Source organism: Bacillus rossius, chromosome 1 (assembly GCF_032445375.1).
Source record: "Bacillus rossius redtenbacheri isolate Brsri chromosome 1, Brsri_v3, whole genome shotgun sequence".
In the NCBI taxonomy this organism is placed as follows: Eukaryota; Metazoa; Arthropoda; class Insecta; order Phasmatodea; family Bacillidae; genus Bacillus; species Bacillus rossius.
Genome location: NC_086330.1, coordinates 347569174 through 347641262, shown reverse-complemented (window position 1 = coordinate 347641262; position 72089 = coordinate 347569174). Strand labels below are relative to the sequence as shown.

Sequence of the window (72089 nt, the reverse complement as noted above, 5' to 3'; positions counted from 1 at the left end):
CAAACAAAACAAAATATTCATAGAACCAGTATTGTAGTACTTAGTATTTCCCTTACACATTTGATTACAATAGAAACAAACACATTTAATACATTATTAATTAAATAACTACACAAAACTTTAACATTAAGTTCATGAAAATATGTAAAGATAAATAAATATTAAATACAATCTTTGCATAAAATATTTTAAAATTTATTTAACATGAAAGATAAAAAAAATGTGAATAAATTAATTGCTCATAAAATCACGAATGCCATAACTAGAAACTGCACAAGACATAAATTGTTCAAAAGTTACACGCTAAGTATAGTTAAATAGCTTAAATAGCTAAATATAGCTGTTCATGTGAAAAGCACTCAGCATTCAAATCTATTCCTGGTTACGTTGGGTCATCCATACAAGATAGACATGTACTTTCGCTGACTGTTCTGTAGGCCTTTATAAAATTTACGTAATGTAGATCATTAATTTGATGTATCAGTCATGTATAAATCAGCGTAAACCAAGTAAGATGCGTAAAAGCGTCTTTTTTTACGACTAGATTACAAAACATTGAGATTTATTTACTACCTTTAAATTAAAATATTAATAGTTTATGGACTTGAACTTCCCGGAAGAAATTCTCTAAAAGATGGCGAAAACAGCATCAAAATACATTGCGTAGTTTAGAAGAAGTAAGCCAACAGACAGACATACGTGGCTGGCGACTTTGTTTTATATTATTTAGAGATTATCAAGTATACTGGATATTTATAGGATTAAATTTATTGAAGTGCAATGTAATTAATATGTTATATGTACAGCCAGGACAGTAAGCAAAATTTCATTTCGGCTGGGAGTTTGGGGATTTGGGGGATAGAACCTCGCCCGCCGTTTGCTTTCAAATTCTTTCCTTTTGTTGGTGAGAATGATACTTTTTTTTAGGGTTTCTTGGGATTTAGGTGAGGGGGGGAGGTGATATAAACCCCCATCTATCCCTGTGTACAAATAATCTTGTTACAGCATGCTTTAGGATAACGATTGAATAAAGTTTGATCCAAAATAGCGTTGCAGACACACACACGCAAAGAAAATGAACAGCTGAGTGGAAAAAGGTTAATATTCCATTTATAAATGTTTTGAGAAAAATAGGAAAAACTGATTTGTACGAAAACTACAGTTTGGATCAGAAACTTCACCATTAAGCAACTGTGGGTGTAGTAGTGTAACACAATTTCCGAGTCCATAGTCAAAGTAAGTAAAGAAATACAAATAATTGAAAGTGCCGGAATGTTATCCTTCTTCCACTAATCAACAAACAGTCAAAAAAGTAATAATAATATATAATGTTTGCAACCCAAAAGCATAAGAAATAATGCATTAAAGACAATATATTAATGCACTAAACATAATAAATTTATTTTTGCACACATTTGAGGCAATTAATAGTCATATATAATATTTTGACAGCTGTGATGCATATATTTATAGTAACAGTAAGATAGTTTAGGAGTGATTCTCGTTACGACTTCATGACGTGTGTAGGCGTGCTGTCATAACTTAGAAATCCAAACATAACTTTTCTAAGTTATAGTGTTTCTAAGTTGTGTGTTTCGGTGTTGTGTGTTTCGGTGTTGTGTGTTTCGGTGTTGTGTGTTTATAAGTTATGTGTTTCTCAGTTATGACAGTTCTAAGTTGTGTGTATTTAAGATGTGATAGTTCAAAGTTTCTAAGTTATGAGCGTTCTAACTTGGGATAGTTCTACATTATGTGGGTTTTTCCAAGAATTCTAAATTATGAATGTTCTAAGTTGTGCTTAATATGTTATGTGTTTCTAGGTTTCTAAGTTTATAATTTATTATCGTTCTAACTTAGGGCAGTTTTAATGTGTTTTTTTTTTCAAGAATTATAAATTGTGACTTTCTAAGTTATTTGTTTCTAAGTTTCTAAACTGTGTGTCTAATTTATAATCGTTCTAAATTAGGACAGTTCTAAGTTATGTGGTTTTTTCAACGATTATAAATAGGAACACCTGTATTTCGCGATTTCGTTTTTTCATGTCAAGGTATTTCACAAAACACTGTAGCTTTTTCTAAGAGTCATGGCAAATTGTGAGGGTGCAGCAGTAAGGTGACCACATTCTCATTGGCCCCGTCAAGAGCGGGACGACACCTCTCACTTGACCTCAGCCATTAACCACAGGAGAAAAGCTACAGTGTTTTGTGAAATACCTTGACATGAAATGAAATCGCGAAATACAGGTGTGCCGAATTATAAATCATGACGGTTCTAAGTTGTGAGTGATCCAAGTGACGTGAGGATGAGGGGAGGTGTGTGTTCGCGCGTCGCAGGTCGGGGTCGCGCCGGGAGCGTCACCAACCAGAACCAGAAGAAGAAGAAGCGGAGGAAGAAGACGTCGCACAAGCAGGAGGCGGAGCAGCTGCGCAGGAAGATGCTGCTGATGATGGTGCCGATGGCGGTGCAGGCAGTCGTGCTGCCCCTGGCGCTGCTCAACATGAAGCTGATGCTGCTGAAGGCGCTGCTGGCGGGCAAGCTGGCCATCGCGCTCATCCTGTTCAACGCGGCGCGGTCGGGCCTGCTGCGCGGCTCCTCGTTCCGCCAGCAGGTCGCCTCCGAGCACTACGGCTACGGCGGCGGCGTGGAGCAGGCCGCGTGGCTCGGCCGGCGGGCCAGACCCTCGCGCACCGTCGGGTAGAGTGCGCGCGCGCAAGCTGCGCGGCAATTCGTGGTCCCAAAATTTAACGTCTCTTTTTTCCCACGGGAACTTATAAAGTCTTTCAGCGCTCTCGCCGGTCATGCGTTAACACCTAACCTCGGTAACGAGCAAAATTAATGTGTTCTCACGTTGCAAATATACTTTATAAATAGAGACCGGAATAATTCGCGGGTTCAATGACCTCCAGGATAGACTCCGATATCCTCTACACACTCGCGCAAATGCCAACTGTTCATTTGGCTGCTGACTTGTGAGTCGTCTCGACTGGGTGGCCTGTGATTCGACACTTCTATGAGTGAGGGTCTCTAATTGGCCCTCAGTCCTCCAGATTAACAGTGAACCGATGACAGAAGCAGCACTAAGGTATAATTATTTGAATTTTAGCATAACACGAAATGAACCCGCGAATTTTTCAGGTCTCTACTTATAAATACGAAATTCCGAACCGAAATTCAAACAAGGGTTCTTTCAAATGATGCCGTGCGTGATGAATATACGCCAAATTGTGTATTCAACTACATTTCCGGACGCGAATCGGACGTGGTTTCCGCACCCGCCGCTATGGAATTCGCTGCCGGAGCAGCTACGTCGAATATAAAAATCATTCCATTTGCGGATAAATTTTAAATTCTAACAACAAAACGTCTGCAAAAAAACTTGAAAAAAATAATACTAATACCTGGCTTTGCACCTGATTTTTGACACTGAATTTTATTAAAAAAAACTGTCAGACTTGGTAAAATTCATTAAACGGTTAATGCTATAAAGTTTCCATTTGGCTTTGTGAACTTTGGTTCACGCCATCCGCCACCGATGACAGCACCGTGGTTACACATTTCCGTTCTATGCGACTTCTGTTCCATTCACGAAATTACTCCCACCAAATGCCGTATACCGAGAGCTAAGATGTTACACATAAGAAAGGTTTAAGCTAATTAATAGCTGATGTGTTCCTAACAACTTTACTTAACAAAACCCATTACAAAATGTAATTTTACGATTTTTTTCAGCGATTTAATCTGGAGCTATCGAACAGCATTTACACAGCTGCAATTTGTTTTGCTAACCAATTACATACCCACGTTGAAGTAAATCTTTTGAGTGTCTGCTCTAAAGTTGACGACACTCTGGTTAGAAATTGTCTAGCAGAACAAACCATTGTTGTTTAAATGCCAACTAGACGTTGGTTTCATAGCTTTAAAACTAACTCGCTAGGAAGAACAGTGAAAATTACAACATGAAGTGAGTATCGTTTTAAAAACATGTTAGCATTACGTGAGCTAGGAACGAGTGATAAACTTCATCGTAACAAAATAAAAAGAAGATTTTATTTCCGATTGCGAAATAGAGTGGTGTAGTTGTCATTTTCACTTCAATTTTTTATAAGGCGAAATTGGCACATACCCACTCCATAACTTCTAACCTTCGTGACACAAACTAATGATGAGACCATGAAGTGAGGAGTTAGGTAGCGAAATCTCTGCAATATACAAAATTTTAAGTCAAAATTAAAACCACCCCCAATATCACTTTTTTCCATCTAAATGGATGAAAAAGAATGTTTTTTTTTATAAATTGCGTTGCAAGCTAATGCCTTGCTTATGTGTTTTGAATATCTTTAGCATTAGCCTTTAAACATTTACGTGTTATATTTTTGCAAAGTATATGTGTATGATGATTCAATCAAATAAATATTCGCTATAGTTTTATACTTTATATCTTACTAAATACGATATTTGTACATACTTTTATGTATATTAAGTATCCATTAGTTATTTTCGGTAATTCTAAAAATTACAGCTGTGTTATATGTAAGTACACGTAGTGACTATCTTGTTATTTGCTAACATTTCATCAAATACACTTAATTCCCAATTTAATAATAAAAAATAGTTTTGAGTGGACATTTAATCAAAACATTGCAAGTGAAATGAGACTCTAAGTCACGGTATGTTTTTCAGACCCCAGCAGCCAACGTAACCAATGTTTGAGTTGAATTAGAGATAAATAAAAGGAGGTCTGAGGCAAGAGTATTAGAGAGTGTTTAGATAAGAGTGAAGGTACCATAAATTCTACAATTGTAACAATGATAATCACGTGACGTAAAACTATAGACTAGTGATGATATAAGATATACATGGGCTAATAGGAGTGACTTCAAATTTAGAACGAACACCCACAACATGGACGATTTCTTTCACCGATGAGATATATTGTACGCGAAAGATGTTGTTGTAGTCCAAACACAGGATGTCTTGCTCGCCTATGGGATGGTCTTTAACATTTGTAGTGGGCATAGGAACGTGATGGTACATTGTTGTTGAAGTAAAATCTTGTATGCTTGTAATATAATATTTTATAAAGAGACGTAAAAGCCATTGTTTACACCTGCTGATTTTGAACGTCCAAAAAAAAGTCGTAAATTAAGTGATAGCAATTATATCATCGCTAGTCTATAAGTTTACGTCACATGGTTATCATTGTTGATTTCGTATGCTTTATAATATAGTCTCTCTTATCTAAACACTTTCTAATTCAAATGTCTCAGACCGCCTTTTATTCAACTCTAATTCAACTCAAACATGGTTACGTTGACTGCTGGTGTGGAAAAGCCATTACATGACTTAGCGTCTCATTTTACTTGCGATGTTTTGATTAAATGGCCACTACAAACTACTTTTAAGCACAAAATTTGGAATTAAGTGCATTTCATGTAATTTTTGCAAATAACAAAGTAGTCACTACATATATGTACATTAAACACAGCTGTAATTTTCGTATTTACCGAAACTAACTGATGATTACTTCGTGGGAATAAAACTAAGTACAAATATCATATTTAGTAAGATAGAAATATAAATCAATTGTGTATGTTTATCTGTTTCAACCATTATACACATATACCTAGTAAAAATATTATAAATATCATACGAGTTTATTTGAAATGGAACTAAACGAAATATATTTTAAGTGGTCTCCCTTTTGGAACACTAAATTATTAAATGTTGAATACTTTGCAGTCAATGGTAAACTCGCATTGGGGAAAAAGAAAAGAGTAACAGAAAGGGAAATTCAGATCTTAAGTACTAACCAGAGAGAATGTTAATTATTTTTAATGTATGACTGTATTTAAAAAAAAATCCTATCCGTTATTTTTTAAATAAGAAACTGAGGTAAAATGCATTAGCTGTTCAGAGAAATTTAATTATTATTTATAAATACGGAATTTACAGTTGCAGTGTTCAGGTATCAAACCCGGAACATCCCCCTACAAACCGCTGAGTCGAACAGGCAGCGATAACACAAGTCCCTACAAGCCTAGGGGAAAAATACCAAAGAATACTTTTTAGTGTTTGTAAGGCAGCTACCATAATATAACATGTAGTCGTAATAATGGTTTGATTTATTTTATTTTCAACAACCAGGTAACACTAAAGTATAAATGCCATAATGGCAAGGGCGGAGCCAGAACAGACTTGTTAAATACATACCTACTTTGTACATAGGTGCAATACTGATCACACCTTGGACGGAAAAGTATCATATGTAAATAACAACAAAAGAACATTTATCTTTTACGACTAACACAAAAAATAAGAGAGAATGTAATTCCAAGTACAGAAGTCGAAACACGCAATTATGCCAGTTACCAAAAATTCAAGCAAACAAACAAGGCGTACGACTCTGAGATTCGAAGTCTCAAATTTAAAAAAAAAAAAAACACGTGGCGGGAAATTACAGTTACAAGAAAACGCAACACACACACAAAAAAAGGAAACAGAGACTATTCATACATTAGCGTGTGGACATCCCGTAATCGTAAGTTTAACAAAAACTTTCACACACGAGAAAATGTTACACGATATGATGAGCGCAGCACTCGTCACAAAAAGCTGGATTCAAAATATAAATTAAAGGCACGAGCACGAAAAATATCTGTCAGCCAATTCAAAGGCGACGAAACAAAAACCGTGGAAAAATATCATGAAAATAAAAAGAAATTATTTAAACCTTAATTTAAAAAAAAGGCGGGCTCGCACCCAAGACATAGTCCTTACCTTGCATAGTGGTGATCACTCTGTTCAAACTCGCAGCGGCCGGTATACACGACAGAGAATTATGTACAATTAAATTTAGATTTATCAGACGGCAAAGCAAAAGGGAAAAGCAACTACAAACTGGCGCAATGAAATTTATCGTTACGGTAATCAAGCATGCAGCTGTCGTGCATATAACAAATTACAGAACGTCACACTTAATACTTCGCCATGCTCGTTGCACAAATGAAACATTAACGTTCACCCATCGCAGACCGGAAATGATGAGCAGAGGCTGATGAAAACAAAACCCTAAACTGTGATGTCTATGCCCGACGAAAGTAGAAGAAGACCTTAGCAGAGAATTTTTTTCCCTAGCCTAAGTTAATCTAAATGTGTGTGGGAGGGGTCCAGGCTAGGGGAGGACCTAAGTTTGTCTCAGGCCGAAGCCTATGTGGCCTAGGCGCTACACAGTTATAAACAGTTCAATTCATTTAAATATATCATTCATTTCTCAGTTCATACACAATTTTTTTTTCTGAACTTATACCAAAGATTCCTTTAGAAACCAGTGGCCAAGAAATATTTTTAATTCTACAAGAAATATATTATAACTTTGTACTTATAACACATTGTTATGGTTATTTTTGCTCATATTAAATACGTTTTTTTTCAAATTAAAAATGGTTATTTCTTACGAAAATCGGAGCATAATGTTATGTGTTAATTCATGTTTCATTGCAGCATATATTTTAACCATGAAAAAGGTAATAGAATATTCCATAATTGGACTTTATTTTGTTTTAAAATACCTATTAAGTTTTCTAGTTAATACTGGCAAGCAATTAAGGTAATGATTTGCCAATTACTTTAACTATTGGAGGTACTGGGACAACACAAAATATAAATGCCCGGGTAAGGATAGTGATACCGTCGTTTTCATGTAAATGTACACATTTACAAATATCTGTAATTTTACATTTATATTTCTGTTCCATTTACAAAAATAATTCTGGTTGGGGTCGGGAGTTTAATTCCAATACTTCCCTTCCTTATCATTTGGAATGACTCATGTTTATGAGCATTCAGTAATTGAATAAGTGGTTCAGGGTCCAATGTGATCCTTAGGCCTTTTGGTAAAACGTGTGACGTAAAACACTACATTCATGATGTCAGGAATAAAACTGGTAAAATAAAGGTTAAAACAAGCCACATTTGAAAGATGATGCCAAATGTTTACATACTGGATAATAATTTTTTTTTATTTAACGTGTTTATTATATATTAATTACCTACCACAAAAAATAGCACCCAATTTAAAGAAAGACCGTTATACAAAACCCACGTGAAATGAAAATAAGCCTCCAATTCTGATAAAGTGCTAACTGATGAAGATCGATCCATTTATACAAAACAATCATCTTTGAAGATACATGGAAAATAAATTGTATTGTGAAAAGTATAATTTTGTTAATTTGGAAATAGGTTGCTCTTTATATGTGTTACGAAAATATATCAATGACAGGTAAAAAACTTGAACGTTTATATGATTTGTATTACACTGTTTGTCTTCTTCGCGCAAAGAAACATATTAATAATAAATTTTTGTTGTGTTCAAATAAAATTAAGTTTTTATGCAACCAGCTGCTAATTAAGTAAAAACACTTACCTCTGACGCATTAACCTGCATGTTTGAAATTATTCATATTATAAAAATTATATTTTGGATTTATAAATGGTGTTCATGATAGTAAATGAACACGTTTTCCATAGCAGTATTATTCGTGGTATAAACACACCACCGTAATTGCAAACCATTTCTGTTTTTTTTTTTTTACATTACTCCATTAATTTTATTTAAAAATGGCATGTACTGTGTTCATAATATAGTTAGTAATAATTTGTCTTTTCTGATGATGCGTCAATATGTATTTATTTGTATTTATTTTGATAGCAGTAATGGTACAAATCAATAAACCAGTTTTACTAGTGTTTTTTCCTTTCTTCTCCATTTCCTTCGCACGTTCATATGTCTACGGTTGAATCTATATGCACCTAGGTCTGAAATTTCGTTTTCAAGTATATATTTAAAAAAAGGACTGATGTGTAATTAAAATTTTTCTGTCGTAAATTTTTCTGTTGGTTATGCATCAGAAGTTCAGTGGCTTAAATAATGCTGCGACAAGTGTCATAGTCAACACATTCAACACCCTCTCAATTTCCCACGACTGCATGATATGTATATCTTTATCAATGATAGTTCACAGTCGCTAATTCTTATCAACATTCTCTTTGTGCAGAATGGATTTTCACTCTCCAAATTGTCTAAATTAAATATTCCTACCTTAAATTTCATGTCATCTTCCATCACTTAACGTCCTACACATTCGTTCACAGTCATTTCAGAACAGTACAAGCATAGATGGTTCTTATATAGTACTTTTTCTCTTGGCTTGACTCGAATTTTCGTTAACAACTGGACGTTTTATACTAATAAATTTAATTTAATTTTTTGATAAGAACATTTCTTAATTGTTTTAACTTAAACAATTTTGTATAATTGTTTTAAATAACCTTTAACTATCCCGATATAATGACACACAATGTATACTGACTGCAAAACAAGGGGAAATTGTTCTAATTTAATTATTGCTTTACTTCTATTTCATATTGAGATAAATTGGCTTAATAAAATGTTGCACAAAATTTAAAATTTAAAAATATTACAAGGCTGCTTTTCCACATCCTAACAAAAATAAACTAGTTTCTGTATTATTACATAAATCTTGCATTTAGACATACTATTTCATAATCGCGTACCTCTTTCATTGACTAATGGTGTTTAACTATTGTATTTTAGAACAATAACAAAAAATTTTCTTTTTAATCAACTTTGTTTTTATGTATGACGACCGTGACGAAAAATGAGAAGATTCAACAGCATTGAGTTTTCCATTCGGTGCTTCACTGTAAAAATAAAAAATAAATACTTTTGACAAGGGAAATCCTTGGGGATTCAATAGCCAACGATATCACTTGTAAAACTGCAAGGCAGAGCTTTGGGAAACTACAAATGGTAAATGCTCTGCCTTGCAATTATACAAAATATATCGTTGGCAACTGAGATTCCAAGGACTATCCCGTAAAAGTAGATTTTTTTTTTACGGTGCAGTGCTTTATTTTCTGTACGGGATTTGGAGTCGTCAGTCCCTGGGTACTCTCTTCACTGGGACAACACAAAGCATAAATGGCCGGGTAAGAAACCGAACCCAGTGTTATTGCGAATTTTTACTGATACAGTCGTTTTAATGTAAATGTACACTTTTACGAATATCTTTGATTTTTCATTAATATATCTGTTGCATTCACAAAAAAAATATAGGTATACAGTGTGGGGGTCGCGGTTTTCGATTCCAATATTTCTCTTCCTTCTCATTTCGAATAACTCACTCAGAAGGTGAATAATTTGATTCAGGGTCTAATTTGATCTAAGTGGTATTGCTTCCTTAGGCCTTTGGGCAAAACCGTGTGACGTAAAAAACTACATTCGGGATGTTAGGAATAAAAGTGAATAAATCAAGGTTTAAAAATGCCACATTTGAAAGATGATATAAAATTTTTACACGCTGGACAATTATTTTTTTTATTTAACATGTTTATAATTTAGTAATTACCTACCACAAAAAATAGGACTCATTATTAAGAAAGACCTTTATACGAAACCCAAGTGAAAAGAAACATTTGCTTTCATTTCTGATAAGTGTTAACCATTTATACAATAAGCTTTGGAAATATGCGGGGGAAAAAATTATATTGTGAAACGTATTGTGGCGCTGAGACTAGAGGCCTCGCTCCAACTCATAATGGCGAATGCGGGATCGATTCCCGGCTAGGTCGTGGCCCCCGGGTTATCTCGGGGTGCTCCAGTTTTCCGCTGCCCTTCCATTCCGTCCATTCTCATCTTGGGGCGGGCTTTCCTCACTTCGTTATTCATTTCTGTATTCGGTAAAAGTCCCGTATCACGTATCGAAGTTAATGCCTTGATCCTGATGGCATCGTCCTATACACATTGATCCTGTGGTAGGTACATGATTCTTGCTGTTTTAAGTACGGCAACAGATCCTGGACTTAAGCTTGTTATATAAAAATTAATTATATGATCGCTAGTTGAATACATAAATAAAATTCCACAAGACCTGACATTATTGGTTTGTTTTGTGATATTTTTATTATGATCAGGATCATTCCACGTACTTAATCTGTATTCTACTGGAATAGGTTTGACTCGTTTGTAATCAGTTTATTTTTCTGGAGCCTGTTTTCTAGTTTTGAAGCAACTTCTTAGTTAATAAGCTTGTTCCTCTCCCCCCGCCCCCCCACCCTGGTTTCAGGTAATAAATCTTGGTCAACCTGCGGAATCTACAACAGAAATAATCTAATAAATCTGGTTAGAAAGGTAAAAAAAAATTATAATTCTTAATTTTATTTTAAGTTAGATATTAAATAAAAGTCAGATATTACAACTTGAGAGAATAATGTCCATAACCATACCTTAACCTTTTAATATTTTTCTTTAAGAAAAGCGAGGGTTGGATTTAATTTATATTAAACGTTTTATCTATTTTGTTTATGATAAAATAATTTATGAAAAATGAAATCCTTAGACTTTTATCTTGAAAATATTGTTTCTGTCTGATAAAAAAAAAAGTCTAAGAATTACGTGTTGAAGTTTCGTAAAGCAATTCTCACTTCTAGCGAAGAAAATTAAAAATAAATAAAGTCGAAACAAATCGAAAACTTGCCCTCTTGAAAGATTGTAATTTTGTAACAAGGTTACCTATATCTCCGGAGTACATAATCTATATAAATTTATATATATATACATACATTATTTTATAATATCACTCGGCGGATTCTCGAATCGTTTTATTATAAAATTTGCTTTTAAATGTGGTGATGTATTAAAACAGGATACACGTGGATAAAATTTGCGTGAGTTATTTTTTTTTTTTGCTTTGGGGCACGACGAGTGTGTATGACGTGTGCCAGCTTCGGTTGTTTGCGTTCTCGCCGCTCCGTGGGCGAACTTAGGCAACGTCTCCGAGCCAGCGACGCAGAGGAGACGACGGCGTCTCTTCTCGGCGGATTTGGGTGTTCGTCCGGTCGGGATGACGTCGTGCTGAGATGCCTACTACAGCCTCCACCTCGAGGGACCCTCCGCCGACGAGGAAGCCGTTCGCTGGCAGGGCTTAACCTTGTTTCTAGTTGCACCTCGGAGGTGGAGGAGGCGCTGCGCACTGCCAACCCTGCAATAAGTCACTTCGTGAGAAACTTCACTGCCCGGCATTCGAAACGTCAGGGTATGCTCGATGGTCCGGCACCAAGCGAGAAATGCACGTATTTTTTTTTAAGGCAATATAATATTGACCTCGAGCTGAAAGAAAACCACCTTTAATTGTTTTTCAATAAAGTCGTAAACTCTTTCACAGTATACGCACCACGTGACTAGTAGTCGACAGCGCACGGTACGGCCTGGGATTATCAACCGGGATCGCTCGGGAGTGATTCGGCGTGCTTCGTGTTTCTTTCGCAAAACACCAAAATTTATTTTTGGCCTATTTTGGTACCGGATTATCAGAAACATATATATATTTTTTTGCGTGTTAAGGGAACACTAATATTGAAGTAAAATCACAGATATTTGTAAATTTTTCATTTACAAGAAAAAAGTTTACGTTAATAACATTCGCAGTAACACTAGGTTCGTATTCTTACCCGGGAATTTATGCTTTGTGTTGTCCCAGTAACTCCAGTAGTTAAATTTATTGGTAAACCGTTCCCGAAATGGCATTTCAGTATTTACTACGCATATTAAATATAATAAAACTAAATAATGTCCAATTATTTATAATTCAATTTTTTTAACTTCGTGGTTTGAAAATAAAAATGCTTCAATGAAACATCAACCAAAATCAAAAATATGGGCAAATTTTCGTAAAAAACTACTCAGTATTAACTCCAAAAACATATTTCATATATTAAAAAATGTGTTGTACAAAGTTGCAATATCTTTCTTGTAGTATAGGAACCTAATTCTTGGTAACTGGTTTCCAAAGGAATCATTTGTATAAGAACATAAATTTTTTTTCTGTTTACTCTCGTTGAACTTTAATCAGACGATGACGATCTTGGAACACCTCTGACATGCCCTAAGTCACCCATAGCAACCGTAGACCAGGCGGGATACCTTTAACGCCTCAGCTGCTTAGTGTTTTGGTTTGGGGGGGGGGAGAGGAGTATTTATACGGTGTTCATACCAGCACCACGGTTCAAACACTATATCCGGGAGTCTATTCCATTTTCCGAGATAATACTGAGTATTTCTTACGAAAATTGGTGTATAACTAAATTTTTAGTTGAAGTTTTACTCAGGCATAAATTTTTAAATCATGGAAAAGATAATCAATTATTCAATACTTTAACTTTTTTGTTTAATTATGCTTATTAATTTATGTGCGCAGTTAATATTGGAAAGATATTCAGGGAACGGTTTTCAAATAACTTTAACTGTTGGTATACTGGAACAACACTAAAGGATAAATGCCCGGGTAAGAATTCGAACCCAGTATTACTACAATATTTTGTATTAATGCAGTGTTTTTTTCACACTTTTATTAGCTTCACCTGTACGTATGAATGTATGTATGAATGGACTATGTAATAAATCATTTCCATTCAATCAAAACGAAAATTGGCATTTCAGACCCAACATGAAATGACTAAGAATGGCATTTGTTTATTGTAGTGCCAGCAGTGGAGGTCACACACGAAAGGTTGTTCACATCCCGACGTTGCTGGGGGAAGTTGAGGAGACGCTATGGCGTTTGGGTTCGAGGTTTAACTCTCCACTGAAGCTACTGGAATGTCCTGGCCGAAGCAGTCAACGTATGTTTTGAGTCTATCATGATGGCGAAAGTAAAGAGTTTGACCCATGTTAGCGAGCCAGAATACTATGTCTATCTTGCGTTACTGTGACTCAAATACTAAGTCCCAACTGGATGGCGGCGTTGAGCCCTAGGATACTAGGTCACACCTGAAGGGCGGTGTTGAACTCCAGGATACTAAGTCCCACCAGGAGGGTAGCGCTGAGCTCAAGAATACTAAGTCCCAACTGGATGGCGGTGCTGAGCCCTAGGATACTAAGTCCCACCTGGAGGGTGGCGCTGAGCTCCAGAATACTAAGTCCCAACTGGATGGCGGTGCTGAACCCTAGGATACTAAGTCCCACCTGGAGGGTGGCGCTGAGCTCCAGAATACTAAGTCCCAACTGGATGGCGGTGCTGAGCCCTAGGATACTAGGTCACACCTGAAGGGCGGTGTTGAACTCCAGGATACTAAGTCCCACCAGGAGGGTAGCGCTGAGCTCAAGAATACTAAGTCCCAACTGGATGGCGGCGTTGAGCCCTAGGATACTAGGTCACACCTGAAGGGCGGTGTTGAACTCCAGGATACTAAGTCCCACCAGGAGGGTAGCGCTGAGCTCAAGAATACTAAGTCCCAACTGGATGGCGGTGCTGAGCCCTAGGATACTAAGTCCCACCTGGAGGGTGGCGCTGAGCTCCAGAATACTAAGTCCCAACTGGATGGCGGTGCTGAGCCCTAGGATACTAAGTCCCAACTGGATGGTGGCGCTGAGCTCCAGAATACTAAGTCCCAACTGGATGGCGGCGTTTAGCCCTAGGATACTAGGTCACACCTGGATGGCGGCGTTGAGCTCCATGATACTAGGTCCCACCTGAAGGGCGGCGCTGAGCTATTGTGACTGTATGGTGCTAAGGCGGAGGAGCTGCACACCTTGAAGCGGTTGGCCAGGTCCCACAGCGGCTCGTGGTTGATGCGGACCGCGTCCAGACCCTGGGGCGCCACGTCCCCGCGCGGCGGCTCCTTCTCGGGCGGCCCGACGTACTCCGCCGACGAGCAGCTCACGTCGTCGGGCAGCACGCTGCGCCGCGGCTTGTCCTTGGGGCAGTCGGGCTTCCAGCGCATGTCCGGCTCGCGCTGGTACTCCACCTTCACCGGCTTGGTGAAGCGCCACTTGCGCAGCGGGTGCACGTCCGAGTCGGGCCTGGGCATCGGGTCGTACTGCACCTCGGCCAGGTGCTTGAGGTTCTCGTGGACCATGTCCAGGCGGTTGATCACACCCTCCCGCCGCTGCCGCTCCACGCGCGACGCGCACACGTATTCGTCGTACGCCTTCTGCAGGTCGTCGGCCGTCTGCCCCACTCTGGCCGTCAGCGACACCAGCTGCCGCAGGTCCGGGGGGAACAAAAGTGTTGGCAACACCGCGCGCTATTTGCCGTCACGGGAATCTTTAAACGCGTCGATTCACTAGAGACGACGAAGGATGGTGATGTTTGAAGATCTCTAGTGTAAATAGTGATACCTAAAACATTCTTGCGAACTACGAATTGTAATCTGTGTTCGTCCAAGAAGGTTTTTCCCGTAACTTAACTTCATAAAAAAAGGTATCATTTTGAACCTTATCACGATAAACCTTTGATTACGAATTTAATTATTTTTATGGTTACCCCTTTTTACATACGAGGGTTTCAATTATAGATTCGGAACAGTGGGGAATCGACGAAATGCGTGTTGAGGTAGGGGTTAACGGGAGTTCTCCCGAGAAAAAACCCAAACGGTTAGCGGAAACGTCCGCTAAGTTCCGTGTTTGGCTCCGTCGCAGATCGCAACCTGAATCCTCTTGGGGAAGATATGAGCCAGAGACCAGCCGACCACGTATGGCCTCAACACTGAACGACTAATTCTCAAACAGAAATGCCAAAAACCGAGTTTCGTGGCAGACGTGACTGGCCGCGTGTTCAATGTTACGGAAATCATAACAGTTATTTCGTTCGATTTCTGTACCACAGAGACCATAAAAAGATCACTTAATTTTCTGGAACCAAAGCTAGACTCCATACACTTTTACATTTTGCCGGCAGTCACATTTTACCTTTAGTCAATGCTTCATAGGGCTATTAATTTTCTTATTTTAATACCGGATAATTGTCCGACAGGCCCTGCCAAAGAACCCACTATCCAATAAAAGTGATACTTATATAGCCTATAAACATATATATAGCCTGTCTCCGAATAATAACGTGAATCTTGCAGGGATTTTTTGCCAGCGCAGGAAATTTTGACATTTAATTGCCAGTCATCAAAAATTATATTTGTCACAACCCTTGTGCCTGAATGGATTTCTAAAACTTTCATCACCTATTTAGTCCTTTAGGGGATTAATTTTTTAAATCCTTCCTTAATGCTCATCTACGTTATTTAATATTAACGTCTACTTATGTTTCTAAAATCACCGGTTTAAGCTGTGCATTGTATGTCAGTCAGTCATTATTAGAGTTTTATTAAGTAGATAATACTTTGTTACGTACAATGATTTTTACCAAAAATAGTCTACAGGCACGATTATTAAGTGAACACATCGGGTAGATAAGTATACTTTAATCACGTATACATATGCTTCACGTTGATATTTGGACTGCAGAGCTCTTGACAAGTCCTTGGCGATGCTGACCCAGTTAAGGGTGATTAGGCTCTGCCATTTTGGATTTTTTCCCATCTTTTTGCTGTAATTATAATATTTTACTACTTATTTACTTACCACGCATTTACTAATAGGCTCTAGTCTGTAGCCGCGAGGAAATAACTTATTTTTTAACGCGGGCTACTACAACTGTCTTGATAATCGTACCATTTCATAAGTGTTGACTTCAACAAGTAGCCAAAGCTAAGTCTTATGCCATGCCAAACCAAAAAATTTAGCACGGACGCTTCATTGCAAGCGGTATCAAAATATTTGAAACTGCAAAATTAAGAGGCGTAATCCCTCTTAACATCGTGGTGAAGTCTGTAACCCACCAAAGGATGTGGTCTTGTTATCGACCAATGAGCATAAAAAAAGAGCTTAGTTAGTTATAGGCAGGTTGATTCTATCATGGAATAGTGATTATATAATGGCATTTTAAATGGTAGTTAGTGCTTACCTCTTTCTGCAGTTGGGGTAGACGCGACGCATGCTTCGATGCAAATTTTTCTGCAACAAGTCACATTGAACTAAATGTCAGGCTAAAATTAATTCAGATTTCTTTGAATACTCTAACAGCAATTTTAAAATACCTGCAAGACAATAGATATTTTATGTCATCATGTAAGACTCCACATTATCGTGTACAAGCAAGAAAATTTAATTTGTAAATTGGCTTCCGTCAATAGTCATTTGTTTATAGTCCTTCATGAGCGTGTTTAAAAAACACACGATCCAATAAAATAAATCATATTAATCAAGCAGCAGTTAGTGTGTGTTGTCAAACACAAATATGCCGGTCATAGTCATCCCAATAGCTGATATAATAATTAAGAGAAAACTTTTTTTTTGCAATTTTATTGGACTCTGTGTGATTCCATTACTTTTGTGATAATTGGGAACTATTGGCTCGCAGTTGTACATGGGATTGTCTGAATAAAGAAGCCAATAATTAAATCCATGTGGAAAAAACAAAATTAAGTCAGTCTTGTAGCCAAATGAATCTAGTAATTTCTAGAGGTAAATTTGTCGATACACCCACGAAAAATTGTCGGATTTATTTCGCGACTGGTTAAATTCAAACAATTTTACCTTTGTACTACTTCTGTCATTGATTAGAGCCATGGTTATTGGGCTGACTCACTAGCAAAGTAGACTAATATTATCAAATACTGAACCTAAATTAAATAAGAAAATTATAAAATTTAATAATAATAAAATATACATCAGGTTCACGTTGATGATTTTACTACAGTGGTCTTGTCATGAACTTGACGACCCTAAGCCAGCTGTAAACAAGGAGAGCAATCACGTGTAACCTGCTAAATTGTGAGATCGTATTATCATAGAATGAACACTCTATAAAGGCTTAATTATGTGTAGCCAGTTGAGCATAGCCTGGCGTAAAATGAATCCACGAAATAATTGTTACTCTACTCATCAATGTATTCGCAGTTGGGACCTAGCTAATTACATTTCTTGCTCTTGAAAACAGCTTCGGAGGCATAAAAAACTATGTCCACTTTGGGGCAAAATGCACTTTTAACCATAAATTTTACCATCGTTTGCCGTACATTATGTTGGCATACAATACTACGATCTACGATATGTCAAAAATTCAGATATTTTGAGTTTAAAATAATTGAGTACTTAAGTGAAGCACTATTTAAAATTATTTAAACTGTTGTAATGAAAACATTTTGTTTTTGAGACATAATGTTTTATGCTTCCGAAGTACCCAAGTTTGCACTAAATCGTTAGAACCGTTTCCTAGAACGCCAGTAGCCTACACATGTGTATGTTCATGAATGTGCAAATATAAGTATACATATGATTGTTTAAAAGCATCAAATAAGTCGTATATCTGGATACGCAAGCGTCACTATAAATAATATTACAATGTGTAAAAATATGTGTTCAGCTGCATTTAATTTCAATTAATGATTTATTGCTGAAAATAATTACATTGTTTGAACAAAGCTTATTTGATCCTAAACAAATTGAAAACATACCGACTCTAAAAATATTTTCTTTTAAGGACTGTTTCTCTGTGGCTGTATTGGGAGTTTTAAGTTTTAAAAACACATGAAAGGTAGTAATGACTAAAATAAAGCTATGCAAGGGTGAAAAGTTCTCAAATAGAAAAAAAGCAAACATTTTAATTGTTTTTGCTCGTGTGTAAAATGTTTATGTATCAATATAGTGATAAGCATAAAATATTATTGCGAGTTTATGTTAAAAAAATTAATGAAACCTTATTAGATTAGGTTTTGCTTCAGTGCTGTCACTTTCAGATGATAATAACTTTTCACTAAAATAAAATCCTGTTGTTCATACTGACAAATTATGTAATTCAACTGACGCCAAATGCATTCATCTCAACTTGACAACATTGCATAAATATTATAGGTACATACATTATTAATTACAAACTGGGTCTGAATTCACTGACAAACATCGGTCACAATTTAATAACAAATAAATAAGTTGAAACTATTTACCTCTCTCTCTCTCTCTCTCTCTATAGATATATATATATATATATATATATATATACACACGAAATAGGCTCAAAGTTATTCACAAGGCTGGTATATGTTTTTGAAGTTAGATCTGCAAAACTACTTTATTGTAAATAATATAGAAAGTGGGACAGCAAAGATCTAGATAGTGTTTAATGGAAGAATGTTCTAAAAATAATGTTTTACTGTATTTGAGTGATTTTTTTATAACTAATTGGGAGCAATACTTCAATTTGTAATAGTTTTTTTGTTAAATATTTACACAACGAATTTTGTCAGTAAAATTATGTTAAACACTGCCCTACTATTTGCGGCATGTAACATGTTCAGCTCTAACCTTAAAGGACGTATGTCCACCAGTTTTGGAAAGCACTCTAACTGAATTTTGCGAGATGGACTCGCAGCAGAAGGTTGCCGGTTGAATTCGGACTCACTGTCAGCCTGTACAAACTTGCACAGCCTGCAGACAGACAGTACAGCCGAGTGTGAGCTACTCACCCTTGACGCACTGTCCTTGGTCGGCTGGAGGTGGGCAGGGGGGTGGGCAGGGGGGCGGGCAGGGTGGGGGGCAGGGGGGAGGACATATCGGCGCAGCTGTGGTGCCTGCAACAAGCGACAGTCTTATTGAGTACTCGCCACATCACACCATGGAGTAGTTGGTCTATGTAGTGGGTGACTGTTCTGAAGTCAGTGTCACTCTGGTCCATTGAATACTTGGTCTATGTAGTGGGTGTCTGTTCTGAAGTCAGTGTAATTCTGTTCCTTGGAGTAGTTGACCAATGTAATGGGTGTCTGTTCTGAAGTCAGTGTCACTCTGGTACATTGAATACTTGGTCTATGTAGTGGGTGTCTGTTCTGAAGTCAGTGACATTCTGTTCCTTGGAGTAGTTGATCAATGTAATGGGTGTCTGTTCTGAAGTCAGTGTCATTCTGGTACATTGAATCGTTGGTCTATGTAGTGGGTGTCTTATCTGAAGTCAGAATCATTCTGGTACATTGAATCGTTGGTCTATGTAGTGGGTGTCTTATCTGAAGTCAGTGTCACTCTGGTCCATTGAATCGTTGGTCTATGTAGTGGGTGTCTGTTCTGAAGTCAATGTCACTCTGGTCCATGAAGTAGTTGGTATAGGTATGGAGTGGCTGTCTGTTCTGAAGTCAGTGTCACTCTGGTACATGGAGTAGGTGGTCTATGAATAGGGTGTCTGTTCTGAAGTTGAAGTTATTCTTGTCCATGAACATACGAGTGTATGGAGTAGGGTTCTGTTCTGATAAAAAGTCAGCCAGCTATGAATTGTATAGCATAATATATCATAGTTGTAAAACTAAAGTTTTAACTTCTTGAAAGGATTTCACTAAGAAGAACCATAAAAAATTAAATGATGAAGTGAGTTTTATTACAGAAAAAGAGTAACAACACTTTTGCGAGTAATTAGGTTTAAATTAATCAGAACAAAAAAAAATAAATATTTTTTTTCCGTTTTTATGAAACTTTTAGGTAGCAGTTAATAACATATAATTCAAATTTATATATTGAACATATATTTACATATTATATACAGTACGTAACTGCTCCCTGATGATGGCGACTGCAATGTCGACCGAAACGTCGGTGTAATTATTCGCCAAGGACGCGGCTACAACCCAGAAGCCAAGCCACAACAGCAAGTGCGGCTCCAGAGGAAGGGCGCAGGGGGCGACAGCCCCTTCCGAGCCCAAATTTTACTTCTTATTTCTTTATAGAGAATATTAATGTTGACTTAAATACTTTCGTTAATGTGCTAAACTCTTCTTTCAAAGTACGAAAATACAAAATTTCAGTATTTGAGACCATATATTATGTGAATATGCCAAGGGCAATGTCATGATTATTAACTGCATCCTCCTGTGTGTGAGAGCCCTGCCCGAGAGGTCTTCCCGGAGCCGCCAATGCACAACAGTGTGGTGAGTTCTGGCTGGGAGCAGCGCGCGGCTTACCGCAGTCCTTGGAGGACTGGGCCGGCAGCTGCACCATGCCCGGGTACTTGGGGGCCCCAGGGGTCGCCGACGACGAGCAGGGACCCGCCGAGGCTCCCCCGGAGGCCGGCGGCACCTGCACGTCCACCTCCTTGTCGATCCTGAACACCTCCTGGCCCGCGTCGTCCAGGTAGATGACGACGGCGCGGTGGACGGCTGTGAAGCTGGTCATGGCTGCGGGCGGGACGGGACGCCGTGTTATTGTCGTCGCGTGTGGTTGGAGGAGTAGAGGAGCAGAGGTTCCCGCAACCGTCGGCACTCTTTTCCGGGGTTTTACGTCTCCAAGTGAATATCTTAATATCTTAATATCGTTCGGAAGAATTATTCGCAGGCTTTCACGGCCATTGTCCGAAGTAGCTCGGCTTCTGGGTTTGTAGCAGCAACCCTTGGCGAATAATTCACCGACGTTTCGGTCGACATCGCACTCGCCGTCATCAAGGAGCAGTTTAACTACAGTAGGTAACTGCTCCCTGATGATGGCGACTGAAATGTCGACCGAAACGTCGGTGAATTGTTCTCAAGGTCTCCGGCTACAACCCAGAAGCCAAGCTACTTCGGAACTGTCAAGTGTTTTGGTTAAAACTTTCAAGTGGATTATTGAAATTTGAAAGTGCGTTGTGGTCATTAATCTGTTAATTTTTTTTTTTCTTATTATATGAATCTCGGCGTTCTAGAAGATTTTTGGTGAAACGTAGACACGCCTTAAATGAAACAAATCTAAGAGAGAACACTGTTTTCGAAATATGAACTACACAGACAGAGGGTATGCCGGTAAAAGAATTGCCAACGGCCTAATGCTAGTGAATCACCCCGCTGTGATGTAGTGGAAACCATGGAACAACCCGATGTCGGGATGCCACATGACCGACGTTCGAACACCGGTCTCCTCTGGAATCAGGAGCTATATACCAACCCCCCCCCCCCCCCCAGAATTATCATACCATCGACCCTAATTATCGTCGCCAAGAACGAGATGGTATGATTCGTTAATTTACCTGAAAGGTCTGGTTATTCTTCACCGTGAATTTCGATGACGGAGTCCGAAATGTTTGAAGTCTGTGTGAACGGCTGTCTCTCGACGACCAAAGGTTATTGTTTTCGGATTGTTGGTTGTTTTAAAGCAACAATGCGCTCGACGTAGAACATATTCCCAAGCTAGCAAGCCCCAGCCATCGCTTACAAGGTACAACAATGACAGCCGAACACTGTCTGGCCGGCGAGCAAAAATAAAGGGGGGGTGGAGGGGGAGGGGAACACAAAGTAAAAAGACGGTAAATTGTGGCAACTCAATGCTTTAACAAACGCTCTTATCTTCTTTGGAAATCTGAGAACTGTGCAGTATTTAGAGGCAACTTAACAATCTGAAAGTATTTAACTTTTCGACGATAAATGTTGGCAACCTGGACTATTTTGTGGTCGTGTTTGCTGGTAATATTATCCTATTACGTTTAAGATTATTTAGTTTTTAATACGGATCAACCGTAACACTACGTAAAAAATGCTTTATTATTTGTTTCAAATATTAAAAACTGCATAGCTGCTAATAATCATAACCTCATTTACCATTGCAAAAATTACACACGAGCACAAGCAAAGCAAAGCACAAAGAAAATTTTGTTTTGCAGCCATGCTTATTTCATTTCTACGAAAATAATCTAACATTTTCAAATAATATTTCAAAATACCCATATTTCATAAATTCTAAACTAAGAATGTTCGTGAATATTCTTATTTTTTATGTTATTTTGTTCAAGAAATGTCTATGCATTTCTATAATTTAAAACTGAATACTTCATGTTGGCATTTTTCATAGGCACAGGTTTTTTAGTGGCCATATTCCGCCTGTACAGTTGCGCTCCTCCTGAGTTGGAAGAACTTCACATGGAGGAAAGAAGTTAATACTTCTTAAGAGTTAAAATCACTTTTATAATCACGCCATCGTCATTTTTTTCCGCCCAAAACATTGTGGAAATTGTGTTTGATAACTTCTGATGATGGTTAGTAAGAATAATTAAGAGTCTCCGTCGTTAAAAATAGCCACTCCCGAAAAAAAAAATACAGTCGTTTAAAACTGTTTCCACAGTGAAAACACTACCCTTCAGCCAGTGTTTGGGGCGTTTAATCCAACATGGCGCAGCAATTAGCTAAAGAAAAAAAAAACTACTCCCATTCTTCGACCATGATAGTCATTACTTTTATTTGCATGAACAGTTCCAACATTTCATGCAACTTCAAGATCTGAAATTTAAAAAAAAAAAAATGCGAGGATGATTTTTTTTTTTACAATTCCAGAGTATTTTAAATGTCACTAACAGCATTTCATTTTAGTTACGATCACCTAGAAGTGCAAGAGCATACCCTAAAAAACATGTTTGTGAGAATTTGATTTAGCCTACATACGTTAACTAGAGACCTGTAAAATTCGCGGATTCATTTCGCGATAGGATAGAGTCCAAATACTTTTGACATTATTTTGCTTCAGTGATTGGGTCACAGTTTATCTGAAGGATTCTGGGCCATTGAAAAATCTTTAACAAAAGAATTAGCGATTCACGATCATTTCAGTCAACAAGTGTTACGAGACGGTAACCAATCAGCAAATGTAATTAGCACGAGTGCATAGAGGATCATGGAATCTATCCTTAAGGGATTTGAAATCGCGAATTTTACAGGTCTCTAACGTTAACACATCTGACCTAACATACCTTTCAATTGTGAAATGGGAAAGATAAAAAATACCAAAAATGCACGATCGTGGATTTTTGTGGAGAAGGATAGTAAAAGAGACTGTATCGGCTAATCCTATGGTGTCATAGGTTTAAACAACAAATAGAGAACATTTTTTATAGTATTATAGCTTGTACGTTAGTAGCGCCGGTGCGTCGTGGCAAAAGCGATGCCTGGTTCTCTACTGTACGCCCTCGCGTTCACGTACCAGGAACCAATTACTATAAAATGTTTTTAATCGTGCATTCTATGGTTTGGTCACTTCTGTAATCCGGGCCAATGGTCGAAACGCTCGAGTACAGATTTTTTTTCGCGGATGGATTTCGGCTGTTTTTTTCTGTCGCCGCCACATCGTATATGACTGCGCTGCAGGTGTTTCTAGGTTTACTCAAAGTTAATGGTTACTGTCGGTTTTTCTTTACACTACAATATTCCGTTTTCTAGAGGAATACATTCCCGTAATAATTTTTTGAAAAAATAGATCTTAATTACTGACGCAACGTAATATCAGATACTTTTTTTTACATTTAAGATTACTTGTATTTTTTTCTCTCTTAAGAGCAGCCTATTATAACTCGTTTTAAATGTCATTTTTACTATGCATTAGGATTTATTTGGTATTTATTTTTATTTAATTTTATGTCGTGAAATGAATATTAGCTACATAAACGTCTACAAAGTAATTGTAAATTGATAACAAAACGTATAGTCAAGAAAATAAAAGCAAAATTGCTATGAGAATGCCATAAATAATAAATAATTAGTTTACAAGCAAGTGTGAAAAGCAGTTTAGATCCAAACATATTTGATAACTAACACGATTTAACGTATATAATATAAAAAGTCATTTAAATAATTACATTCTTACAGACTAGATACATAAATGAAAAAAAAATCTACCTTATGCTATACTTTTACCTATAGTATGTTCTGTAACAGTGACATTAAAAAAATATTATAGAATATAAATTATTCTGAAAATACAAATACCGTTATTACTACGAACACTATTGTGTAGTGATGCAGATGTTTTCATGTTAATTTAGATATTTACATATATATGTAATTTTATATAAATATTTCTGTTCCATTATAAAAAAAAATACAGTGAAGCAGGATAAAGGCTCATATTGCAAGATTTTTTAAAAAGCTTGAATGGCGCTTGCCAGAAGGAAACTTTAAAATACCATCATATAATAATAAAGGTTAAACATTGATGTGAAAAACACTTGAACAAGAAATTAGTGTTAAAATTTCACCATGATAAAAAATGTGTTCTATTATCTACATGGGAAAAGGTGAGTAGTGGTGACTTTGACTTTTGACTTCAAGTATCAAAGTGGCAAATATTGTGCAAAACCCAGAAAAAACTGTTAAAAAATTCGTTGATTATAATCCATCTACTACTTTTATGAAACGCGGTTATACGCTTCGTGATACTTAGATGTTAAAAATACATACAAATTGAGTGTACGTTTGTGATTTTCGAGTTATAACCTATTACATATTTTTACTGTTAGAAAGATAAATACCTAAACCAAATCTAACGTTAAAAAAATTGTCCTTCTGTTCAGCCTGTCCGTAAGAAATGCTTTAACTCAAAAACGTATAATGCTTGAAATTGACAACATATTTATGTAAACATATCGAAATAAATTAAGTCTTTATTTTATTTTAATAACTCATAAAATTCAAAAGAAATGATCATTCCCGTAAATAATTATCACACAGAGTTAGATAATGTACAACAGCGTAACTCCATAGCTTCTAATATTTCGCTTGGTAGAGAGAGAAAGGTCGGTTTTATTTTTTAAAGTGATATATTATATACAAATTTTAATTATATTTTCATTTATTTAATTTATCTGGGTGTTACTTTATTAAAAATATATAATAAATATAATAATATAATATTTTGTAATAGGCTCCACTAAGTAAGCAACCAATCTCGCATATGACAAGTGAAGCTTGCAGCTATCCAGTGGCACAAACTAGTATACTTCAGATGAACTGGGCAAATTTATCGTTAGTATTTGATATATTTGCCAATTAACCATATGTTAACTCATTAAATAGTTTTAAGCCTTAGCAGCATACTGTGATATAAATTTTAAAAAATTGTAACAGACAACTATAACTTAGATTTATGTAATTACACGGGAACTTAAATAATTAAATGAGATTGTGACTGTGCTGAGAAACAAAGATGAAATCGAATGTTTTAAATATTTGACAAGTTGAATCGAATTGCGAATATTATTCTCAGTGAAGCAATATTAGACTTATTTTATTTAAAACAGGCTTGAAAGAAAATAAATATAATCGTTGAACGTTTGTAATAAATGAACTGATTGTGCTGTATATATAACACCATTCAATAAAAATTATAAAAAACCATGCCTAGTATTAATATTGAGAGTTCATAAAAACAAACGGAATGGAAACTTTTGATTTTTACAAGTAGGAATAACCAACTTTATTCAAGCAAAACATATACAATAAAGAAAACTGAATATTTTCATGAGCGAATCTTAGGCTTTTAATGTTTTTAAACTTTTCAGCAAATGTGAAGCTTTGCGTCACAACGGAAGCGTCAAATGAAACTGATTGAAAATTTCCCGGTAAAGTCAAATCAAATTTTAAAATAGAGCTTCGTTTGATTCGCGTAGTAGAAACTTCGCTCAGGCCTAATTGTGACCATCTGAGTTCATTCCGATTCCACTTCAACTGTGTATAATAATGACGCTCAACATTACAAGTGGCATAGAAAGGTGCAAGGTGCAAGGTGCCTCCATCTATACTTATTATCCACTTCAGGTGTGTGGAGTCACCACTCAGAAGTCCAAAAATGCGGGGACGTCAAATTAAGACAAAGTGACCGGATGAAAATATTTTTGTGGGTTCCTTTCCATTACAAAATGTCATTTAAAAATTAAAAAAAAAATTAAAGACTTTAAATGCAACCGTGACGATAACTGTAAACGTAATCTCAGCGTATCGCAAAACTTGTGAACTTTCCTAGGAATTATATAAGAAATATACTTGTTATTTTATTCATATTATCAATTTTAATTCACACGTAAAATAACTCTGACAACCTAACCATAGCCCTTGATTTCCCTGATGCCTGGGCCCCAGATACACCCCTCTCTTCTTTTTATTTTTTTGGCGCCATGTACCTACTTACCATCGAATTCCTTTCATTATAGACCAATTTAGCGCTTTAAGCGTAGAGACCAAGCTAAAACGTATTGCACTATCCTGTGTCATCCTTGTTAGTTCCCACGTGTCATATAATATTCGCTTGAAATTTTTTTCAGGGTTAACTACAGCAAGATATGTTTTAGTTATTTATATCATGCATTAGAATATTTATGGTTACACAGTTGTGCAACAGACTGACATTATAAAGTATAGATACTAGCAGAACTCGGCAGACGTTGTTCTGCCACTGTTTATTTATTTATTTATTTACCTCTATATATTTTTTAAACGGACGGTTTGTATGTAATTTTATCACAGTCACAATCACTATTTATTGTTATTCTGAGGATTGACAGTAAAAATCACAATATAGAAATTTTCATGGCGATCGGTTGAACGGAGTCTTGAGTTTATCAATGTCATACATACCAACATCCAATTTTTATATAGTTGTGAACGCGGGAGACAAGGTCGCGACGTGCGCCAAGTACCGGGGCGGCCTGGAAACACCGCACGGCCTCTGACGTCACTCGCGCATACCTTCGGGGATTAGGGCAGCCCGACCTCGCAACCCCACTGCCCCCGCGTCGCCTTTCTCGGGGCTGTTATCTATTCCTTAGCGGCCTGGGAATTCCGTGGGCATGTAGAGCCCCCCCCCCCCTTCCCCCCGCGAGGAATGGCGTGAATAAGCGTAGCTATTCTGGATGCTTCGAGCGTCGGGTGGGCCCGGGATGACGCGACACGTCTCAACCACTCTAGTCAGTTCCAGAAAGTCGGTTCAACGGGTATAAAAGTGGTGACGCTGGTCTACGCGGGAGTTCCAACAGGCGAGTTGAGTGAAGTGCGAGTTCGGCGAGTGGCGCGGATGTGTAGCGACGGGACCGTGCGAGTGCTAACGAGTGGCGCGAGACTGTGTGTGTGGACAGGCGCGAGGTAAGGGGACGAACCACTGTCGAGCCTTGCTCCAGTGAGGAGTGCGAACTTCGGAACATGACAGATATATTTAGTTATTGGCGAGCAGACATTAAGTGTGGTGATTTAATAAGTCATTTAAATATTAGTAACAAAAAAAAAAAAAACAATTTTATTAGGCTATGCGTAAGAACCCGTTTTTCCCCACTCGTAATAATATTGTGCAAGAATGTTAAACATTTGTGAGAAAGCTATGAATAATTAGTATAAAACTCCGCTGTGTTGCTGTCCTACCCGCAGCAGGGGAGCCGAGCTGTCGGGACTGGCGGCGGCGAGGGCTCGAGGCCTCTCTGGGCGGACCACCAGGAGGCTGGTTCCTCTAGTCTCACACCTCGAGGAGAGCGCGCCACCGCCCCGGACTGGCGACACAGTCTGCCGAGTTGCACACACTCCCTGCGTCTCGGCTACTGATCCCCAGCACAAGCCCATAATAACAACATGCTTAGTGAAACAACATTTAATTTATTTTTTACGAGTTCAGCCCAGCAAAAAAAAAAAAAAAAAAAATTGTTAATTCAGGTTTAACTTAACACTTTTGAATTTATTTATTTATTTATTTGTTTCAGTCCAGAGGTTGCTAAAATGTAAAAAAATGTCTCGTACCAACACCTTGAGAGTTGGAACAGGCGTGAAACTTGATTTCTATTGTGTAAAGCCCCTCGTGCCCCAAAATTAGACTTATTTAAATTTATAAAAAAAAATCCTAGGAAACGACAGGCAAAATTATAAACAAAAATACAAGTATTACCAGAGGTGGCACGAGGCGGAGTACAAGACAATTTGATACTCCCTGAACACAAGCAACTTGGGAGCTAGTGGATCGTTTAAATAGATATAGGTAAAAAAGAAATAATTAAATCACTGCATATTGGTTTATAAGTTTCCTGGTTTATTTAAAAGGAATTAAATCTGTTGCCATTTTGTTTTAGATTCTTTACATTTCACAATGAAAGGTATTAAAAAGGTATTTAAAAATGGTATTAAAAAAGGGTCGGCCCGATATGATTAAAACAAGTTATTCTATACTTTTAACAACAAATCAAGCACCGAAAAAAATTATAACATGTTAGATTCGTCCAACAATTACTGTATTATCGTTTCATTTAAACAATTTCACCTATTCTTATTTGTTAAGTTCTCTATGCCACTGCTCGCTGGTATTCGTTAAGATAAGTTCGTTCGTTGGTTGTAGGGAGAAGTTATATATTTAAATATCTACCGGGGCTTCATAGTTAGACGTCTGGCCAGGATAAAGCTCTTCTTAAAGAGACTTGAAGCTCGAGGTCCTGGACAACATGTTGGGTGCAATTTCCGTCCCCAAGTGTAGGACCCGGTCAAACAGGGTGTAGCTCCTGGACTCACGAATAGTCTCGCGCAGAAATCCAAAAGGCGCGGACCGAAAATAGCGCGGAGGTCGCGGAAGAAACCATAATTTAGAAAGATGAAAAAAATTATAAAATTTAAACAAAGACATTACTTGTTGTCTAATTAGAACGACTGACTGGCTACTACTAAATTTCGAAACTGGGATCACATCCCTTAGCACAGGTGACTACATTCCTTATTCAATTGAAGAGTTGGTCGTTGCCGCGAAAAGGCCTCTCAACAGAGGTGACGCCGAGATGACACAGGCCGTCCTGCTCCGAGGTAAGTAGCCGAAGTCAAAGTGCGCAATGGTGGACAAAGCTCCTAATTAAAATGGGCGCTCATGCCCTAGGGAAAAGAGGGGGAATGTTCGGCACTGGGCCGAGAACTTCCGGAGATGACCGAGTTGGGCGTAACAACAACATCAGTTGATGCGCCGAATGACGACCACCATTCTCTCTACTGGCGGGCACAGAAAGCAACATAGAATCGACTTTTACTGGACGCGAGTTGAAAGCATAGGGGCTTATGGCGCAGCCGGTGCTGCTCTCTGCCATCCTAAAGGGGAAAGTAAAGGGAGGTTAGCAATGTCGCCACCAGGTGTCGCGCGCGTTAGTTCCACTCGCTGGCGAAAAGTGCAGAAGTTACTATTTCTGCCACTAGATGTCGTGTGTGGTCCATATTAGCACATATTTTTTCTGTGGTATATCGTCCTTGAAGTAGGCCACTGCCTGGCGATTTCACGTCAAAGCAATGATCCTGGGCTAAATTCTGAGAACCAATTAGGGGGGGGGGGGGACTGGGGGTGAGGGTAGACAAAAAAATGCAACGAGGCTGGGAAAGAGGGTCCACGAGATACTCGGTCGTGCCGAGACTCGCTGGGCTCAGCAGGCCTCTAAGAAATAGAGCTTGCAAGCCAGAAGCTGCTCTATGCAAATTTAGTCATGTAGGGAATTAATATTACCGACCCCGGGCGTGACTGCAAGCGGTAGAAATGTCATCCGGGCTACTAACGTCGTCTTTAGACTTGCAAAAGATCAAATTGGCCTCTCAGAAAAGGTGCCTCGGGCCACTGCAACAAAGTTTAACTAAGCAGAGTACACCAGCCTAACAAAGTGTAAATTCCCCTTTTGTAACCAAATGTATATGGAAAATAAAATTTCCAAAAATAATTAAAAATTATAATAAAAATAAAAAACGTGCCGAAATACCTAATTTCCGGCACAACTGTTATATTTTTGACAGAAAAGTCAACGGCAAGTAAATTCCAATTGTTTACAGAGTAGATAGTCTGGTATTAACTTCAACTGGAATGCAGAACTGAATTTTTTCAAAATAAAATAATAACTGACTGCCTAAATTATGAAACAATATATTTTATTTTAAAAAAATATATAAATTTATCTAGCGAGATTCTAAGTGTGTCGCAAAGTAGCCTGCTACCTTTGACATGAAAGGTCCTTCTTACATTAGACATGTAGGTCATTTTAATGGGTAGGTGACCAGTACGTACAAAATATTTATATTAAATATTTTTTAACATTTTCTACTAATTTAATTAATTTAAAAGTGGTTATTTTCAGAAAATGACTGCAATTTTTCTGTTTCATATAATTTTTTCATAAATAACTGTAATATATATAAAGTTAGAGAGCTATTACATTTATTTCTGAAAACAATATGAAATGGAAATATTATGTTCATATTATGAGAATAACCACAATTAAATTTTGTACAACAGTAGAAATATGTTTGAAAAAATGTATTAATAACCCGTTTGGTGCCAAGTACATTTAAGTGCTGTAAAGTGCGGCTGCGCTCAATATGACATTTCGTCTAAAGAACAAATATAGATTGGCCGTGGAAGCGCCAGGCAGAAACAGTCATTTGGTCTCTTAACTTTACAGGCCATTGAATATTGAGCGCCTGCAACCAGTATTCCCATCAAATTAGGTTGTTTAACAGGCGGCTGATGTTGGGCGAAGTTAAGCCCAGGAGAACAGCAAAAGAAAAAGTGTGTTTGGGGCAACGAAACAACTTACCTAAGCTGCGGGGTGGAGTAGATCAGGTCGGTCCCTGGAGATGGCCAGGTGATGCGCGACGCGGAAGTTCGCGGTCGCCATGAAGAATAATAAGTTTAGACAAAAAAAATATTCAAAAACTAAACTATTTCGGGCAGCTAAAAAATTAAAAATTTAATGCTAAGGCACATGGCCTTGTCGATAACCAACTTCATGCATTAGAGAAAGCCGTTCACGACTTTTCAGAAGCACGTTGTCTCGGGCTGCGAAGAGAGATCCGCCCTTACCGTGTGCTGCACGCCGAATCGTCAAAAGTGGCGCCGGCTCGCCTAATTAAAACTGTCTTTGGTCGGCAGTCCAGGGGAGGGGCTTTGGAAAACCCGAAGGGAACCCGAATGGTTCCGATTGAAGTAGCCGCACTCTAGCGCGTCCTGGTGAGTGCACACAGAACTACAAGCCCTAAATGACCTCTCGACTTAGATACAAGTCGATCCTTAATTAAGACTGGCTTTGATAGGAGGGGACTATGCTGTCCTCTGGGGGAGAGGCGAGGGATCATGCCCGGTAGTTATCGAAACTCCCACGAGTTGTCGTGTGTGGTCCATCTGGGGCGCGAGGGGCTGTGGCCTTCAGCCCAGGCATTGGCAAGGCTGTGGGTTATGACCTGCGTGGACCAGAAGAAAGAAGGGGGGGGGGGGGGGCTACGACCGGTGACTGACCCGGCCTGGGAACAGGATGGTCTGACACAACGCTACATGTTGTTGGGCTGATGAACGGAACACAATTTCGTGAGAGGGACAGCTAGCTTCAGCACAGCTCCGAGAAGAGGCGTTTGCATCTTTGGGAGCAGAGAACAGCTTTTCTAGTCACGCTACCATCTAGGGAGAACAGCTGGTCGCGTGATGCCTAGCAGGGTCCAGACGAGACGATCGCTGGCCCAGCATGTCACCAGCAAACCTCAGCCTTAATCGCTGGGAACAGCGTTGGGAGCACTGAACTGCTAAACAAACTAACCTGTCTGTACACTCGACTGAACAAATCTCGATGAGAAAAAAAAACACTGGGACATCATATGGAAGATAAAGTATAAAAGGTTTGAAATTTCGTAAAATTAAGTAAATCGTACATTTGTGCCTGAAATTATCACACTAACGGCACATACTTCCCCCCTGAAAGACGGAATCAGGGTGGCCAACTTGAGCCACCATAAACCTAAGTGACTTACCCTGTACCAGGATTTAGTGTGGTAAACTACTTACAACCGATAACATTTCTTACATGTTTAAATAAGAGCTAAAACTTACAGATAACTTATTGACTAAGTGGCGCCACGTAAAACTAGACGTATTAATATAACACTTCTTAACTTAAATATCTTATGAACTAGTACCATGGTTTTTTTTACTTATAATTAGGACCTAGGAATTTTTCTTGAAATTTCAACACTGTGTGTTGAGTATGGCATGCCGGAATATAGCGCTGTTCCTTGTGTAAGGAAAGTAGTGAAGAGTGCCCCTACTTCATGTCAGGGTGCACCTTCTTCACTTGGGAGATGTGGGCGCGCGCGCGAAATTCGCCAGAACTCGGGTCGGCTAGAGCGACGGTTACTTGCGTGAGGAATCGTTGTATCTGCCAGGGGCCATTCCAACGATACGAAAGCTTGGCTGATCGCTTGTCGATAGCTTTGCTTAAGGTGTGTGCCTTGCACAGCACCAAATCACCTAGTCTGTAGGGAATGGGATAACGTTTTCTGTTATATTTCTGTCTACTTGCCTCATGGGCTAAGTGCAGGTTTCTACGAGCTCTACTCCAGACTTCCTTAATGTTCCTTGGGTCGTCTGGTAGTAACTCTTTCAAAGACCATTGATTAGAGAGTAGGGTGTTGGGCTGGTAGGTAAACATGAGTTCAAACGGTGTTGTTTTGTGACCTTCATGTCTGGCAGAATTGAAAGCCAATTGTAACCACACGAGGTTAGAGTCCCATTTATCCTGCGAGTTTGCATGAAATGCTATGAGAGCAGATCGGACGTTTCTGTTGAAACGCTCCGCATGCGAAGGCTGGGGATAGTATGGTGTAGTGGTTACATGCTGTATTCTGTGTGAAAAACACATATTTTTGAAAAGAGTCGATTTAAAGTTTGTGGCATTATCGGAAACTATGTTGTTTTGTAGGGCTCGAATGGTAATTTCGGCCGTGGCTCTCCTGACTGGAATTAGCCACACGAATTTTGAAAAGGCGTCTACGCATACCAAAAGCATTGTATTTCCGTCTTTTGATCTTGGGAAGGGTCCCACAAAATCTATGAAAAGCTTTTGCATGGGCCTTTCGGCCACATCAGAACCTTAATAGCCGAACTGGGTCTGCTGCGCAGGTTTACTCAATGCACATAGTTTGCACAGTTTAACCTTTGTGTAATATCCTTGTGCATCCCGTCCCAAATAAAATTCCAGCGAATATTATCAATAGTTTTGAAAATTCCTAAATGTGCGCCTAGAGGTGACGAGTGGTAATACTGAAAAACCATGTCCCTGAGATTTTGAGGTAGGGCTATTCTGAAACTTTTTCCTTGTTGTGTCCTTCGTTAAAGTATGCCTTTTGAAAGTTTGTAATATTTTGGAGGTGAGCCTGATATTATTTGGTTAATTATGTCTGACAATTGTGGATAAAAATTTTTAATTGATTGTATGTCGGAAAATGCTAGTGGAAAATATGTTAACAATGTGTGGCAGGCAATGGGATTTTTTTCCTGAATATCGGAGTTGGAAGAGTTCTCGAACATTCGAGAAAGAGTGTCTGCCACGATGTTTTGTGAACCACGAATATGTTGGATGTTGAATTTGAGGGAAGAAATTTTTACAATCCAGCGGCCTAATTTACCTAATTGCTTCGGATGGGCTAAAAGCCAAGCAAGGGCCTGGTTGTCTGTTTCTAGTAGAAATTCTTTATGTTCTAGATATGGCCGAAACTTACCTATGCCGAAAACTACGGCAAGGCACTCAAGTTCGTATACCGAGGAGGCTTTTCTCTCCTGGTGTGTTAGGGTGCGGGAGGCAAAAGCTATAGGTTGTCTGCAACCATCGAACTCTTGGGATAACACTGCACCAATAGCCAAACTGGATGCATCGGTTTGCAGAATCAAAGACTTACTGAAATCAGCCATTCGAAGCACTGTAGGGCTAGCTATTGCCTGTTTTAGGAAATCAAAGTCTTTGTCCTGTTCTGGACTCCAATTGAAAACTGAATTTTTCTTACGTAAAGCATTCAGTGGTGCTGCATGCTCAGAAAAATTAGGTATGAATTTAGCGTAGAAATTTGCCATGCCGATAAATCTGGAAATGCCTTTAGCATCTTTAGGGGGTTGGAAATCCTTTATCGCTTGTGTGCGACTTGGGTCTATGGTTACTCCTCTACTTGAAATCAGGTGTCCGAGGAAAGAAATTTCCTGCACTGCAAATTTTACCTTCTTTGTATTGACAGTTAGGCCGGCTTTACATAGTCGCTCAAGAACTTTTTGCAAATGAGCAATATGCTCTTCAAAAGTTTCTGAATAAACAACAACGCCATCAAGATAATTAAAAACGAATTTGAATTTCAGGTCGCCGAAAATTTGGTCTAGAAGGCGTGTTAACACTTGCGCGCCTGTGGCTAGACCAAAAGGTACTACTTGTATTGGTAGAGATTCCACGGAACGCAGAAACCTGTGACGTGTTTTGACTCTGGAGTTAGTGGTATTTGATGATAGGCCGAGTTTAGGTCAAACACATTGAAAAATTTGGCTTTACTGAGCCAGTGACATGCCGAATTTAGATCTGATAATGGTGTCATTTCTACTTCAATTTGACGGTTAACACGGGGAAATTCGACCACCATGCGGTGACCTTGACCTTGATCTTTGGTTACCAAAAATGCCGGGGAGGCGAAACTGGAGGTGGAAGGTTCGACGACATCTTTGTCTAACAAATTCTGTATGTGATCTCGCATTATCTGCATTTTAGGTCCTAATAATTGATAAGGATGACACCTAACTGGGGTTTTGTCCAAAAGCTTAATTTCATATTGTGTGAGATGGGTGCGTCATAATTTTTCACTCAAAACGTCGGGAAAGTTCCTGTATAACTTTTATATTTCTTGTCTATGTTCGGAGTTAAGGTGGGTTAGTGAAATGTTTTCACCTTTAGCATCTGCGTGAATGGCATCTACATTGCTCTGACATTTTGCATCAGGTGACACAAAAGAAACAAATACTTGGTTGTTAAATTTGAAGTGAAATTTTCGTGCTTTCAAATCAATTATCATGCCTGTTTTAACAATGAAATCTGAACCAAAAATTAAATCTGTGGCTAAATCATCTGCTACTAAGAATGGGAAAGTCCAAGAAAACAAGTCGATTTTTACTTTAACAAAGATAATGCTATTTACTTTCAAAGGCTGTTCAGCAGCTGTAAAACACTGTATTTCTATTGGCTCTACCTTTTGAGTCAAACGGTCCTGTTGTAATTACCTGAACAGCTGGCCTAACACGAATGATCGCACGGATCAAGTATCAATTAGACCTGGGTCTTCTAGTTTTCCTATTGTTGTGTTTGCGTAGGGCAAAACTGTGGGTAGATTGGCGAAAATGTTATGACATGTTCGTTTGTCAGTCGTGCGAGGACAGTTACATTTCTTACACCTGGGCGTAACAGTGTTGCTATGATCAGTTTGTTTTCTTTTGTTAATTCTGAATTTCTTGTTTGTTTTGTGTTTTTGTTTTCTTTGTTTATTTTTCCACCGATTTGGGGAAGCTTGTTTTGTTGTTGTGATTTGTTGCTGTCAGATTTATTATTTACGTTTGTGTGGAAGCAAATATTTCTTACAGTTGTTTGGTGTACTGGCTCAGAAAGGATTGATTCTGGCCAGCGATTTACATGTTTTTTGAATTTTTAGAATAGTGAAAATTTGGCCGATAGTTTGTTGCACGACACTGTTCGATGTAGTGCCCGGACTTTTTACAGTATCTACACCGTTATGCTATCACCTTTTTTACTGGGGCTTAGCAAAGTGTTCAGGGTTGTGCCTTTGTTGGAAATGTTTATTAGAAAATTGCTGTTTATTTTCTGTTACTGTAGGTGCGTTGTTGTGGGCGTAGGAATTAGCTTCTCGATTTCGCTTGGTGGTCAGCGAATTCTACGTTTGTGTTGGAGATACACAAGCGGTCAATCTCGGCAAAGTTTTGCGGTCGAGACTGGAAAACTGCCCGCGATCTTTCCTGCGGATTAAGTCCATCAAGGATGTTTGAAACTATCTCGTTCTCAGACACTGGCAACCGAAGAATTTGTGCAGCTAGTTTGATGTCTGCTATGAAATTTGGTAAGGCTTCACTTCTTTGTTGTAGCCTGTTGTACCATTCCAGTCTGATGTTGGTCATCAAACGGGCTGGAATAAAACAATTTAGTACGTCTTCGTGAAATTGGTCAAATGAATGATTTTGCTCAATGGCGAGCATAACTCGCTCGCTCAAGGGTGGTTGTGTGAAGGGGAAAATGATTTCCAGCAGTTCCCTGTCTGGAATATTAGCCTTTTGTTTGATTCTGAATAAATGCTTGAGGAACTCGATTAGGCTCCTGGGCTCCAATCCTGTGGTTTCCTTAAAATTGCCTAAGAGCCTCTCCACGGGATGTGGAATCTTAGCATAGAAATTGCCTCCAGCTGCTTGATTGGAGGTAGAAAATACAGGTACTGGGTTCGGTGCTAGGGTAGGGGATGGGGGTGGGGCTGGTTGATGTTGAGGTTGATTTTGAGATTGATATACCTGCGGGGCCAATGACAGGTATGTGGTGGCGGGGCTGATGTATGGAAGTTGCGACTCTACTCTGCCACCGGGTGGCACAGATGATGCCTGTGGTAGCATAGCTGCCAGGGCGGAAGGAAAGGCTATAAGTGGCGAAGCTGACCTTCCAATGGCCGAGGAGGTGGGGTGGGCTTCCGGGGAGGTCTGAAGGGATGAAAAGGCGGACCTGAATAAACGATTAAGGTTGAAAATGGTGGGTGAGGTTGAGGGTAGGTATATGGGTTGGGGCCTGTGGAAAGGGTGAGCTGTGAACGATTGAATGGGATGAGTATAGGTGACATTGGTGCTCAGGTGAGTACCAGTCGCCATGACAATCATGGAGGGAAACTGCAAGTTAATGGATGTAGGGGTGGTGACAGGAAATGCCTGACGGCGTGGTGTTACGGGGGGTGATGGAGGGGGAGAGTTTAAAGGAGGGGGTAGGGAATGAGCTACCTCCAGTTTGCATTTGTTTCGGAGGTGGCTGTACTTGAGTGTCAGTTACTCCTCCTGCCACTGCCTCTACGGGTTCAAGTAATCCTTGTTCTACTGTGGCTAGTTTGCTCCACAATTGGAAGGTTAGACCAGGGATCTGTTGCCTACATTTGTCGATCTCCTTTTGGTAGTTCCCATTTAATTTGTTTGCGGCTACTATCTTGAGGTTAGTAAACCTCGTGGCGATATGGCTCAAGCGAGTTAGTGCGCGTAGGATGTTGCTCGTATTTGTTTCGTCTGCTACTGAATTAGTATAGCTATAAAGATCTTGAAATTTGTAATTTGTTACAAACACAATTAAATTCATTCAATGGGTCCACGTGCGCGAGATTAGCTATTTGTGGCTGAATCTCTTCTGCGCATGCAGCTCGGAGTCACTTCCGAAGCATGGCCAAGTTGCTGAGGTCTGATAAGCCTCGAAACTGTAGTTCATACATAAGCTAGTCATGGAGGAGATACTCCGGCGTGAGCATTGTGTTCATTTTGTTGTTGGACCTTGGTCCAATCTTACAAAGACAATAAAATACACTAAATTTTGACTTTGGTTGGTCTAAAAAAAATACCAACAAAGAACTTAAAACTATTGTTTAAAAGGTACCTTAAATTCTATACATAAGACACTCTAAACTTAACTTAGTTTAATAATATCATCATTACTCCAGCAGGTCGGAAGTATGTGCCCAAAATAACGAAAAATGTTTGTTTAGAAAACTTTAACTTTATACCTAGGATGAGCCAAACACATGCGTCCTAGCTGGGAATGAAAACTAATTATTACTGCTTGGCTCGTGGAACGAAGGACGTTCGTCAAGTTGCGTGCCCAGAAGGCCGCTGTGGGTACAGTCAGTTGTCCTGTGAAGGTCGCCTATGGCGGTGAACTGAACTCGACACGACTACGTGCGCCGTGCGAGATAAGGTGCGGAGGGGGGAGGGTGTTGTTTGCACCGGGTGAGCACATATTAGAGATAACGGCCAACAGCTGGGTGAAGAGGCCATGCGCCCGCCTTGGGCCGCGTGGGGAAAAATACTTGTTGGTCGGTCAAAGGAAAAACATAATTTTAACTTAAATTAATTTAAGAATAAAGAAGGGGGTACCAGTTTTAAGACTTACAATAATGTGTCATACAATATGAATCTAAATAAGCTCTAAAAACCTTTAATTATATATTGAATTATTTTTTAATTTAAATTTGAAATTAAAATTTTTATTTAATTATTTATGCTTGTAAAATATGCATATAAACCAAACCAAGTTAACAACTACCAACTTATAACAGCAAACCATGCTCTGCTACCATTTTTGTAACTTGAGGCTGCGCTCAATATGACATTTCGTCTAAAGAACAAATATAGATTGACCGTGGAAGTGCCAGGCAGAAACAGTACTAAACACATTACCCATAGTGGCACAGCGCACACACAACAAAATTTATGATTAACCTCCTTAAAATTTGGTAGGGTTGTGTGGATCGTGATCAAGGATAAGAAAATAATAAGATCTGGTTTGGTTTATATAGGCATTTACTTAATCTTACTTAATGATTTTGTTGCTGTTATTTTTGACTTTACAAACATTATCCCACTGAAGATGACCCATGGCATTACAGCCGAAACAAAATACCAAGAAAATTGTTGACCTTAATTGCTATACTTAATACATTAAATCTTGTTAAAAAATAAACCAAATGGGAGGCCCCGGGCGAGATATTATAATAAGTAACAATGGTTATACTTGACTGAATCTAAGGTCATTTGGTCTCTTAACTTCACAGGCCATTGAATATTGAGCGCGCAGACTCTTCATAAGAAAAATAATAAAAAAAATTACATTTACTCGTTAAATGAATAAAAGTGTCCTGAAACTGGTTGTTTAGAATTATAAATTATTTTCTGGTTTTTCCACTCAGGGAAAAAAGAAGTTGAAAGCTGGAACTCTTGAGAAATTCTCCGATTGCAGGAGGCGATGAATTTCGGTGAACTAACTCATGAACTGCACATTCGGGAGTTGAATTTGGAGCGGAATTTCTCGTCCTAATTCTTGATCCCCGCCTGCAACCAGTATTCCCATCAAATTAGGTTGGTTAACAGGCGGCTGATGTTCGGCGAAGTTAAGCCCAGGAGAACAGCAAAAGAAAAAGTGTGTGTGGGGCGACGAAACAACTTACCTAAGCTGCGGGGTGGAGTAGATCAGGTCGGTCCCTGGAGATGGCCAGGTGATGCGCGACGCGGAAGTTCGCGGTCGCCATGAAGAATAATAAGTTTAGACAAAAAAAATATTCAAAAACTAAACTATTTCGGTCAGCTAAAAAATTAAAAATTTAATGCTAAGGCACATGGCCTTGTCGATAACCAACTTCATGCATTAGAGAAAGCCGTTCACGACTTTTCAGAAGCACGTTGTCTCGGGCTGCGAAGAGAGATCCGCCCTTACCGTGTGCTGCACGCCGAATCGTCAAAAGTGGCGCCGGCTCGCCTAATTAAAACTGTCTTTGGTCGGCAGTCCAGGGGAGGGGCTTCGGAAAACCCGAAGGGAACCCGAATGGTTCCGATTGAAGTAGCCGCACTCTAGCGCGTCCTGGCGAGTGCGCACAGAACTACAAGCCCTAAATGACCTCTCAACTTGGATACAAGTCGATCCTTTAGGCTGGCTTTGATAGGAGGGGACTATGCTGTCCTCTGGCGGAGAGGCGAGGGATCATGCCCCGTATTTATCGAAACTCCCGCGAGATGTCGTGTGTGGTCCATCTGGGCCGCGAGGGGCTGTGGCCTTCATCCCAGGCATTGGCAAGGCTGTGGTTTATGACCTGCGTGGACCAGAAGAAAGAAGGGGGGGGGGGGGGCGCTACGACCGGTGACTGACCCGGCCTGGGAACAGGATGGTCTGACACGACGCTACATGTTGTTGGGCTGATGAACGGAACACAATTTCGTGAGAGGGACAGCTAGCTTCAGCACAGCTCCGAGAAGAGGCGTTTGCATCTTTGGGAGCAGAGAACAGCTTTTCTAGTCACGCTACCATCTAGGGTGGACAGCTCGACGCGTGACGCCTAGCAGGGTCCAGACGAGAAGATTGCTGGCTCAGCTAGTCGCCAGTAAACCTCAGCCTTAATCGCTGGGAACGGCGTTGGGAGCACTGCACTTCTAAACGAACTAGCCTGTCGGTACACTCGACTGAACAAATCTCGATGAGGGAAAAAAAACCAGTGGGACATCATATGGAAGATAAAGTAAAAAAGGTTTTAAATTTCGTAAAATTAAGTAATCGTACATTTGTGCCTAAAATTATCACTGTGTTGGGACAGTGCTGAAAGTAAAAAAATGAAAGTATTTAAAACTGCTAGAAGTTTATTTTCGCTGGAAATCTCGGCGGTCGTTTGCAACACGTCTTCGACACGGTGGCCGCTGTTCCGAAGACGCGAGCAGGAGCGTGCCATCTAGTCCTCCTCCTGGGACGCCGCGGGCTCGGTCTCCGGATCGGGCGCCGCAGGCTAGGTCTCCTCCGGGTCGGGTGCCGCGGGCTCGGTCTCCGGGACGGGTGCTGCGGACTCGGTCTCCGGGTCGGGCTCTATGGGCACGGTCTTCGGGTCGGGCGCCGCGGGCTCGGTCTCCGGGTCGGGCGCCGTGGGCTCGGTCTCCGGGTCGGGCGAAGCGGTCTCGGTTTCCGGGTCGGGCACCGTGGGCTCGGTATCCTCCGGGTCCGGCGCCGCAGGCTCGGTCTCCGGTTTGGGCGCTGCGGGCTCGGTCTCCGGGTCGAGAACCGTGACGAGGTGCGTGGTGGCGTACCAGGCGCGGAACGCCCTGGCGGCCGCCAGCAGCAGCAGCGCGGCGAGCCCCGAGTGGCCGGCGACGGTGGCGACGCAGCCCGCCAGGTGGCCGCCCCCTCTCCGTCGCCGGCCGTGGCACAGCACCGCCTCGGCGACCGCCCCCCAGCACTCGGCCGTCGCGGGCACCATCAGCGCCAGCAGGGCCACGTACAGCTCCAGCTGCCGCCGCAGGAACCAAGCTCTCGGCGTCGGGAAGCCTTCTTTTCACAGACGAGAGAGCCAAACGCCCGATCGTGCATCTTCAGTTTTTTTTTATTTTGGACAACTCATGATAACTAATAATCAATTAGGTTAGGTTAGCTACATTATAAATATGTACTTTAAAACATTGTGGACGGTTTATTTGGTTAGGATAGCTACATTAAAGATACTGTGAAATCATGTAAACAGTTTCCTATCCCTGGATAGCTACATATTTAAAAGTTATTTGCTAAGCAACCATACAATTATTTTACAGTATTTTTAATGTAGCTATACTTACCTAATATAACCAACCATCCACAATGTTTTAAAGTATTTATAATGTAGCTAACCTATCCTAATCGACCGCAAAATTTAATGCCACACCGGTTTATACAATGAGATAGAACGGGAAAAAAAGCGAGCATGAACTTCGGGGAACCTCGGGTGTGGCTCTCTCGTCTGTGAAATGAAGGCTTCCTCTCGGCGTGCGGCCTTCAGTCGAGGAGGTGGGGGGGGGGCAGCACGGTGCTGCCATCTGTGGCGGATGACACGAACCAAGTCTTTCCCGCTTTTACATTAGCCGCTGCTCCGGCAGCGGATTCTAACGGCCGGAGCGGGAACTACGTGTGATTCGCGTCCATAAATGTAGTTGAAAAAATATATATAAACAATTTTCGTATTTTTAATCACTCTCAGTTACTATTTTAAAGAATTCTAAGGAAAATCTCGCGTCCGAGTTTCGTATCACAAGTTGATTTTACAACACGAGAACACGTGTAATTTGCGCGTTACCGAGGTTACGTGTAGACTCGCTCACATTTTAGTGGCTAGCGTGACTGGTTGTTAGGCCAAGGGTGGGCTGCGAGTTCGTTTCCCGGCCGGTGAGGGAATTTTTCAAACCTTTTTCCCTGGGTTCTGGACCGGGTGCTTGTGACGTCCACCCCGCGGCACTACCCTGAAATCACCGTGACGACGCCTGTGCTCACACACCCGGTAACGGGCGAAACGACTCATCATCGTCATCATTCACCAATAAATAATTCGTAATTCTACAAGAAAATTATTGGAAGTTTGTACAAGACATTGGTTTTGTGTATATGTGAAAATTAGCGCATAATTATAAATTTTGATTAATATTTTACACAAAGATATTTTTTAAAACCATTGACAAGATAATCGAAAAATCAACAATTGGACCTTATTTTGTTTTATTGTGCTTATTAATTTGCGTACCTTATACTGGAAAGCTATTCAGGGAACGGTTTACAAAATGTGTTAACAAGTATTTAATTTTCTTTTTTAAATGAAATTTAAAAAAAAGATGGGAATTCTGATTTCCCATGTTACTTTCACTGAAAATTATTTTATTTTCAAACAAAAGTTCATTTTAATCGATCCCTACGTGTTCGCATTCTGATGGGGGAAAGCTGCCCCCGAGCCTAGTTCCGAAGTAAGGGGAAAAAAATTTCATTTCGAGAAAATTTGTAACTATATTCAAAAATTATTTTTAATATATGTTTTAAATTATTTTTATTCATTTGTGGTTTATTACTGTAGGGCACAATGGACCATTTCCTCCTTCCCCCCTTAATGAAAGAGGTTGAGATACGAAATATGCCCCTCTCCACCAACTTTTATGTTTTGAACTGAAACACGCCCTTGGGTTCCTATATTAAAGGTGATAAAAATGATTGGATCCATCTCCCTTAAATGTTTCAAACGAAGTCACTGAATAACAGCGTACAAGCAACTAGCAACAACACACAAGCGCCTGTGACGGCCAGTTACACCATTTGAGTTTAAGCGTAATCTCACTTCATAAACTGGTCCGACCGTGTATTGACCACACCTTCTGTTTGCGCCTTTTGTGTCCTGATCACTGAACGACGATTAACTGGGAACTTGTTTGGCGGTTCATGACGATGATCTCCGAGCAACACAGAGCCAGGTGACATGTTCGGAATTTTTTTGCGGAATTTATGCACATCATTTTTTTCAAAAGACGTAAATATTAGAGAATGATTTTTGTAAAAATTTCATGTACTGCATAATACATTTATTAAAAACTCTGAGTTTTATATTGTCGCAACTACACGAGATACCCATATTTTAGGAGTTTAAAATGCTCGTGTTTTATACTTCAATGTTTTATTAAGTCTTTATTTTATCAAAACTATTTCCCCTATAAAAATGGTTTAATAAAACCTATTCATATTTTTTATTGCTTCGTTTTATAAAAAGGTAAGTACTAATAGGTTTTGTCAATCATTATTAAAAATAAACACTATGAGGTAGCGGCCAAACTAGCTTGTGGTAACCGCTGGTTATATGTTTGATAACTGTCATTCTAAATGACTTAAACTATAGAATCATACATCCCGTTAGCCTTAAAAATAATCAAGAATAGTTGTTACTTTAACTTAAGGAGAAGATACATAAAAAGTAACGCTCTATTGGTTTCATGCCATAACAATTTTGTATCGTTTAGTACTGAAAGTTTGAGTTCGTTATGGCAAGACACACAGTGCATCTTAGCATTATTTTTTTCAGGTGTAGTCAGTCCCAAAAATAATATCAATAATAAACACCAATGACTTCACAGTAAAGGCTATTAGTAGCAGCCAGTCACTATCGGGGACGAGGACGAAAATGACTGGTTTCCACCCAGGGCAAGAACTCGTCTTTGCGCCCCCCCCCCTCCCCAACAATATCCGGCCCTTTTTTTTCAAACCAACCAAACCGAAATCTTTTCTGACAACACCTCACATCACTACCACATAATAATTCCACTATTCCAAATATTTTTTTATTCACCTTAGATGGTAAATAAATGTATTCATTCAGTCATTTCATTTTTAACACATCGCAAGTTGGATAGTACGTGAAAAATTCCAGTTTTAAAATATTTGACGATATACATAAATACAAATAATTGAGTTCATCTGCCCTACATCATTTTGTTTTAATATTCTAACACTACGATATTCAATTAACGGTATATAGGAAAAATCACTCTGCTGGTTTAGCGATCCCCAAATTCAGTGCCCGGGGCACAAACCCCGTATGCACCCCCCCCCTTTTTTTTTCTAGTTTCGTCCCTGATCACTATTGCCTTCATACATTAAAAAAAATTACATTATTATTCAATAAAGCCAAAAATTGAAAATTAAACTATAGAAAACGTTCGTTCGCAGTATCAGAATCGATTGTAGATACTTCATACTGTACCAGCCCACCAAATAGAAATGCACCTAACATTTATCGACAACTGCTGCTGCCTGTTGCCGGAGACTGAAAACGAAAACAAGTCAAATCACGCGAGCGAGAATCGTGTAGCGTGTAGCCCCAGTGTGTGGAGAAAATGATCATGGGGTCACACTTGAACGCAAATGAAGAGCAGAATGTTATCTTTGAAAGATTTGTGCAATGGGAGTGCATGATTTGATGTAAGCTTTTGGACATACGCCATTGCTAAGCACATATATGTCTGTCTCTTTGAGTCGCACCTGTGTTTTCGTACCATGTGCGTCTCTGCCTGAGGACGGGAGCAGATAGCAGTTCCCGAAACGTCGCTTGTTTCTGTTTTAGAAAACTGTTGTGTTTGTTTAGTCTTTTCGTTTTGTCGTGTTTTTGTCTCGTTTTGACTGTTGTACTGATTTTTTTTTTTTTTTTTGGTTTCAATATTTTTGTGCTGTCGTCATTTGTGGGGGTTTTTCGTCCTCTTCTGTTTTTGGAAAACTATATTATGTTTGTTTCGTCTTTTCGTTTTGCTGTGTTTTTGTCTCGTTTCAACTGTTGTGATGAATTTTTTGGGTTCGGTATTTTTGTGCTGTCATCATTTGTGGTTGTTTTTTTTTTCGTTCTGTTAGTCCATTTTTCTTTGTTTTTCTTTTGTTTGCTGACCATATTCCTGTTATGGAGTATGACGTGTTTATATCCTTCCAACAGAAATTTTTTGCTTAGTTTGTGTTTTTTTTTTGTAGTTTTCTTCTACATACAAACATGTGCTTAGCAATGGCGTATGTCCAAAAGCTTACATCAAGAGCAGAGCGGTGAGACTGGCCATCCTCCGGGAGTGTAACCTGAAAGCTCGGGGCGTGCCTGGTGACCCAGACGAACACCGCCTTCAGCACGCTGTAGCGGGGCTCCCGCTTCAGCCGGTAGCGGTGGCCGCACATCTCACAGCTGTCGATGGCCGTGTCCATCAGCTTCTCCTCCAGGCAGACCTTGTGCACGTACTCCCGGCAGCGGCACACTCGCCACAAGGCCATGGGCCGGTCCCTCGAGTGGCAGATCCTGCACTCTTCGGCTGGAACCCACCGCAAACACCAGGGCCGGATTCAGAGGTCTCAGAGGAGCGGAGGCCCCCTGGCCCAGTGGCGGATCCAGGATTTTTGGTTTGGGAGGGGCTCGACCCAGCTGAGGCTAGGCTTTATCAAGGCAAACACTAAAACAATAGTGGACCCAGATGCTTTTGGAGGGGGCTTGAGCCCCTTAGCCCCCCCTCTGGATCCGCTACTGCGGCCTGGCTCCAAATTATTTTCCAAATAAAATGAACATTTTTTTTTTCCAGTCGAGTTTTCCAATAAACAATTTATTGCGAAATCAAGTAGATTCTCTCAGTATTTAAAAAAAAACATACATCAATATAATCGGAGACAAGAATTCTATGAAATTATTCTTGGGGGGACCCCTCCGTTTGTGGGGGCCCTCCGTTTGTGGAGGCCCCGGGGTTTTCGCCCCGGTTGCCCTCCCCTAAATCCGGCTCTGAGTCAAAGACCAGAGACTGCGAGGCTTGACTGGCTTGTCACGCTCGTGACTCAGTGTCTGGGTCGCACGCTAGTAGCTACTACTCACATCAGCAGAAAATACTACACAGAAAAAAATTTATGTACCTTTACTAAAGATTCATTCGGAAACAAAATTTCCAAGAAATAGTTTGTGATACTACAAGAAATATATTGGTACTTTGTACAACACATGGCTATGATTTAATGCAGTTTTATTTTTGGACATGCACCACTGCAGATTTGCACTGTTGTCATTGAAAAATTTCGAAAGTAAAAAAAAAAAATCAATAAAATGAAGATAAAAACACAGAAAATAAGACTGAATCAGCTGATGTCGGACAAACGGAACCAACAATGAAACTAAACAAGTATTATGGACGACACAACGAAGATAGATAGCACTGACAAAAACAGGTTTTTTTAATTTTTTTTCCATGACAAACAGTGTAAATCTGCAATAACGCATGCCCAAAAAAAAAAATCATTAAATCAAAATTCCTCATTGCATAAATAATTTAAAGAACATGGCTATGGCTATTTTTACACATATAAAATACTTTTTTCGAGATAATACTGAGTATCTCTTACGAAAATAGGCGCATAAATTTATATTTTAATTGATGTTTCATTCAAGCACAATCTAATATTAAATCATTAAACACTATGTTGTTTTACTATGATTATTGATGTACACCGTTAATATTAGAAAGCTATTTAGGGAACGGTATAAAAATAATTCAATATTTATAATTATTCGCTGGTGGTCATTCCTTAATAGTTAAATCTGAAAATAATGTCTTATTTTTATGTGAGGCAGTTAGTTTTATAAGGTTTCTTCCGTTTCCCCCCTACCATTCCTTACGTCTTAGCTCCATTCAAATCCTTTTACCCCACATTTTCTTTAATGATCTTAATGTCAACTTTATAATAATCTGTATTTCATTCATTTTACTACTACAAGGATGAAATGTATGTCAACACAGATACTTCAAGGTAATATGCTGAAAAAAAAAATGTAATTTCCAAATTTGCTAGGGGTTATTTTTATTTAATTCAGCTAGTTATTTTAATTTTTTTCCAAAAAACAAATGTGTGTGTTATCACAATATGGTTTTTTAATAAATATAACTAAAACGATAAATCTAATACCTAATGCTATTTTTTCATCAATTGATATAACATGAGCAATGTTTTTGTTAAAAAATTTCATCTTTGCTGCTATAATTAGTTGAGTTGACGTAGTAGAATATATAGCATTTAGTTTTATAATACTTTCACATAGACATTAAACCAAATCAGAAAATTATATTTTTATATTTTTTACACTTTTCAGAATTATTATTGAAAGTCGATTATCAATAGTGATTCAAGTGTGACAGTCAATTATTTATTAGTCCTTTCATAATAAAATCTCCGTAACAGCCGAAGTACCTTGATTACATTTACAAAAACTATCTTTAATTTACATCTAGCTACACATGTGTGTGTATGTGTAAGTTTTCAAGCAAATTTTTCGCCAAGTTTTATTAATCAGTTAAAGTGCTGTCATAATTTTAATGCACTAGAGTGTCTTACGTTTATGAGCCAGACAATGGCAATCCTACGTGCAAAGACATGTTGTGTGCTTGGAGTCATTCCATCGATTAGCAGTCCTGGGTGAAAATACGTGACATTTTCACGTGCAGCACATACTTACAAAATAAACATAACACACAAATCCATAATGGGCCTAAAATTTTTGAACATGGGTTAAGGTTTCTCGCTTTAAAAAAAAGTCCCAGTTTCGACATACAGCCGTAACAAATTACTTATTGCTCATAAAATCGTTAAGAAATTAGTAAAATAGTAGGAGAGTGGGGAAACGCAATTTAAGTAATTTATTGCAATACGGATGGGGTCATGTACCTAATTAGAAAGTTGGAGGTAAAAATATGACGATCGGATTTAAGACAGATATATTTATGCTTTATAAAACAAACAGGCTGTTCCTCATTTAAACATACTTTCATTTTCATAACATTTTGTGTGCGAAGATCTTGTAAGCTAACTGCCTAATATCTAACTAGTCATTCAGAGGTAACCTTCATTGTGTATGCAGAAAATATACAGTTTCTAGTGCATGCCTATTAAAAATATACTAGGTTAAATTTTTAATTATAGATGAGTTATGAACATCTGAAGGAACATTTACAAGTTGGCGAAACTGCGTCACCTGTCTGAAATATTATATAAAGATTAGTTTATAATCCAGTACCTAAAAATCAACAAGTATTAATCCTGGCCTTAAAATATTACTCCGTAATACGAGTGTAATAGAAGTACGGAAATTTTTGCGCATTAATTTAGTCGCAAGATGTAACGAAAACCTTTATATTCTTACACTGCGTTCATGATTGGACCACAGTTATTTGGACACGCCCCTATACGACCATAAGTCAGTGGTTTTCCAGCAAGGAGAGAATCACGCAAATCTGGTAGTGCCAGTGAACAAGAAAAAAAATGATTTCGTTAAGAAATGCACCAATGGGAAATAAAAAATCGGATGAGCACACCTATGAGTTTGAATTCTACCCTGAGGCCTAACAATTTCGCGAAATTACTGGGTCTCTAGTAAAAGTTTTAAATTGACTATCGTAAACTAAATCTTGTACATTTTATCATATTTCAAGGATAGGACTAATTCTAAAAGTTAATTCAAAATTACTCAGGCAAAAAATTGTATTAAATTGCCAAAGATAACAAAAAAAAATAAAACTTAATGTCCCCTCAATAGTCTACAGTATTAGGAATTATTCCTTAAAAGCATAATCATAGAAATACACTTAAAAAGGAAAGTTCTAGATTAATTATGTTAATTACTTAATTTCAAGGATAGGACTAATTCTAAAAGTTAATTCAAAATTACTCAGGCAAAAAATTGTATTCAATTGCCAAAGATAACAAAAAAAAATAAAACTTAATGTCCCCTCAATAGTCTACAGTATTAGGAATTATTCCTTAAAAGCATAATCATAGAAATACACTTAAAAAGGAAAGTTCTAGATTAATTATGTTAATTACTTACAGGTGCCTAATTCTGCCATAGTTACACATTTTCACATCACGTACACATTAACTTCACAAACGGATTAAGAAGTGTCTTTAGTACATAGAAAATAGAGGGAAAGTATTTAAAAGATAAATATTGACGTTTGTCATCGTGGTTGTCAAAGAGAATAAAAATATACTATGGTAGTGGACACTTAAGTTGTAGGTACGTAGTATGTCTAGAAAGTTCATAGATGTCGCTGTGTTCATTATGCTAAAATTCAATACAAATTTAAAACATATTTCTCATTAGAGTTTTATTGTATGTGTTTATGTAATTGTATTATTAAAATAAGTTTCTTGCCAAAGTGAATTTTATTTCAAAAAAATTAAAATTGTATATGTACCATACATTCTATAGCCTGTTGTTGAAACGTAAAGCCAGTATTTCTCTTCATTTCCTTCATTCTAAAGATAAAAAGATGTTTAAAAAATATTAGTTGTGCGTCTACATATTTTTTTCTCCCAAGCATTTTCACTGGAAACGTAACTGGAATACTAGCTACCAGTGTTGTTTGGTCACGGGGGAGGGGAGTGGAGCTAACATGCAGACTTTCTTTGGGTGGTAGGGGAGTAGGATTGGCCCAAAAACTTACTGCGGAAGGAGGAGTTGGTGTGTGGGAGATAGTGGGAGAAGGGGGTCTATCACTGGCTTGTCCAGGTGGAACGGTATTTCGACAAAAAAGTCAGGCACCTCGCTGTTCACGACGATGGTGAGAGTGGTGCCTCACCCCGTGGAAAAGAGTGCACCGTAGCGCCGCCTAACTGCCGAAGACAGGCCAGCAACATGAGTGAGTGACACCTGTTGTTTACAATGAAACGTGTCCATACCTGCACCTGTTTAAGGTAGAGCCAGCAGACAACTGCCACGACGTGTTGTTGTGAGCCGTTAACCGTCCGTTACAAGTTCCACAACACCAAGTTTTAAGTGGGAAAACTGGGGGACGTTTCCTTAAGTCAGTAGGTTGTATCGAGATCATCCTGTTTCACCAACTTATTCAATCCAATAGTAATCCAGGCTTATCCGTGCATACACCGCAACGTCTTTAAACACCTCGACATCCAATATATATTATTCCTTGATTCATTACTCCATCCATGCAGTCTCTCAATGATCACAGAGAACACCTTGTTAGATTCACAGGAATACCACGGAGAGCCGAACAGGTCAAGCCACATGACTATTATATTAAACTAGATTAAAGAAGGGATATCCCATACCATCCATGTTCGCGTCACATGTTCTGTGAGGAGCAAGTCCCTATGGGACACCTCTGTTTTGCAATACCAGGCAGTTAGCAAAAAATTGTCACCAACCAGAGGGCTTCTAACTTAATAATATCAACAGTCTAGACACCGACACTGACTGCACGAGAGGCTCGTAAAGCACTTCTTCCCCCTCCATACCCCTTTGTTTCCACTTTAGAACCACACTAACCACACGAACCTCTGGAGGCCAAACTACCAGTCAACCTCGGGCAGTCAAGTGGCCAAGTAAACTAGGATCACTCAACATCTCAAAACACCTACATTGCCATGACCACATTATTAATCATCATACTGTAAGCGGGTTGGGGTCTCCTGAAAACTGGAGATGCCTTCAGGCTCACCCTGAATTACATAGTTCATGATACGCCAACATAGCTCTGACAACTTAACCTCCACTTAACCGCCTCCAGTCATCCGGAATTTTACCATCAATTCAGATGCTTTTGTTGGAGGAGCTGGTCAGAGGCAGGCAGTGAATCGGCTTGAGATGTTAAATGCGACTTTTGATAATTTCTGCACTTATAGTTCCTCATCCAATAATGGAGGTTCTATGTGTTTCCAAAGTCATGAAGCTAATGAGGCTCATCATCCACAGTTTCACAGTGTCTACAAAATCAGGTAATCTACAAAGCAAAATTTATACATCTTAGCCTGAAAGTTAAACTAAGAAATTATTAACAGTTGTATAGTCCATTTTCAATCCAACCTGGACACTATAAACTACTGTATACATGTTTCTCCACTTGTCAGATAGATCCTAGCACAACTGTTATTCCCGAAAAGTCTTTATTCTTCAGATCAATGGGCCTGTCAAAACCAATTTTGTGCTTGTTCAAACCACCATGAGATCAAAAAAAAAGTCCCTGCAGCAAAGAGCTATGGGACATTATTATAAATAATGCTGTTGCTTTGGTCGCCAAGAGCAGTGTGCCAATCAGCCCTGAAAATTGCCACCGAATTTACCCAAAACTTTCATTTGAACCTCAGTAAATGTACTGTACATAATAAAATGGGCTAGTACATTTTATTTCTATGTAGGGTTTTACATCACACGATTTGCCACAGAAAATTGAGAACCGCCAAGGTTCAAGTGTACCCCCAAATCACTTGGAATGCCAACTCCGTGCTCATGTATTTGAGTCATGTCAGGTTTTTTGGATCAATCTCAAGAACTGCACAACATAAGCATGAGATGTTTATGCTCACCAATGATTACGATCCTTATAGGCAGAAAGACATGCTAGTATACACAATCCATGGTTTTTCAGCAAGGTCATAATGACTTGGTACTTATTCATTGACCACTCGAAGACTCATCAGATGCTATTAGTGAACCAATTATTGTACATGTCGAGGAACAGAATAGTCATTCTGAAGTATGATCTCTTGAAGATTTCTGAAGTAATGAGTTCATTACAAGGAGATTTTCGGCTCTTTTTACCATTATGACCATCTCCCTTACCAACACGTAGAGGGAGCCTACCTAGTAATGTATGCTCAGAAAAAATTTCAATTCTAAGAACCAAATTTCAGTATTAAAAAGTCACATACATTTTTAAGAAATGTAAAGCTTTATGGTGGGTTTTCATAACAACTGTCCCTGCTTTACATGGAAATATTAAAAATACGATGTAAAATTTTTGTCTACAGATCATAATCTTGCTAGTACTGAAGTTTAGCAGTCCCTAATTTTTAAATCTCTAATGGAAACAATTTTCTTTTCTCCATTTTTAGATTTTTTACTATGTGTATCACTTGGTATGCCTAGTAATAAATCCAGCAGTCAGACACTTTAAATCACATCAGAGCTCATAACACAACTATGTATTAAGCTGTAAAAAGGTTTTGATTTCTCTGCATTCCACCGGGATAGATTTTCCTTCCATTCACACAAAGTGCCTTCAAGACTCAAGCGCTGTGAACCGCACCTTTTCACAATAGTTCAACTGAAATATACTCCCTAGCTGCACACTGTCACTCATCACCGGCCGATATCTGCATCTTCCAGTGAGCGTAAGTTAATTCATACCGCAATGTTTCCAATTCATCAGTTCAGCAAGTCAAGCATACAACTGCGTTATATTAGATATTACATATGTAGTCTCCTGATCATCCTAGAATAGTGATTGCATGGACCCCACTGTAGTATTCTGACCACCATAGGCTAGTGAATATATTAACAAACTGTATTAATCTAATCACCATATACTTCTGATTACGTAGACATACTCTAGTTCTTTAATTACCAGTTAACCGACTCCCTCATCCATCAAATGACAACCATTATGGTAGCAGACCTCTGTTCCACATTGCCACGCCTGCATGATGTCCTGCTGCTCAATGATTATTCGGAGAAACACTGTAAACATACCTGTTGCATATGAAGATCGCGAGGACCCACCAAGCAGTCGACGTCCAGCCTGCCGAATAGATGAGTCACCAACCCGCCGCACATGGTAGCTCCTGCTGTGGCGCATCTCTCAACTTTGACTACTATAAACTGCTGCTGCAAATTCCGGTATACTGGCTACGAATCTATTCAAATTGCATCACTATAATTTATGTAAAGATGTAGTTTATTGCAATACATTTTACCTTATTCGTGAATAATTTTCACGGACACTATGAGATGTAAACTTGAACTATCCTAAGACTCTCGACTGCATGGTTACGCATATCGTGTGCAGAACTCTAGAAGAACCTACATAATTAAAAATGCTAAATATATATTAGTGGTGCCTGTTTACTAAAGGAATCTAATAATATATTCAGGTTGTAATGGTAGTTCTGATTCTCGAAATCTCATTTAGTCTGTATCTTTTTAATATTAAATATGACCGAAAACAGGTTGTTTTAGATTTTTTTCATAATGAAAAAAAAAACTGTTACAGATTACTTTGAAAGGGCTACAGGTATTTACAAACACTTCACCTCTGTCTTCATTTCAGCATTTTAAAATGTTATGGTCGCCACTTATATCTCATAGTTTCTCACTGCACTACAAAATGACTGTACATAAGTTCAAGCTAAGCGCTTAGAGACGATATCGCATGAGAATAATCACATTTCCATCAGTCAGCAACAAGTCACTAACAAAATGTTACATTGAATTTCATCATTTCACAAATTTAAATTTATGAACATAAACCTACCATTTTTTTTTTAACCAATAACTGCTCGTGATTGTTTGATGTAACTTATGTTTCTTGGGTTTTCAACAATAACTGTATTTGCGAAGGTACAATCTATATTCTTTCAGAGGTTATCGTCGGAGCAAAAACAAATCGAAAGTTTTTTTTTCCAATGAACTTTATTTGTGCACATACAATTTTGTACCATCTGTTATTCTTAAAGAAGGTAACCAGAGGACTTCCTGCGACTTCATTTCTTTTTCTTGTCCGCGAGGGCTTCATCGACCATGGACTCAGTAGTAGGCTTGTCAAGCAAGGACTGATTCGGAGGGGCGTTCGCTTGAGCTGCTGACTTGTCCCGTGTGGAGGGGGGACGTGCCGCAGACTTGTCCGGAGTGGAGGGGGGACGTGCCACAGACTTATCCGGAGTGGAAGGGGGGCGTGCTGCTGACTTGTCCGGAGTGGAAGGGGGGCGTGCTGCTGACTTGTCCGGAGTGGAAGGGGGGCGTGCTGCTGACTTGTCCGGAGTGGAGGGGGGACCTGCCGCTGACTTGTCCGGAGTGGAAGGGGGACCTGCCGCTGACTTGTCCGGAGTGGAGGGGGGACCTGCCGCTGACTTGTCCGGAGTGGAGGGGGGACCTGCTGCAGACTTGTCCTCGGGGGATTGGGGATGGGTCTTGTCTCCAGGAGAGTGGGAGTCAGCAGCAGCGGGGTCCTCCGGTTTAGAGTGGAGCGGGTGGGGGTTGATGTCGATCATGTGGTCGGGTGCCTCGACGACGATGACGACGGGTGTGGTGCCGTACCAACGTTTGAAGTCGTGCCACACATAGTGCAGCAGCACTGCCACCGAGCCGGCACAGCCGCCCACCATCATGAGCGTGACGAGCAGCAGCCAGGCGGGCACGTGCGGCTCGCTCATCTGGTGCAGCCAGAGCTCTCGCGGGCCCACCACGCTGTCGATGTCCAGGCCGCCGAAGATGCTGGTGGCCAGGCCGACCATGTACACGGCCGCTATGGGAGTCACGAGGACCGCGTACATCGCGATCATCGCCAACTGTGGCAACACAAACATTAACTCAACATTGGTTTCAAATTCCACCTTTGGAATTTGATGGTTAGTGGTAATAAGCATTATCATTATACAAAATTGATGTATCACCATGTCCATTATCTAAGAATAATATTCCGCCATTGCCATTATTTAGCAGTAATGCAAGAACATTGTCATTATATAGTAATGAATCATCATCATTGCTCTTATATAGTAGTAGTACATTACAATTAACACTACATAACCATAAGGAATTAATATTACCTTTCAACCGATCAAAAACATATCACTTTTGGTATTAAAATTGATTAATATTCCGAATCGTTTCTTGGTATAACCAGTATAGCAGTAAATGTTTTACACTTTTACACATTTTTTCCTGGTGGAAGGAGACCACTGGTATGACCAGTGTAAGGTTTAAGGATGGACTCAATTAGTACCTACTGCATGTCGGCACGGAGGGCGACGGGTGATAGAGAGCAAGAAACAGAACCTGTTGATGATAATGACATAATATCTGCCAAGAACTGCCTCTTTTGAATCTGTGAATCATATTTAACAATTATCAACTTTTTAGCAGAAATAATAGTTACTAACATTACACCGATTCAAATAGGGAACCAAGGTGTTTCGGGCTCAAATTTCGATTAATTTTCACAAGTGATAAATTTGGTGAATATTGCAGTGAGCTGATGAATTTTCTCAGCGCGCTCTGATTCGCTTATCTCCCCTTACACACACACATACAAATTCATTCCGTTATTGCTTCGTTATTATCGAATAGGGTCTTAGTAGAAAAATCCAAGTCACGGCCACTGTTTAGTGGTTCTCTGAATCTGCTAATTCTGCTAAAACCAGTCTTGGAATTGGACACCAGATTTTTTATTTTAGTTTAACTGGTTTAAATCGCTTATTCGGACTTCTGAACTGTTTAGGTGCCATGTTTTCCACCTATGAAAAAAAATCCAGGTGTGATCCGGTATGTAGTACAACCCTGTGGTAGCGTTGGTTGTAGGCAAGCGATCCCACTGCTCTGAATCGAAACTGTTTTGTGCCTACCACATAATATGTTTGTTGAATAAACACTCAAACAAATATATTTTTTTTGTTGTAGAAAATAAATTTTGTACACAAATTAATTTATTTATGGAGGTTGTAATTGTCAGGAGATGTCATTCTGTGACATAGCTGAAGTCACCTTTTTACCTCGCCATCACCATATCGTCAAGCCAAAAACATCGCGGAAATAGTGCCGAATGTCTGATGATGGTTAGTAGGAATCTCCATCGTAAAACCCTGTCACTTGCATACGAAATGTAATTCAAATCTGGAGTTGCTTGTCTTCTGGGTTGTAGCCACGTCGAAGGCGATGATATGACCGACGTTTCGATTGATGTTGAAGTCGTCATCGCCAGGGAGCAGTTGCCAACTGAGGTTACTTCAATATCTACTGCATTTTAATACTCGCGCCTGAGAGGGGAGTTTTCCCGATTGGCTGCAGCTTTGCGCCAGTCTGAGTCATCCTTTCTTCGGGTTGGCCTGACCAGAAGACATCGCCACTGGTTGTCCAAACAACCCAGTCAGCCAGAAGAGAAGAGGCCTGAGTGGCCAATCACAAATGCCCAGCTCCGATTGGCCAAACCAACAGGCCAACCAGAAGAAAGGATGGCTCTGATTGGGCCACAGTTGGGTTGTGAAATAGGGGTGGCTGAGGAGGTAGCATTGAGGAAAGAGGCGATTGAGGGAGCGTTTGATAAGGAGAAAGGGAATATATAGATAAGGAAAAGTGTTGGAGAGGAGAGTGAAAGAAGGCATAGTGAGGAAGGGTCGGTGAATAGACCGGCGAGAGAGGGTAGTGTTATAGGCAGTGATTGAGGGAGCATCAGTGGTGGGGAGAGAAAGGAGCATTGGGGAAACGGGTGATTGAGGTAGCATCAGCGAAGAGGGAGGGAAAGAAGCCTGGGGAAAGGGGTGCTTGAGGGAGAGTGTGGGAAAGAGTGAACGAGAGTATATTAGTGAATGAGAGAGGAGAGGCGTGTAAGACGTACCATTGCCTTGTTGGCGCGAAATGCCATCCACATAGAGAGACCTTGCGGTATGGTGAAGCGCGGCTTGCGCTTCAGCAAGTACATGATGCCACACTCTTCGCAATGGTCGTGGTCCGTGTCCATGAGGCTTTGCTCGAGGCACGCCTTATGCATCACGTGCTGGCAGAGGCAGAAACGGAACAGCCGCATGCTCTCGTCGCCTTTCTTGCAGATGCGGCACTCCTTGCCTGCGCAGGCACAAAAACCACATGTGCTCAGTGCCTCGTTGAAGACGACGGCACCAGAGACGGACACATCTCAGGGGCGAAGCCAGGGGGGGGGGGGGTTAGGAGTTCAACACCCCCCCCCCCTCTCTTAGCACCAAATCTTTAGTTAAATTTCTTATTCATCACTCAAACAAATTTCATACTAAAAATTAATTAAACTTTTACCATTACAATATTTAAATTTAAGTACCGAAAACTGTTAAAATGGCACTATTTTACACCTTAAAATCCGATTTTTCCCGGGGGAGGACCCACGGACCCACCGCTTTAATACGGGGGGAAGGGGGGGAGGAATGCTTCTTAACACCCCCATACACAAATCCTGGCTACGCCACTGCACATCATTACAGGTCAGGAAAACTGTGGGAAGGATTTGCCCATGGAGTGATTACAGTCCATCTCTATGGAAGAAAGTTGTGCAAAATTACTCTTGCTATCGAAATCAAAATGTGATATAGGTACTTATAAACTTTTGAGTAAACAATGGTTTTGGGGTCTAGGGGGCAATTAATACGAAAAAAAAAAAGACTACGTAGGAATTCCTTGCAAGTCTAACGAAGGCAACGACTCCAATAGGCAGTATTTGTTCAAAATCTACCTTTAAAAAAGACAGGATTGATGGACCGGAATTCGAACCCTTGTCGCCAGTACAACCTTTTTTTTTTGTTTGTTTTACCTTCATGCCATTTTTGCTAAAGCCAAAAAGTTACTGTTTGAGCTCTGACCTTATTCGACTTTCAGTCCATTGTAATAAGTTACTCATTTCAATTCACTTCGCATCTGTTCAAGAAGGGTCAAACCGCAAGGCTATTCTTGGTCACCCTCCTCCCCCTACACACACACAAAAAAATGCTGCTCGGGTAAGAATACGAACCCGGTATTACTGCGAAAAACATTTAGTAGTGATATAGTTGTTTTCGTGTGAATGAACAAGTTTAAAAATAAGATGTGTAATTTTACATGATAATCTCAGTTCCATTTACAAAAAAAATACATTGTGGATCAAACTTATTTCGCACCTGACCGAGCAAGATACAACCAAGCAGTTGCGTTGAACAACGTGAGTGACTTCCTTGAAATTAAACCACGTGATGCTAGGACATATTTCTTCTAAGCATTTGGAAGAGGAGAGTTTTCATTATTTCGCAAGACTATCTTGGAGCTAAATACTAAACATATAATCATCAAGTGGCGTGAAAGCCCGTTAAAGCTCCGCGTTTCGCCCGGCATGTTGGAGTTCATTCGTAAATTGCTAGTTTTTATGAAGAAATATTATTGAATGAAACTATATACCTAAGCAAGATTACCTGTGTTACCCAGCTGTGAATATCCAATATAAATATAAATATAAATATATATATATATATATATATATATATATATATATATATATATATATATATATATATATATTTCTAGAGAGTGACTAGTTCCCAAATAGTAGGAAAAATGTTTTGCACTAGTATTAATTGTTTATAATGCCAAAATGCTTAAATACCATCAAATCCTTTATATTAGAAGGATTTTATATTCAAGGAAAAAGATTCGAAGATAAATATTAGAAGAAATAATGTAAATAAAAAAGTCAACACTGACAACCTCTGAGTTGGTTTTCTTCACGCCTATAGGTATTGATATTGTAATTTTAACATGAAATTATACGAATAAAATTACAATATGTATTGATTCTGGATACTTAGTTTGTGAAACAACCATTTAAAGGGTAAAATGTTTCAACACCATAGTAAACTTTTTGCATTTATTGAACATTATTTTATTTTGACACTTTACTCATGGATTCGGATTCGAAGGGGATATTCGAAGTACTCCCTGAGATTCGTGTGTGAGATTCAAATTCTAGAAAATTGGGATCTGATCCATCACTATTATATTTCTTACGGAAATCTTTGCTACAGAACACAAACTTAAATTCTGACCCACTAAATAAAAAACGAAGCGATGGAAATGCAATAACCTAACATTGGTTAGTGACGACAAGCTTCGAAGTGCTCGGTTTTCCACCACCAAGCCTTGCCAACCAGACTCCCTCCCTACTACTCCTCTTCCTTCCTTTCGCAAAGGTCCAGCAAGAGGTAGTGAACAAAAAGGTGTGGAAGGCCCGTATCTAGTTTTTTTAACCTCGTTCGTTTTCCCCCCACGTTCAGCATTTAGAGTAGGCACCATTCTAAAAACAGGAGATCTGTACAATTCGCGGTACGTTCTAGTTACAGGTTGTAATCCACAAATGTGTGCGTAATCAGTTGGCTTTATCCTGTGGTACATAATGCTTACTGTTTTAGTTCAGTACGTCGAAAGATCCTGATAGCATGATCCTGTTTGCTTGATCCTGTGCTTGCTGTTTTAATTCAATACGTCGGAAGAGCCTGTACTAAAAAAAAGTTGTAATATAATAATGAATTGTGATCGTAAGTCGAATAAAAAGGATTTTTTTTTCAAACTACAATCACAATTCTTTTTTATTTCGCAATTTATTTCATGTGCATGATCTTCTGACATTCTTAACTTAAATAGCAAGCATCATGTACCACACGATCAAGCCAACGGGATCATGCCATCAGGATCTTCCGACGTACTGAAATAAAACAGCAAGCATCATGTACTAGATGATCAAGCCTTCAGGATCCAGGGATAAAACAGCCATATCAAACACAGAAAATGAACGACGTTAACAATTTCTATTCAAAAATTTTACCTCCCATTAGTCTTGACCGTTACAACGTTACTCAGAATAGTACGTACTTTAAATGAAATGTAACAAAACCAACATTTCATATTACAATTATTTAGTCCAATAAAACTACAAACATGAAATATAAGCTTTAAAAATTCCTCACAATAGCAATACAGTCGTTATTTAAACGAATTTAACTATTAAAACTTCATTGACTAAAGTTCTCCAAAAACAAATTTAAAAAAAAATCATACGGATAAACTATGAATGTCGGTGATAGCGTGAATACGCGAGTATTGTAATCTAAGCTGTGAAATGTTATTTTTTTTTTTTTCACAAACCAGCAGGAAATAAGAAACTTTCATTTCAGGGTTAATTCAGGAACGTCTCATATTATATGGGAAAAAACACAAAATTCCTATTTGTCGCGGGTAATCAGTGGATGGCGGCAACAGCGTAAAAACACAGGTACCTACTATAATGCAAGCTATAAAAATTTTTTAATTTTTTTCACAATCTAGTAGGGAATTACGAAACCTTCCCTTTCGGAGTAAACTTAGGGACGTGTGGAATGTGTGAAAACCATGTTTTCCGGATCCCCCCCCCCCCCCACCGTTCTAAAAAGCCGTGATGTCCGAGTATTACCGGAGTACCTGCAAGGCGCCGCCTCCTAACACCGAAAGCATAGGCGCTGTAGGACGTGACACTCTACAAGACGGTGGTGTGCCCAAAGCTGCAAGCAGTCGGCACACCTGGGCCGCCCTAGAGAGTAGCTCCGCTGGCGACGTGGCGAAGAGGGGGAAACGAGTGCATTACCGTACAGGGCGACCTGCTCCGGCGTCCACTCCTGGAATATCGACGTCGACGCGGAGGCGGCGACTTCGGCGGCGGCGGCGTCGTCGCCGGCGGCGTCGGGCCCCTCGTCGTCGCTCGTCTCCGGGAACTCCTCGTCGGTGGGTTCGCCGTCGCCCTCGTCCTCCGCGGGCTCCTGCTGGTCGCCTTCTGCCGGGGGAAGGTCCGTACCCGGTCCGTCGGCCTTCTTGCCGTCGTCCCCTCCTCCTTCGGCCACCTCCCTCTCCTCCGCGTCGCTCTCGTCCTTGAGGTCTCCGTCCAAGGAGAGGTCGGTGTCTTCGTCGGAGGTCGCCATCGGCGCGTCCTCTGGTTTGCTGCGTCGGTCGGGGGAGGATCTTCACTTGCGAATTTTGGCCATGCGCATCCCCTCCGGTTTCCTCGGAGACCTGGCGGGCATCCGTCACCCGATTGTTAAACTCATTTACGTCTATTATTTACTCCCCGCCTATTGTTTCCGGCAAGGAGGTAACAAGCAAGGAATTTGACGTGTACAATCTTTGCAGTGTTAATTCCGTCTGCATATAAAAAAAAACAATATCTGATTTAATTCAGATTTTTGGGCCTGCGCCATTGTAGTTTTGCACTGTTTGTCACGAAGAAAAAAAAAATTCATAGATGTTCAGAAACGTGAAATGAAAATGAGATACATTAACCCACAGAAAACAAGGCGCTGAATCGGCTGACGTCAAAGATACAAACCCAACGACGAACCTAAACAGGTATTATATGGACAACAACAACACAACGACTACAGCACGAGTGAACACCTTAGAACTTAATCACACAGCACAAGAATTCCGTGGAAGAAATTTGGTCGTGAAAAATGAAATTAGTGAACAGCTCAGACGAACAAAGTGGCCTTACAGCAACGAGAAAGTTTCAACAATAACAGTAAAATGCAGACGGACAACAAAACCTGAACAACGCAGCAAACATAGGCTACGAATACAACGATGAAACTAAACAGATATTATGGACAGCACAAAGAAGACAACACCAACGATCACAGTAGGTTTTCTATGACAAAACAGTTGGCATGAAAAACCGCGCAAAACTTCATTGGCATATGTCCAAGAAATTGTATAAAATCAAAATTTCCCATTGCATGAATAATTTAAACAACAAAACAACATTGGGTTGTAATAAAGTTCAACGCAAATTTCTTGCAGATTGCAGATGTGTTGGTATTAAGTTTGTTTAGCAATATTCACATGAAATCTTTACGATTCTTCCAAGAGAGTTATTTTCAAGCTGTTAAACAAAGTTATTGCATATTAGCCTTTATACAGCTACATTTTTTTTTTGTAATATCCAATTGTTAACTATTTGACTTCAACTTCAGAACAAACACCCAAAACACGACTAATGCCTCCATGGTTTCCAGAATACTCTTCTGTTCAGATCTACTGGACATTATTTCCACAAAATTTTAGTTTTGCGCACTCTTTAAATTCATCATTATTTGTGGTTAATTTAGAAGACGCTGATACCCCACACTATATGTTTATTGTATATTTCATATGTTAACACTGTTTTAATTTCTTTCTTGTTGTTAAGTAGGCCTACTGCATGCAAAAAGTTTTACAGAATATGCATTACCTTTATTTTATAAATTGAGGCCAATTATTATAATAACTATCGTATAAAATCAAAACTACGGACTGTAATATTTCGTGTTAATCCTAAGGAAAGGCTTCTACGTTGAGGTTTCATCAGTCACGACCACCTATGTCCTCAAGCTGGTTAAAGTATACAAAAAGGAAATTTATCCAGGCGCACAGTCAGATCGTCTTAGTATAACATTTACGTTTCACCACAAATTTTAGCTTGATTTTTTATTTAGGTTAACAAGAAAATATATTTTAACCTTTGATTTGTTTGTATTAAGTATGTTTATAAGTATATAAATAAAAATATAGATAATAAATCGGGTGAATATTAATTTAAAAAAACAAACTAATTTTAGGTAAAAGTTAGGAAAAATAATTCATCATCAATTGTCGACTAGTTGTTACTCCAGGTTCTAATTATTTTCCAGGTGTACCGTGTTTGGTCCAAATATGTTCAGTAGTAAATACGTGATTGAGTAACGAACATCGGAACATATAAACTTTCACATTTATGAGTTAGTAGGCTAAGGTGGGAATTTTTTTACATGTTCTTCAGTAAACATTGTGGTGTAAAATGGTGAGTTTTCTTATACAATTAACAAACTAATTAACTGATACATAGAGACATGTATTTTTCGGGAAAAATTTTCGAGACTAGCTGAGAGATAAAACATTGTAGCATTGTGTGTGTTTCGTGTTTGGTCGAGTTTCTTTCAGGTACACGTCTATGTCAGCTCACCAATGATTCAGCGCGGAATAAAACGCGTCCTGAATGGCCCGGTAAAAAAAAAGGCAATCGTTTCTCTTGCAGACGGCCGTCAATTGCAAGGAAGAAACAGTTGGTGCGGGTAAACAGTATATTATACAGTATGCAGTATATTATATACTCTATTGCATATTATCTTTGAAAGATTTGTGCAATGGGAGTGCATGACTTGATGTAAGTTTTTGGACATACGCCATTGCTTAGCACATGTATGTCTGTAGAAGAAAACTACAAAAAAAAACACAAATGACAAAAAACACAAATTAAGCAAAAAATTGATGTTGTCAGAAACAAAGAAAAATGGACTAACAGAACGAAAATAACCCACAAATGATGACAGCACGACAATACCGAACCCAAAAAAAATCAGCACAACAGTTGAAACGAGACAAAAACACAGCAAAACGAAAAGACGAAACAAACAAAATAGTTTTCCAAAAAATAAAAACACAAAAGAGAAACGAAAAAACCCCCACAAATAATGACAGCACAAAACTATTGAACCCAAAAAAATTCAGCACAACAGTCAGAATGAGACAAAAACACGACCAAACGAAAAGACGAAACAAAACACAACAGTTTTCTAAAACAGAAACAAGCGCTACAACTGCTATCTGCTCCCGTCCTCAGGCAGAGACGCACATGGTACGGAAACACAGGTGCGACATATATTTCCTGCGCTTACCTAAATAGTTGAGTTCTAACGTCGTTGTAGGCTCGGGAAAACTTTTCCGTAAACGAATGGCCCTTATCAACTGCCGTTGTGTATCATTTCGTTACATGTTGATGCATATTGGTTGAGCTAGCGTGTCGCGAGGTTAGAGGAATCAGAGATGCTGGTCACAGCGCAGCTTTACAGGTACTTTACCTCTGTATGAGCTTAAGAAAACGTCAACAGATAAACTCGGTGAAATTTCTAAACTAGGGAATTTTAGATTTGATAATGGTCATGAGAAATGTTTACCTAGTGAGAGATGAAAAAACAAAAAGAATGTGAGCGAGTCTTTCAGTGTACTCGCCAGAGATGAGTGACATCTAACCTCGGTAACGAGCGAATTCGTGTGATCTCGTGTTGCAAATATTTTTATAAAAAACGAAACTCGAACATCAAGTTTTACGTTGATTTTTTAAAAAATAATGCTGAGAATGATAATAATATAAAAAATTGTGTTATCAACTACATTTCTTAACCTGAATAGCACGTAGTTTCCGCAGCCGCCGCCAGAATTCGCTGCCGGAGCAGCTACGTCGACTATTCAATCATTCGATTTGCATAGCGAAAGGTGAAACTGTTTAATGAAACGGCACCAATAAAAACGAACAAGACTTGAAAAAAATATACTTAACACCAGCTGTGAACATGATTTTTGATAAGGAAGTTTTATTGTTAAAATTCACTAAACAATTAATGCTATAAAGTTTCCCTTCGGCTTTGTGAACTATGGTTCGCACCATCTGCCACAAATGGCAGCACTGTGGTTACACATTTCCGTTCCATTCACGAAATTACTCACACGAAATGCGGTACATTGAGAGCCAAGATGTTACACATTAAGAAAAAATTAAATTATTAAATACACAAATGGGTGAAAAAAAAGTAGCACTTAAAAAAACAAAACAAATTCGTCAAGGCTCTGCCTCAGTCGCCGTATTGATTACTTTAATTCCATGTCATTACTATAAGTTGAGATTTTTTCCTGTAAATTAATTCTGTCAGCTCTGTTGCATTTTATGTATCGTTTTAAGTTCTCTCCTCGCCATATATTTATTTTATACTAGCTGCAGTACCCGGCGTTGCCCGGGCTGAACACAGAGTGAAGGGGACCTTTTTCTAAATCAGATGTAGTTAGTAATTGTCTTCTTAATTTGAATGTCAAGTGTGCAAATTATATCACTGGCAGAACCCGGTAGACGTTTCTGTGCCAGTGTTTAGTTATTTACCTCTATATATCTAAAAATTGGTGGTCTGTATGTAATATAGACTCTATAAAGAACTACAGATAAAAGCTGAAAAATAAAAGATTACTTATATAGAAAAGATTCCATTATCTAGCTAATGCTCGGCATGCGGTGCAATGCCTGATTCAGTTTTGTTTTGTTATATGTTTGTAGTTACACATATACAAATCATCTATCCATCTATATATATATATATACATATATACCTTTTTCTCTATCTACATTTATATATATCTATGTATCTCTCTATCTATATTTATCTCTCTATAACTACATATATACATCTATACCTCCCACCATCTCTATTTCTTCTGTATACCAATCACTATATAGCTATATACATCTATATATCTCTTTATCTAACTCCATTACATTCCCTATACCTAGCTCTATCTCAACCTATCTCTCTGTCTCTCTCAATCTCACTCTCTATCAATCACTCTAGCGCTGTCTCTCTTTTATATTTAATTAAATTGTGTCATGCGTGCACACTTATACAACGAAAACAGACGAAGTTCCGCTATATAATATGAAATTAACACTTTTATTGAAACGACTCTCGGGCTACCTATTGTTTATATCACACATGAACTGAAATGTCTGTGTTTGTATTTTATTCAGTTCAATTCTGTGAATTATCGCTGTTCATATTTAATTCAGTTCAATTCTGTAATGTGTGCGCACTCATACACCGAAAACACACGAACTACTGCTAAACTATATGAAATACACACAATTTTTGAAACCATTCGTGCTCCAACTATTGTTGTACCCTCTCAGAAACCTTCGCGGGCATGCGCATAACAAACCACGAAAATTTCATCGCAATCGGATGATTGGTAAGAACGCATACTACACAAACAAAATAAAATTCAAGACATGACAAACGCATCAAACGATGGCACGTTTAAACTACAAGGCAGCTCTATCTATTGACGAAGTTAAGAACTGAGCTGCTATTAGCGCCGTTAGTTCGCTAGCCACCGTGAGCTACACTAAGCGGACTGGTCTCACCAAGGAGAAAGATATGAGTTTGCCAGACCTTACTATGTATACGATCGTGTGGCAGAATTATGATTTTTTCTATTATAAAATGATATTATCACACTTTCAATCCAATATGGAGGGAATTTCACATGAATATGTAACCTATGTGTTAATCCAGGTTATAAACTATCTGTGTGCCAAATTTCATTCAAATCCGTTCAGCCGTTTTTGCGTGATTGAGTAACATCCATCCATCCATCCAAACTTTCACATTTATAACATTAGTGGGATTTTATAATAGCGATTAAATTTTCCGCTGGTGTTCATATTTATGATCACTTGTAGCTTGAAAAAATAGTTTATTAAATATCTGTTTGAAAAATAATTGTGAACCAATAACAAATGAATGAGATCTGTAGGGAAATTAACTAATATAAATATTACTTGTAAATAAAATAAAATAATGAATTATGCGCACAAGACCACTCTTAAAGCTTCGGCCTACACAGAGCGCTGTGCTCGCTATGTTCGCTATGTTCGCTACGTGTGTAAAACATAGCCAGCTGCATCTCAGGTGTCACCGGCCACACCGAGCTGTGTTCGCTATGTTGGCGAACCTGGCGACTTCGCCGGGTGTTCTGTTCTAGGCTGTTTTTTCTAAACATCGCTGACTTCGCGCATGCGCACATAATAAAACCGACATTTATCGCGCGGAATTGGGCTGTACTTCTGCGTTTGCTTTTTTTTTTTTTTATGAACTTTTGTATCTCTCAGTATTGTTCTTTAAATAGTCATGTCGATGGAAAAGTTCATTGGAGAAGTACGAAAATATACATGCTTATGGAATACATTAATGGAGAAAAAAAAATAGAAGGCAGGATATGCAGGGGCCAATGTATGGGATTTGATTCCAAGGGAATGATATCAAACAGAGTTGTATTCATTCTGAAATATTCCATACATTTGCCTTCGTTCTCACACACATCAGCTGCTTCGTCAAATTATGATATTCTTCAGATTATTGTATCATATATATTATACTATACTGCTGCTAAACTTCTTCGGTGTGTTCTTACTGCTGGTGCCAGTACCATTAATAGTACTCGTTTATTTATATATAGACCCTTTTGTTGTGTGTGTGTTGTCGGGACGATATACACTGGCTGTCATCTATTTTTCAAAATATATATATAGACATATATATATGTGTCAATGGTACTGTTATGCTCTTGTACTCTGACCCTTAGAAACATGCAAAAAAAAATGTTATTTATCATAAAACACACACTCTTGGACACAGGTAGCTAGGTAACATATATCAACACATAGGGATAGAATTCAGGTTTTTATTAATAATAAAAATTGCTATTCATCAGGGACAACTAACATATGTGTAGAGATAAAAATCAATATTAATATAATTAGATAAAAAAAATCACAGAAAAACAATCCTAACGATACTGAACATGACTCGTGGATATGCGCTTATGTAAATTAAAACATCAGGAAAATACGTAGCACACATGAATCGTTCACAAAAGTTCGTTAGTGTATGTTCAGAAAATAAATCAAATGATGTTTTTACGGACGCATTCTTACATACCAGAAAATGTTTGAAATCATAGCACAATTAATAATTAGTATGATTACTGTTTATGTTTATATTTGGGTTCGTATTTGCCTTGGCTTAACTCAGTTTATATGGTAGAGACACGAAACTTGTACTCCCATTTCACCTCTGGGTATCACAAAATAAAATAATAATTTAAATCTTGGAAATAACAATTCATGACGTAGTTCAGGATAATTGACACCTTTTACGTGAAAACTAATCAGTTTGTAGTCAAATCGGAGTTATTTACGACGAAATTACATACAGCTGGGTATGTCTATGGGCGATACAAAATGCAAGATCTTTACTTACAGATTTTCACTCCTAATAACATATCCGTCAGAATATGCCCTTATAATCTTACACATTATTTATTTATACGTCGTTTAAGCTCATCCTGAGTGTCGGATGGCATAATCTAGCTAGCTATATTTCAAATTTAAAATAGGCCTCGCGCCTTTGCGTCGGCATCAGACGCCTTCATACAACCAACCTCTTAATTAATACGTTCTAGACGCCTCACATCTAAAACACGGCCTCTCATTGGCCGAAACCAAAATCGGTTAGCGTAATTTACAATATAAATACCGTAAATAACACTCATTAATACAATTGAAAACACAAAAATGCGGTAAATTTAAAACGAAAATTTCCAACAATGAAAATTTTTTTAAGTAATACCCCGAATAAAATCATCGTTAATTCGTTAAGTTCATTAGTCCTTAGAGGGGTATACTCAATTGACTGTCCATATAAGTCCATTTCAGGTCATAGAGCATAGCTCTCGTAGATATACATAATTAATAAAAAATATATTTAAATAACTTTTGCGGGCGAACAATATACAAATTAAATAATAAAATTTCATAATAATAATAATAACAATCAAAATAATAAGACTTTATAAATAATAGTATCATTAAAATAAGTCATAACTTTCTGTGCATTATGAAAATAGTAACAGCACAGAATTGCCGCCCTTGTCAATCATATTGAACTGCAATCGTTGACCTGTTCAAAACAGTACAATGTGATTGGCAGTTTACCGTCTCTCTCGCACTGTGTACAACGAATAGCCTTGTCGCCAAGCGGCGCGCGCACCACACATAAAAAAAAAAAAACTTGGAGCGACTGAGTTTCTTCTTCTCCTCCTTTTTATTTTTTTTTTCTATCGTCATTTCGCCCGTTACACCAGACAATTCGCGCAATTTTAATCACTTTGCAACGGGTCGTCGCCGCTAGCAGACCTGCGCTCGAATGGTCCACGGGTTTTCCCGCGCAAAATCTTCTCTGCTGGACCTGCTGCAGCTCTCCGACGGCGTCTACTCCCTTGAGCCGCTCCTGTTGAGAGGGACGTGGGAGGACATACTTACTGTAAGTAGCAATCTCATATGGCTGTAACGGGTGTATGTACATGTGAGTCAACAATGTGACGTTCTCCAGGACACGTCACGGCAGTGGATCAACGTCCACCCGCGGTGCAAACGACATCCCCGGCGGCGGCTGAGGAGGCATCGGGACAGCGCCCGACCTCAAAGCGGCCAACACCAACACCTGCTCCACACCAGACGTCGGCGGGTTTGGCGTGTGGCGGCTCGCAGCACCGGACACCACGGCTCCTAGCTCCGCGGCGAACATCTGCAGCGGCGGACTGCGGCTGCAGCTGCCGCCCTAACTCACGAACACGTGAGAGGCGGCGTCGGGACGTCTGCGGTGCTGCTCGTGTCGGCGGAACCGCCCCTTCTCACAAGGACGCACTCGTCGGGTCCCATCACTGATAGGTACACAGCCGTTGCGAACCGTATTGTGTACGTTTTAACTAACAAGTGTCCCGGTCTTTAAACAGTCTTAAAACTCTTCACTCATGTGTGAATCGTGCACTTGTAACGCACGAATGTCGGCAGGCTAAGACATCTTCTGTGCTTAACGTAGCCTATCCACAAGCCAGTTCAGTATAAACTAACTCTATTTAAACAAATAGTAACTAATGGGATCAAATAACTTCAGATATTAAATAATAAGTATAGTAACTTAGGCTAACCATTCAATAACTTTCAAAGTGAAATTTTTACATCTTAACAATAGGTATTATTAGCTAGATAACATTCAAGCATAACTTTAACTAAACTGATTTTCATGTTAATGAAAGGGTTTGTGTACATCATTGTTAGGCATCCTTATGCCTTCAGGTTGTACCTGTTTTATTCTATGTACAATTTCATTATGCATCTCGTACATTTCCATAAGCATCATCTCACAATCTTTCATAAATTCATAATATCTACAATTGATAAAATTAATAATTCTCACTAACATCTCATATCATATACATAAAATCATATTTACAATATCACTTCAAGGAACATTTCATATATTACATCATTAAAAGCATTTGTTTATGTTAGCAAACAAATCAACAATAGTTTTGATTTCGTTTAAGTACACGCATCATGTGTAACTTGTGCTTGGAAAGGGAACGCACAGTGTTTCCTTTTTTTTTTTTTCTCTCTTTTATCGCAGCTTTTCGCTCGGCGAAGGCGGCCTTTCTTTTTCTTTTATTTTACTCGAGTGTCTGGTGAACTTTTATTTCTACCATTTCTCGCAAGGTAGTATTTTTTTTCTGTAATCAGCTGGGTTCTCATATAACGCAAACAGCTGTTTGGAAAGTGTATAGCAGTCTCCCTCTCATCTCAACCATTAGTTTCGTTTTCAGGCGTCCGATGCGGGCTTCGCAGGATCCTGACTGTGTATTCATATCATTCAGAAATTTCTCTGATAGGAATTGTTTCTTGTTAAAATCACTTGAGATTCATGATCTCGATGAAAAGGATAATTCTATCCTGACAAAGCCAAGTGAAACAAAAAAAAATGCTTTCATGATAGCTTGCAAATTTTTTTATTTTTTATTTTTTTTTTTCTTTTCTGGCTGGCTCAATTTTGCAGTAACTTAGTACTTGTTTATAATACAGCCTGCTGACATTTATTGCAACAGTGTACTAAGTCCGCGACATAGTTGTTAGACATTGAGTTTTTCAGGTCTTCGTTTGACATCATATTCGCCTACTCGACGATTACAAACATAAACAAACAAAATCTCAAGTGCCACGTTGAATGAAATTACAAGTCTTTTGTATAGTTTTTTTTTTTTTCACAATAAATAACACAAAGTCGCTCGTATATATCTTGTTATCATTTCATAAATATCATTATTTAAAATAACCAATCAAATTAATTTAAAGAAATAGCTTTCTAATACTGAGTGGATTTGTATGCGAAAGGAATGCATACTTTTCTACTCTGCATTCAGGGCAGAATGCAACCCTATGAGATCGTTTGCAAAGCCCTACTTCAATCATAGAATTCGTGTAAAACAAAAGTATTACATTTGCAAAAAAAAGAATATTTTTTTTTTTATCTTCTTCTGCAGCAGTGTTTAATAACAGAAAATGATAAATCTCGGCGATTCTTAATAAATTCAGTGGTGTGTTGTGCTTCGGAAAAAATGGAGTAACCACATCAGTAATTCAAGGTAACCTTATTATTATTATTATTGTTATGCTAGTAGTTGCAAAGTGTTCATGTGTTTCTTAGATGCTTTGTAGAACAGTGCTCACCCATGTTTACACAGCTAGGCCATACTTCTCTCACACAAGTTAGTCGACAACACATAAGCTTGACATTTCTTTTTGCTAGTTAGTATGATAGTACTTACAGATAGGCGCATCTCATTACATAGATTCAGATATTACTGTTAGTGAACTTATACTCACACGAAGAATAATGCAGACCAACTGACAAACAATATTATACACATAATACACTATTAAATTCGAAGATTCATTACATCTGTGTGGGTGGCATTTCACTTCACCTCACTACAGGCAATAATAAGCGGGAATTGCACTTCCGCATCGACGCGACGATAATGTACCAAGCGGGTATCACACTTCCGCTACACATTAGGTACCTGTCAGTGGTTGCAATACGCCTCACATGGCGTATCAAATTACACAGTAACCATTTAATACCTTTCACATTTATACTGGTCTGGTCCTGGCTCTGACCTAGACATTCCGATTGCGCTCAGCTGTTATGCTACCTATACTCGTACTATACAGGTGTCTCACTAGCTTGTGTCGAACTTGTTCACTGGGACACAGGTTTCTTGTAGGCTCTCAACTGCGAAATATTATACCGGCCTACTGGTCGGCCTGTAGATGGGTCTTTCAGAGCATAACAGTTCTCTTGAACTATGTCAGTTATGACATATGGTCCGTCGAAAAGCAAAAATAATTTCCTGGTGACATTCTCCCATGCCTTGCTGACAGGAGATGTTTTCTTGAGCACAAGGTCGCCGATATTAAATTTAGATAATTTGGATGCTGGTTTCCTTCTTCTTCGTACATCAGCTTCTGCTGTGAGCTTCATTCTTACGAATGCTTCCACTTCTTCTCCGGTGGGTAGTCTTGTCCTTTC

At 39.0% G+C, this 72089-nt stretch overlaps 3 protein-coding genes across 3 annotated transcripts in view; 1 reads left to right on the top strand and 2 right to left on the bottom strand.

Annotated features, from left to right (window-relative positions):
- The window catches only part of LOC134530428 (uncharacterized), a 14720-nt gene extending 11334 nt beyond the window's left edge, over window positions 1–3386 (top strand). The window contains exon 3 of the mRNA XM_063365245.1: window positions 2334–3386. Coding sequence (XP_063221315.1) covers window positions 2334–2698 — 365 coding nt within the window. The 3' untranslated portion in view covers window positions 2699–3386. The remainder of the gene's footprint in view (window positions 1–2333) is intronic.
- Window positions 3387–11667: 8281 nt separating this feature from the next.
- LOC134528192 (uncharacterized) lies at window positions 11668–22014 on the bottom strand. Its single transcript, XM_063361581.1, has 6 exons — window positions 21888–22014; window positions 20854–21066; window positions 19378–19482; window positions 16818–16867; window positions 14611–15060; window positions 11668–12062 (listed from the first exon to the last, which is right to left on the bottom strand). The coding sequence occupies exons 2-6, from the start codon at window positions 21062–21064 to the stop codon at window positions 12018–12020; spliced, it is 861 nt and encodes a 286-aa protein (XP_063217651.1). The 5' UTR covers window positions 21065–21066; window positions 21888–22014; the 3' UTR covers window positions 11668–12017.
- A 31916-nt stretch (window positions 22015–53930) lies between these two features.
- LOC134528191 (uncharacterized) lies at window positions 53931–61111 on the bottom strand. The gene is made up of 3 exons (XM_063361580.1): window positions 60644–61111; window positions 56870–57096; window positions 53931–54824 (listed from the first exon to the last, which is right to left on the bottom strand). Exons 1-3 carry the CDS (start codon window positions 60972–60974, stop codon window positions 54021–54023), a joined length of 1362 nt encoding a protein of 453 aa, XP_063217650.1. The 5' UTR covers window positions 60975–61111; the 3' UTR covers window positions 53931–54020.
- Between the last annotated feature and the right edge of the window lie 10978 nt (window positions 61112–72089).

Bases quoted from the DNA above. Each gene is read 5' to 3' on its own strand.
- LOC134528191 (XM_063361580.1), bottom strand. From the start codon at position 60,974: ATGGCGACCTCCGACGAAGACACCGACCTCTCCTTGGACGGAGACCTC. The intron at 57,097-60,643 runs GTAATGCACTCG...GTGCCTGCGCAG, and splicing joins GGAGCAGGTCGCCCTGTACG to GCAAGGAGTGCCGCATCTGC. The intron at 54,825-56,869 runs GTACGTCTTACA...GTGTTGCCACAG, and splicing joins TTCGCGCCAACAAGGCAATG to TTGGCGATGATCGCGATGTA.
- LOC134528192 (XM_063361581.1), bottom strand. From the start codon at position 21,064: ATGACCAGCTTCACAGCCGTCCACCGCGCCGTCGTCATCTACCTGGAC. The intron at 16,868-19,377 runs GTGAGTAGCTCA...GACTTGTTGCAG, and splicing joins CCAAGGACAGTGCGTCAAGG to AAAAATTTGCATCGAAGCAT. The intron at 15,061-16,817 runs GTAAGCACTAAC...GACCTGCGGCAG, and splicing joins TACCCCAACTGCAGAAAGAG to CTGGTGTCGCTGACGGCCAG.